The sequence below is a fragment of the Salvia miltiorrhiza genome, chromosome 5 (assembly GCF_028751815.1).
Source record: "Salvia miltiorrhiza cultivar Shanhuang (shh) chromosome 5, IMPLAD_Smil_shh, whole genome shotgun sequence".
Taxonomy (NCBI): domain Eukaryota; kingdom Viridiplantae; phylum Streptophyta; class Magnoliopsida; order Lamiales; family Lamiaceae; genus Salvia; species Salvia miltiorrhiza.
The window spans coordinates 16,736,022-16,796,969 of NC_080391.1; the positions used below are offsets into that span (position 1 = coordinate 16,736,022).

Consider the following 60,948-nt stretch of genomic DNA (forward strand, 5'->3'; position numbering starts at 1 on the left):
CTTATTTTTTGTTTCTTTGTGTGTTTGAACTAGTTAAGAAGAGAAAAAATAAATGAGAAATTGAGATGCTTGCAAGATCTGGTTCCAGGGTGCTATAAGGTAATTAATTAATAGTATGTGAATACTTCATTCAATTTAGTACGTTCAATGATCATGTTTATTCTTCTAGTTTATGTTAAAATAATGAAATAAGTGAACATTACTTGTCTGCAGACGATGGGAATGGCTGTGATGTTGGATGTGATAATTAACTATGTACGGTCGTTGCAAAACCAGATTGATGTAAGATACTATTCTACTAGTGTATATATATGTATTGATTAATCCATAATGAAATTTGTTTTTTCTGATTAATGTTGAATTTTCTTTTGTATTTAGTTTCTATCCATGAAGCTGTCCGCAGCAAGTTTATTCTACGATTTCAACTCATCTGAAGCTGAAGCCATGGAGGCACTACAGGTGAATCAACAATATAATATATATATATATATATATATATATATATATATATATATGTGTGTGTGTGTGTGTGTGTGTGTGTGTATCATACTCTCTCTCTCTCTCAGTGATTTGTGATCGAAGTTATTGATGATCTATTTCAATGCAGACACACTAAGATAATTAGATTTCACCCATACCAATCAACTGAATAGACGTCCAAGTTTCCTTGTTTATTTAATTCATTGATAAGTTGACTTATATAACATCTTGTCCTAAAATTTTGAAATGAATATCTATATATATATATTTGAATATAGGGAAGCACTGCGTATGAAGGTGGGCAAGCGATGGAAAAACTTGTCGGAGACGGTTATGGAGGAATTTCCCAGTTCCAAAATTGGCCTCTTTGAATTTGAGTTTTGCATTCTCATCATTTATGTTAAGATCGAGATGTTTTCTCCATGCACACACATGCAATACCAATATTTGCTGCTCTTATTTTCAAAATAAAAGAAAGAAAAAAACGAGAAATGAGATTGACTCTACAGTATCAGCCTCTCTCTATAAATATATATACTAGCTAGTATATGTTTGCTTGAAAATCTATCTCTCGAAAGGTAAACTTTGCTACACATTTATATCTCTTTTTAATCATATCAAGAATCAACAGTATTGATGCATTGAATTAATGTGTGGTTGAATCAAATTAAGTATATATGAGAGAGATCGAGAATCTTGATTGTTGTGGAATTGTCCAAATACTAAGGTGGCCTAACAGATTAATTAATTTGATGGGTATGAGTGTGTAGAGGTGGGGCGCATGAATTTGACATTCATCAACTTATGTTACTTCACTTTCATGTGCATGCAGTGAAAATAAATAATTTAGGGACATTATCCGATCCACTTCGACCAACGATGGTTTTGCATCCGATCCATTATAGAAAACGATATCCATTTGGTAATCAAGGATCCATCTCAGGCCCCGCTCTTACATTTATATATGGACAACCGCAATTCGTGTAAAATATCTTAATTCATTTAATTTTATGCATGCACGAGCCTTCATTTATGATCAGCAAAAAATTAATTTCAAATAAAAAGTCCTTTTCATAATGACTAGCAAAAACTCATAATTGTCAATAACGTGTAACTGCACTCTATATAACCAATCCAGTAGCTTTTTTCCCAATTTTATCTTTCTTAAAAGACAATTAATAATGATTCTCTGTTTCCTGTGGACGGTGTTTGATTAAGCTTATTTTAAAGAGTTTATAAGCTATATATTGAAGTTTATAAAATGTTTCAAGAGCTTGATTATAAGATGTAGTTTCTTAAGAGCTATAAATTGTCAAGTTGTTTGAATAATTGAGCTTATAAGCTAGATAAGTAATTTTTGGTCAGAGAGAAAAAATCTTTGTTAGAGAAAGAAAATCAAAGAGAGATAAACCTGAGAGGGTATATGATGAAAATGACAAATTATAGTTCAGTAATATTTATAAGCTCTTGAAATTTATTTTTGTGTGAGCTTATAATTAAGCTCTTGAGAGGTACTATAAGATTTTGAAAAAATAAGTTGTGGTAGAGAAACTTACTTTTCGCTAGCTTTTAATTAAACTCTTAAAATTTATATTCAGAACTTATAAGCTACTCCATTTAGAAGCTTATTTTGTTAAACATTTTAAAAAAGCCTATTAACTCTTAAACAACTTATAAATTGTTTTAAAGAGCTAATAAAATTAAGCTCCGCCAAATATCCTCTCAAACCTCTATTTAACTTATTAGTTGGAGTTAAGCATCTTAGTGCTTGGTCGTCAGTAGCTTGCAACTATACAAGCCAAGAGTTGGTCTGCAATTATATGGTTTAATTTTTCCTTCTGATTTGATAACTTTTGTGAATTAAGAAAATTCTTGGAGGAGGCAATTATAGTATTTTTAATTTAGGAAATATGTCAAAGTGCTTCTAATATTAATTGGTTTAATTTCTTACGGTTTAAAAGTATTATTTAGATTTTCGAGCGTCTTTAATGTTAGTCCAATTTTCATATATGAATCAAACGGTTTTTTCAGGTCGTGGAACTCATGTAGAATTAAAGATAAAATAAAATAAAAATATCTAGATCAAATGGATATATATTCATGTGTAAGACTAAATAGTTAATCAAACTTTATTTAATTTAGAAGTACGAAGTTCTTGCTTTAAACCGAATTCATTAGTCCGGATAATATGTAACTCGGACCCTAATTTTCCTAAAAGAACTTACTCGAAACAGAAGAAAATCATACACTAAATTAAGCAATTAAATAATACAGTACTACTATTCTAAAAAAATAATAATACATGTTCTCAAAAAAATAAAAAAAAAATAAAAAATAATACATGAGTACTACAAAGAGTTGTTCAAGAGCCCAGCAGTTTATTTCAAGCCTACCTAAGGTGAGCCCATGCCCTTCTTTAGTGAAAAGGCCCAAATTGAATATATTTATGGGCTCAGTTCTACATTTCATATATTTTTCTGAGCCCAGTTACTAATTAAGTAATTATTTCTGAGTCTCTACCCCCCCAAATAATTTATCTCATTTACTTAAACTTTTCGATATAAAATGTTAAGAATTATTAGAATTTAAGCTTATTCGGAAGGATAATGATGCAGGAAACAACAAAAATAGCAGGTCTAAACTGAATTTGGTAATATGCCAAACAAGAAAAGCTTGTTTTTAATTGAATTTGGTAACATCACCAAACCTTACTATATACGTTTGGGATGTTACATATGCATTAAATATATAGTCAAAGGTTTGCATTAAAATAATGGGGTTACAACGCGACTAAATTTAACAAAGCTTATTAATATGTCGTCACATATACGTTTTCCCTAAATAAAATAGCATCTATTGCATAATAATGTACTCACAAGGCGGGAAGACAAGACACAGTGTCACCTGAGGTGTGGTTAACGTTAATGTTCAACATTTTTCTGTTATGCAACTATTTAATTACTATTTTTATTTTCTTGAGTGAACTTTTTATTATTTAAATAACGTACATATGATATATAACAATTCATTAATGTGCATTAAATACACACTTATGTTTTTCTATTTGTTGTAGTATTTATTATTTCCTCGGTGATCAGTTCCAAACCCTTATAAAACCCATTCTACATCACCTTTTTAAGTCAATTCCCCTATAAATCTCTTGCTAGACAAAATATTCGATTATTAAATTATGGGCATGCACAACATGACGACCAAGCCCATTTTTCTTTTGCCTTTGTTATTAATCATCTCAACATATACGATTTCCGCGTCTAACACCTCACTTAATATTCAACTATTCGACAAAACCACCCTAAACGGAAGCCTACACGATCTACTCGACACGAGCCTTGGGGAAACTTTAGCCCAAGCTCAAAATGCTCACCAACTCATTTCAAATATGAATCTAAGCTCCTTCAACGATGATCGAGCCAAAACGGCTTGGAACGATTGCAGATATCTTTACCAGGACGCGATCGATCAACTCAATCGATCCATCGCCTCCATAAACAATCGACTCGATGTGCAAACATGGTTGAGTGCGGTAATGGCCAATCAAGAAACATGCCAAAATGGATTTCTTGATTTTGGATTGCCCCCTCTCTCCTCACAATCCTTCTATCTCCACCTAACTAATGCTAACATGTCCAAGTTCCTTAGCAATGCACTAGCCATCAATAAGGCCATATCTTCAACATCGTCCTCAGCTAAGGAAAACAGAAATCCACGTTTATTAGCCAACGATTTCCCTCAATGGGTTTCCACCGGTGATCGGATATTGCTCCAATCTTCCGGTAACCCAGGAAAGGCTGCCGATATTGTGGTGGCGCAAGATGGTTCCGGCAGTTACAAAAATATTTCCGAAGGCTTAGTTAAGGCTGCCACCATGAGTGGAACCAAGAGAATTGTTATGTATGTCAAGAGGGGGATTTACAAAGAAAATGTGGTGGTGGACAAATATTTGAAGAATTTAATGCTAATTGGAGATGGAATTGATGCAACTATTGTTACCGGCAGCAACAATGTCCAGAATGGCTACTCAACATTTGGTTCTGCAACGTTTAGTAAGTTAATTATTAAGTATTTCAAAATATTTATAGTAATATTCAACCCAACTTTAAATATCGTCAAATATGGTTGAGTTCAATAGAGAATTATTTTTTTATTCATTATGATTTATGAACAAATCTATTCATTTTACGAACATACCAACATAAGTAATGAACAATCGTATTTAGTAAAAATAAAGAAAAACTCGCCACCAGCAGGATTCGAACCCTTGGCAAATTGTTGTTCATATGGTACATTGATCTGTTCATTAAAATTATAGATCTGTTCGTTTTATTTTACGAATTCTCTATTCTCCACAATATTTAGCTTCTCTGTTGAACCCTTCTCTCGTCAAATATTTATAGTAATATGCAATGCAGGCGGACACGGTAACGGCTTAATCGTCCGTGGCATGACGTTCGAGAACACGGCCGGAGCCGAGAAGCACCAAGCGGTTGCGGTGCTGTCGACGGGCGACAACTCGGTGTTCTACCAGTGCAGCTTCAAGGGCTACCAAGATACCCTCTACGTCCACTCCAACCGCCAGTTCTACCGCGACTGCGACATCTACGGAACCGTGGACTTCATCTTCGGCGACGCAGTGGCCGTCATTCAAAACTGCAACATCTACTTAAGACAACCTATGCCCAAACAAAAGAACACCATCACAGCCCAAGGCAGAACGAACCCCGACGCAAACTCCGGCATCGTCGTCCACAGATCACGCGTCACGGCGGCGCCCGGGGAAGCTCCCGTGGAGAATTACCTGGGGCGGCCCTGGCAGTTGTACTCGAGGACGGTCTTCATCATGTGCATCATCGATGATTTGATTGCGCCGGCGGGGTGGCTGGAGTGGGAAGGAGATTTCGCTTTGACCACTTTGTATTATGGTGAGTATATGAACACCGGCGGCGGCGCAGATACCAGTGGGAGGGTGAAGTGGCCGGGATTCCACATCATCGCTAGCGCCGGTGAAGCGGCGGAGTTCTCGGTGCAGAATTTCTTGGCCGGAGATCGTAAAGTGTGACAGCAAATTGGTAAGAGTATATAAGGTGATCTGAGGAATCAAAACAGCTAAGAAATCAGCCGAATAATTCTACTAAAGGATATTACCCTTGAAAAATGATTACAACAGTTTCTCTATATGTAGAGATGTTTGCTGAACTCTCTAAGAAAGGAAACATCAAACATTGCAAATTCTATTTCTGGGTAGGAGAGAGACTGAGAGACGATGAAATAGCGGATTTTTCTTCTTTCCGGTTGTAATTTCTAATCTCAAGTGAATTTAGTGAAAACCTTTTCTTGACCCTCAGGCATCTTGCCGAACAGTGTAAATCTTATGTTCTTGATCGTTCATTTGTTTCTTTTTATCGTGTGTATATATATATATAGATATGGCGATCTTAAAACACAACAAGTAGCGTTGTCTATGGATAACAGTTGCATGATGACTTTGGTGAAGTTTGACACAAAGAAGTTCACAGGGAAATAAGGACTTGATCAGGCTGTGGAGGAGCAAGATGAAGTCCCTGCTGATCCAACAAGAATTGACTGGTTCGTTGAAGGGCGACACAAATTTACTAGAAGCGCTCTCGAATGAAGAAAATGCAAGATTGATGGAGAAAACATATAAGAAAACATGGAATGGAAGAATAAACAAGCTTAAGGTGTGCGTTTACTTCGGTTGTAACATTTTCATTCGAAAAAGATGAATAAGAAAAAATGAGAAAATATTATCATTTTTTTTTAATCATATGTTTATTAGAGATGAAAAAAATTAGAAAATGTTGGAAAATATTTTCACACCCCTATCTTAGGATAATATTATCCAACATTGGAGAGAAAATGAGTGAAAAGGGGTGGAGAAAATTTTCCATAATAGTAAACATGTGAAAATGGTGAAAAATAGGTGAAAATATAATTTTCCTCCCCTTTTCCATTAAAGTAAACACACACTAAAAGAATTAGAAATCCAACACATGCGGCAGAAGTTGATAATGCGCAAGTTTTGAATGTGGATGCAGGTTCTTCTCTTGGAGATTACTGGACTTTGAATTCGGAATGTACGTTTCACATGTGTCCTGTCCATATAATTAAGTCTTGGTTTGTAGACTTAAAGATGGCAAATCTTCGATATGTGATATTGGGAAATGATCAAGTCTCTGTGCAGTGAAACTTCAAGTTCATGATGGATCAATTAAGGTGCTAACTGAGTAAGGTATATACTTAGGGTGTGTTTGCTTTTTATACCTCTAAATAGAGGAATAACAAAAATTTACGCCTTTCAATGTCTCCTTTCTTTTTTCATATTTTAGACAAAAGAGAAGTTTACCATTTTTTCTTCCTTATTTTCACTTCAAGGAGTGCTAATATTATCACTCCATTTTGGTAGGATAATATTATCCCTCCTTGAAGTGAAAATAAGGAAGGAAAAATGGTGAACTTCTCTTTTGTGTAAAATATGGAAAAAGAAAGGAGACATTTAAAGGTATAAATTTTTGTTATCCCTCATTTTCTCATCCATCAAAGTGAACGCACGCTTATAATCTTAAAAGAAATTAGATATCCCTTGCCATGTTAAAATTTATGGCGTGTTAAATGGTGTTTTACACGTTGTTAAGGATAAACTATTATGAAGAGAATTAGGAAACACATGTTGTACTACTTGTTAGCTAAAACTATAGTTAGTAAATCTAATTAGAAATAATGAGCCTAGAAAGGAAGCTATGAGTTGCTATGAGAAGAAGCAATTGATTCAAGCTACGATTGAGGAGCTTGAATCATTAAGCAAAAATAATTAATACTCCTATTTTAGTATTAGTTGATAAATTAAATCACAGAGATGTATCAGCTATCTTCAAGAAAAAGATTGAGGTTACTAATGAAAAATATATAGTTCATGGTATAAAGTCAGACCTGTAGCAAGGGAATTCACACAGAGGAAAAATGCTGATTTTATTGAGTTATTTTTCCCGTGGTTAAGCAACTCTTCAATTAGGCTTTTACTTGCCATTGTTGAAAAATTGAATATATTTTATGAGGACAAAGGAAATAATAAGAACCTTTTTTTTTTCATGAGGCATAAAGTAATAGGAATCCTGATAACAGGAAAAATAGTGCAACTTTCCATGATTCTTATTCCCTAGTTTTCATAAGTACTCCCTCCATCCAGCTTTTACTAGAATAAATATTTCCTTTTTTCACAGTCCCACATTTTGGTATTTATTTCTATTTTTAGTAAAAGTAGCTGAGAGTCTGAGACCCTTACCCGTGTTTAATTATAATACACTCACATGAAAGGTGAAACTATTATTCCATTCACAATACACTCAACTACTTTGTTAAAATCTGTCATTCTCAAATGGATACTAAAAGTTGAGATTGAAGGAATATTTTTTTCCTCATTCTTAGGATTCTTACTTATTTATGTATTTAATATTTTTTTATTTTATTAAAATTTAAACTATTTTATTATTATTATTATTATTATTATTATTATTATTATTATTATTATTATCTAAGAAGCATGGGGACGGATACGTAATATGGAAACAAACAATACGATACAGGGATGTAAATACGTCATTTTTCAAAGAAACATGATACGATACGTCAAAAATACGTTTTAATTTTTTTTATTTAAAATATATTTCATATATATTATAAATTCATAATTCACCAATAATATAAGTAAAACATTACTAATTCATAATAAACTTAACCAAATAGCAAATAAAACATAGTCTTAATAGTTAATACTTAATAAAACACACTAAAATGTTAGCCCTCTTCATTCATCATCATCTTCCTCTTCTTCTTCCCTCATATCTTCATAGCTGTCAATATACAAATTAAAACTAAATTAAATTTCAGTTCAGCCTGCCTATATTTAAATTGAAATCACCCACCCATTAACACCCACTGCCACTGCCAAATTGAAATAAATCCAACAATGAAATCAACAACCCACCACGGCCAAATTGAAAGAAATCGACCCACATCCATTATAATTCGACTAAACCCTAACTCCCTAAGTTAATTTAAATATCAAATTAGAATCCTACCTGGCTGTAGTCGACGGCTCCAGGCGCGCAACTGGCGGACTGCTCTGGTCGCGACGGCGTGTGGGGCGGCGTAGCGGCAGCTGAAGGCGGTGCGACGGCGTCGTGGTCTGGTCGCACATCAGAGGAGAGAAGAAGATGGGCGAAAGTTTTCAGATTGTGAAGGATGGAGGCGTGCAACTAGGGTTTCAGGTTTGAAGTTTTGAAAAAAAAAACATATTTTAAATTGGTCAAAACGTATTTGACCGTATTTAAAATGTATTTTTAATTAAAAATTCTAGGCAAAAAATACGTCACCGAGGACGTATTTATGACGTATCGTCTCCAGGACGTCCCCGGGACGCATACGTCCAGCAAACTGACGTATCCATGCTTCATCGATTATTATTATTATTTTTAGGGGGTTTGACAAATAAAGTCACAAATTATTTTGAATTATAATTTTAACGTGACTTTTGAAATGTGGCGAATTAAGTTACCACATTTTTCGATTTTTTAATTTTGACCCCCGATTATTTTCGGTCAATAGATTGTTGAATTGGAGTTTACGTGGATTATCTCGCCATATAATATTTGTGTTACAACATAGTTTGCAATAGAATTGTTAAATATTGAAAGATGGTGTGCATATATATGATACAATCACTTTATAACATGAGAAAATTTTGTGAAATTGTACGAAAGGACATTATGAATAAGATAATAGTTTTAAATATTCTTAATTTTTATTTTAAGTAGACGACTATATGAATAAAATAAAGATTATGAATAAAATCATTCAAAGGTATTTATGATATACTGTGTCTGCGTTGATACACGAGGTCAAGCCCAAACCACCTCACATAAAGCCCAATATTTTCTTATTAACAAAGCCCACGCCCCACATATTGACGCATTTTATGAGCATATATACTTCTTATTAAAACAAGAAAATACTTTTCTTGTATTAGTTAAAATTATATTTGTACATAATTGTTTGACATTCATAAAAATGTGTAGAATAATTTTTTATTTTTATTTTTATTAATTAAAGGGGGGTTAAAGTACAACCATTAAAGGGGGCTTTCACATCGTCAACTTCTTGGCCCCAAATTTTTGAGTCATATGATGATTAATTAGGGAACCTTTTACTATTTAATGAGCACAATGTGGGTATAGAATTGCGATTCTGTTTGTTGGACAACTGAGGAAATTCATAGAGCAGGGTATATAGTATTAAAGAAAAAACTAAGACACAAGCAAGATTCTTCTTCACATTTCACTTTCATTTAACCATGTCCAAAATCAATGCACCGTGTACTAATCGTGATCGTGACATTTGAGGTTGAAATTTGATCTACACATGCGATGCTCATAGATTCGACTTGAAAATCGAACCCGATCACAATAAATAAATAGGGCTTTTAATTTGATCAAATAGGCTCATAGGCCTTACATTAATATACTCCATGTCTAAGCAGTAAAGGGTTAATGTCTAAGGCTAAAAGTCTTGAATTCAAGTTCTATGTGGCGCTATCATTTAATTTCCTTATCTAATATTGTAAATTTATTAATATATATATATATATATATATATATATATATATATATATATATCAAGTAAAATGCTTAACATTAGGGATGTCTGTTCAGCCCGAAACCTGTGGACCGACCCGAGTAACCCGATAAAATTAGAGGGTTAGGGTTGAAAAATCGCAACCCGATTATAAATCGGGCTAGCCCGTTCGGGCTGGCGGGTTGAAGCGGGTCAGCCCGTTCGGCTATTGTTTTTTTTTAATTGAATTTTAAAATACTTTAGAGTTTAGGCCTTTAAGGTTTGACCTGAAACTGAAATTTTTTCAGACTCACTAGTCACTAGCGCACCTCCGGCCTCACTTCAGCCATTCTTCCTCTACCGCCGACCGATCTACCACCTCCAGCCACGCCGCCGCGCATCCACTCCCACCGGGCAACCACGCGGCCGCACCTCTTTATATATTAAAGATATATATTTCATATCTTTAATATCTATGTATATTTTATATATTATACATTAGATCATTAAGAATAATAAAGTACAAATGATAATTTTATTTTTACGTCTTTAACCTGGTTTAGCCCGATGGGCTAGCTCGAAACCTGAACATTTAGGGTTAGGGTTGAAGATTTACAACCCGAAAAAATCTCCAACCCGATTAGCCCGCACCCAATTAACCCGGAATCCGATAGGACTAGCCAGAAAATTCGGTGGGCTGGCCCGATTGACATCCCTACTTAAGATGTCCCTCTTAGTACATTTAAATGGTGCAAATTTTACCGCCTAAAAAAAAATTAAAATGCAAATTATAGTCTGGAAGTACTACAAAAAAAAGTTTCTATTAGTGACATGAGGCTTGATAGTTAATATTCGTGTCATAAAAATTAGTAGACATTTAAAAGTGTAACTATTAGTGATTAGCTACATCATCAAATGTGTAGCAGCCCGACTCCAGACTTGACGGTTGTCCCCACATACTAACACGAGTCTTTTCTAGCGTGTTTTGTCCTCACTCACACGCTCCCCGAGAAACTTCCCAGGGGGTCACCCATCCTGGAATTGCTCCAAGCTAAGAACGCTTAACCTTTGAGTTTCTTCCATGTGGGCACCAGAAAAGAAAATGCATCTTGTTGATATGAGTAGCACCTATCAAATCATTTAAGCTCTTCTCGAATATGCAGTCTCATACCTACATATTCTCATAATCCCTCTCGTTCGGGTGTGTTTCGGTTCATCCCTGCGCCCCTCCGCTTTGAAGTCTTAATCGGAGCCGCTCCTTGTCCGTGCCTCTTTGCACCGGCGATCACTCCGTACTTCGTCCTCGGGCGTCTCAAAATGTCACTAATTTTTATAACACACATAATAGCTACCAAGCCTCATGTCATTACTCATTAATGATTTTTTTTTTTTTTTTGTGAAGCAACAAGGTCTAGGATTTAAATCCATTAGTCCTCTCCCAAGTTAAAAGTAACTAAGATATTTAAATTGTATTCTCGTTTTAACTTGAATATAATAAAATAAATATTTAGGAAAATGCTTGAAATCAAAGAAATACTCCCTTCATCCCACGAATCTTGACACGTTTAGTTTCGGCATGAGAATTAAGGAGTTGTAGATTAGTGTTTTAAGTGTGTAGTTAATAAAGTATAAAAGTGATAAAGTATGAGAGATAATGTAATAAAAGTGATAAAGTTAGAGAGATAAATATAATAATTATTACATTATTTGGAAATGTGTCAAGATTCGTGGGACAACCTAAAAAAAAATGTGTCAAGATTCGTGAGACGAAGGGAGTAACTTTTAGTACAAATTAATATGACCAGAATTCTAAAAAAGAAGCAAATGTGGCTAAAATTTTATCGAACTTTATTCAAATCATGATGTCGTATTCTATAGCTAAATAATTTTCAATTGCAAGAATTCCTTCAAAAAAAAAGTTCAATTGCAAGAAAGAATGTGGTAATTTGATCGTTCAAGCACTTAACTTCGAAGAATACCAGAATCTTAGGACAAATAATTTTCTTGCTATATACGAAAATTACGAGAAAATAAAAAGATCCTCACAGTACCATATACCAAAGCGCAATACAATAGTTAACAAATTCTATTTAGTTTTGAGTGGATTAGAAATCAAGAAGATTTGCATTTGCAAATGAATCTTTTATATTTTATAAAATGACATAGATTTTGGTGAAATTGGCATAGGAGAAATCGAAATTATGCTCTAAGGAGACATCACTGTCTTGAAGCACAATCTTGGAATCTATAAAATACTACTCTCCCATATTTTTGCCGCCCTGCTCATCAAACGGAATAATCCCACGTTTTCTGTTGAATAAAATATAAAAGAATAATCCATTCTAGTCAAGCACGTTTCTTGCTATAGATTTTCCATAGCAAACGAAGCGAGAAGGAATCATCCCATTAAAATAAGACTTCATTTTCAAGTGCTCCATTTTCTTCTCTCCCATTTCTCTAGGCATTTTCTTTGTTATTTCCTTCCACTGTTCTTTGTAATTATGATAAAATGCTACTCTCTTACTCCCTCCTCCTCCGTCCATGAAAATAAATATGAAAAGCGCGCTACTAGTTTTAAAACAATTAATTTTTTATTTAAAAAGTGAAGAAAAGATTCCATAAATTAAAAAAAATAGAGAGAATACGTGAGAGAAAGAACCTCACAAATTAAAAAAAAAAGTTTTAGGACATATTGTTATAGACCAATGAAAATGACAAATTATGACATATTTTTGTGGATAGAATGAGTATAACATATCTTTTTATAAAGCTTTCGAATTTTTTAATCAATCTGTAGTGCTACTTACAGTAATTAATGAGATTACTCGTCATACCAACTTAAAAGAGTAAATATTTTGAACTTATCGTACAATCTTGATCAAGCAAAGTAAAGTCTTGGTGTAATTGGTAAAAAAAAATTATGTTTGAGGTTTCTTGGTCTCAAAATCTCAGGTGAAAATGGTAAAATTGGAATGCAATCTAATAGTACTTGTCATGATGCTGTCAGAATCTGAATGTAAATGTGGAAACTAATTAATGACAAAAGAGATCCTCTTTCTTGTTCTAAGTTTGTTTGCTAAAACTGTTTTTTTCTTGAAACACAAAACTCACGACCCATAATTTGGTTTAACCGTTTACTTGAATATATTCCACAACACTACTCCATCCGTATCAAAGACCTTTTGTCCTCCTACTATCACAAAAGGCATCTTTTTAAGTCGCATCACAACTTAAAATTAAACTTGCTTTTGAAATGTTACGAGTTCGAATCTTACACACTCTTCAATTTTGATGTGATTTTGGGATTATTATACAGTTGCACAACTCATTCATAATGCTATAGATGCTAGGGGTAACGAGCAATATTATTTAATTTCTAATTAAGCGAAAAAAAAAACACCCTCTTCAATGAATATTGGAGTCAACTCACGCCATCTTCTTACGTAATCTCTTCAAAATTCCATGAACTTAGATGCTCACAAAAAGATGATACTCTTAGAAGGTGTTTGGCTAAACTTATTTTAAAGAGATTATAAGCTCTTGGAGCTTATAAGATGTTTCAAGAGCTTATAAAATGTAATTTTTAAGAGCTTATAAGTTGTTAAAGTGTTTGGATAATTGAGCTTATAAGCTAGAGAGAATTTTTAGTTAGAGAGAGAAAATCGAAGAAAAATGAACTTGAATGATATATAATGAAAATAATAAATTATAGTTGAAAAATATTTGCAAAATGATTGTTGCATATGAGATTATAAAAAAATAAGTTGAAGTAGAGAAACTTATTTTTTGGGGAGCTTATAAGCTCTTGGAGCTTATAAGATGTTTGAGGGCTTATTTTGTCAAACATTTTGGAGGAACTTATAAGCTCAGCCAAACACCCTCTTAGTTCATTGCAAGCGCCGACCATCTTCAAAACCAAAGAAATTTTGAAAATTCTATGTGTTATTATTATAAAAAATTTGAAAAACAAAATAAAGCCATTTCACTTGGAGAAAACCTCGAAAATGGGCTCCACTTTTTTCCTCTTCTTATATAATTAAAAAATTAATCTGGTTAGCAACTAGTACTATAAAACCGCTTCCGTCTCTCTAAACTCCACCAAACTTCACTTGAACAACTCAAACAAAATCTCTGTGTCTCTCTCTAATTTTCTTTTATTGTGATAAATAATCATGAGTAGTAGTAAAGATAAAATCCCTAAAAGATGCAGCAAATTCGATGAAGACGGAAATGAGCTGAGAAGAGGGCCATGGACACTAGAGGAAGACCATCTCCTGATTGGACACATCAGCTCGCATGGGGAAGGCCAATGGAACTCCTTAGCCAAATCTGCAGGTACACACACAAACACATCCGATCTTAGTGCGCGAGATGTAAATTTATTTGGGTTGAATTGCAGGGCTGAAACGAACAGGGAAAAGCTGCCGATTAAGATGGCTGAACTATCTGAAACCGGACATCAAAAGAGGAAACCTTAGCCCCCAGGAACAGCTGTTGATCCTGGAACTCCATTCGAGATGGGGAAACAGGTGGTCGAAGATAGCAGAGCAGCTGCCGGGAAGGACCGATAACGAAATAAAGAATTATTGGAGGACGAGAGTGCAAAAGCAAGCCCGGCAGCTCAAGCTCGATTCCAACAGCACCAAGTTTCTAGAAGCCGTCCGACTCTACTGGATGCCCAGACTGCTCGAGAAAATGGAGCAACACAAATCACCTTCCTCCCAAACTCCCAATCTCGCCCCTTCGCACAACCCTTTTCTACCCGACATGGAAATAATTTCTACTTCTGATCAGCTCTCCTTTGATGGGTACGGCATGCAAGAATCGGAGTGCCACGCGGCGGATGTTGATTGGTTCGGGGAGGAGATTGGGATGACCTCTTTTTGGAACAGCGATGAGTTGTGGCAGTTTCGGAAGGTTGATCAGTGTGTAGATTAGATTGATAATGAGATGATCATGCTGTTAGTGTACAAAATGGCTCTTGTTTTTGTGGTAGGGCCAAAAACATCTACTCATTACCTATATATATATATGTATCAGTGTTTTGTTAAGTTTATATATGTATGTACAGTGGTTCTACTTAATTATATAAGCTTTTGATGATTTGATCTTACAAAGGATTCATCGTAAAGGTGATGAGTAAGGTAGTGCAATGTATCCTCCATTCTTGAATATATATATATATATATATATATTCTTATTAATTAAGGTGATGATTCCATGTAAGAAACAGATTTCCTATGTTGAAACATGCGACATACTGTGCACGAGATGACAACCAATTAAGAACTGAATGCTACAACTTTTTTTTTCACTTTTCAATCTCTTTTCTCATCTGGAAAATCAATGGTAGATTGACTAGGAAGTATTGAAAAGCACAGAAAATTAGAGCGCGGTCAATTCACGGTAACGTTGTTGAAGTGACAATTTGAAAATGATGAAATGTGTAGTCTAATCATATTCTCATTCTGTATGCGAGGGAGACGTTTCAAGACGATAAATTGCGTATCACTTTTTAAGATGGGGAAGTAATTATAATATAGTGTAAGCGAGAGTGTGGAGGAAGAAAAAAGAACAGTATGTGTTTGCCTTAAGAGCATCACTAACGCATTACTCGAGTGCCTACTCGAGTAGGAGTATTGCACTCGAGTAGGGCGTTGCAGGTGAGTGCTACTCGAGTCTTCCAGTATGCACGAGTAATTTCCTTTTTTTTTTTCTTTTTTTTAATTCTCTTCTCCTCTTTAAACATTTCTCTCTCCTCTTTAAAAACTAAAAAAATCAAGTAGGCTATCAAGTAACTCCAATGCAGCATTACTTACTCAATAACACAACCACTATTAAGTAAGCTATCAAGTAAGCCCATTGCGGATGCTCTAATGCCCAAGGCCAGAGGTTTTAATTGTTTGAGCAATCCAAGTCTCAAAACAATTTTTCATATGTATATTTTCATCTTGATATACTGTTTAAGATCAAACGTGACTAAATTTATAGTCATAGAACACTAAGATAGACATTAGGTGGTAGAGAAGAATGAGAAAAAGTAGTGGATGGTGAGAGAAAGAAGTGGAATAAGATTGAGACGAAGTTGCATGGTTAGTGAGCAAGTGGGCAATCGATGATCGATCAGCTCATATTCCAATTCACTCACCATTTCGTTTCATACGCCGCTAATTACGAGTACAATTATTATTGACACTTTCCACAATTTATCAATATATTCCACGAATACCAGAAGCCTAAAAATATAAAATTTGCCATTCTAGACTTTCTTACTTGTGTCTTTATGTCGTTTTATATTTTATTAAAATTTTCTGGATAGGAGAGAGAGCTTTAAAAAATGAAAATAAACATAAAAATAGAAAAAAAATGAAAAATAGATTTATGAAAAAAAGATGAGAGAGGAGAGAGAATGTTTTAAAAATTTAATCTTTAAATAAATATAACTTTTACATTTTAAATCAATTAAAGTTCTTATTCGTGATCTTTAATTTGATATGCATATTAAATATTTTATAATTAGTCGAATTTCATAATTTTAAAAAGAAATAAAATAAAACAAAAAAGATAAAGATAAAGAAAAAGAAAAATTATAGTTTACAAATAAACCTTCAATTTTATTATAACTACTATATTACCATTCAATTTTAAAATTGATTTCCAATTGAAAGTTGCATTTTTAATATAGTATAGATTCAATTTGAAGTTTAGAAACGACCATTTATCTTTTATCTTTCAATGTGCAGGGGTGTTTACTATATATGATTAATTATTTTTATTCTCAATATTATTATTGCTTCAATCGCACTATATATATAGTGGGATATGAATTAAGCAAAATTAGTTCAAATGATAGAAATTATCAAGGATCTTAGAATATCTCAAAGATTCAATCCATTAAAATTAATAAAGAATTAATCTTACAATTTTTTTATATCTATCAAAATTAATTCTCAAAAGTAAATAAAAGAATATCACCAATAAGATTTTTTTGTGCTCTGTATTTTATGACACTTACATACATCACATCAATATCTCTTGCGTAAGAGATGCACTAAATTTTTGTTTGTGTTTCCTAATATAAGTACACTCAGGTTTGACCCACGAACAAATACGTACATACTATTATTTATTCTATTTTCACGCACAATATTATTGTTGACGAAATTGGAATAAAAGGTGAAAATCATAAAAAGCTCAAGTGGATTTTTCCATCAATCAAATACAAGATAGTTGGCATCATTCCTTAATATGCATATTCCTAATTAACATGGGATTAACTAAACTTGGAAATTTTGATCAGAGTGAAGGCCGAAGGGAGAAAACAGAACTAGTAAATAACAGTGATTTAAATTTGCCTCCAATGTTAAAAAATACTAATACAATAAATAAAAATGGGCTCCTATGTTTTAGTTACCCTAAATATAATCTAATAAGCAAATAAATTTCCCAGTGTGACAATATAGTCGCAGCCAATTTTAGTCTCAAGAATTTGCAATGTGTAGATTTCCGAGAAAAAATTGTTGGGTATCTTCGCCTAGCCAGGGTTCACCGCTTGGTTCCCGAACCTCCTGTCTTCCCCACTCGTGCTCAAGCACTTTAGTCTTCGTCTTCTACACTTCAGATCTTCGGTTCTTCTCTTCTCTTCTCCTTCTTCTCTTCCTCTGAGCTGTGGCTTCTTCCTCTGTCTTTTCTTCTTCAGATCTGCACAAAATGAAGATAGCAAGTGACAGTAGAAAGAACAGGAGAAAAGAAAAAAGGAAAGAGATGAAGTTCAGAGAAGGGGAAAAGGTGTCCTCGGGACACAGGGGCTCAGATTTTCCCCTTGAACTCAGCGACCCTTCCGGCAGCTGAAATGATCAAGACCAGGGATGGACAACGGAACAGCTTCTCAGATCTCAGCAGAGCCACCACCAGCAGGAGCCAAGTACAGAACTCCGGCAGCTCAGAACTACTCAGGTAACCACCAAACAGGGCTCCGGTGAACAGGAAAGCCCGGTGATACCACCACTCACACGGGAAATCCTGTATTATCAAAGGAACAACCACACTTGAAAAGGAATAGCAGAGCCTTTCTAGCTTCGATAATACGTTATCCCAACATGAGAGAGCACCAGGGATTTAAGGAGAGTAACAGTAACGGTAGGGAGAATAGCCATTGAAGGCGCTGGAGAAACCAAGGCAAGAGGGCGGTGGGAAGGGGGGAGGAAACGAGGAGTTAGAGGGAGAGAGAGGATTAGGGTTAGAGAAGCGGCGCTGAGTGAAGTGAGAGTGAGAGTGGGACTGGGATGGGGTATATCCGAGGATGAGTGGACTAGGGTTTGGGAATGGGCTCGGTTCTGGGCCCAAGAGATGGCCCAGACAAAAGAAGAAAAAAGGGGAGGAAAGAATGAGAAATGGGCCAACCTCACAAAAATTGCGTCAATTGTTTGCTTTTTCAATATGTGGTCGGCCCTTCGAAATGAAAGGGCACTTATCAAACCAAATTAATCCAATGCATTATTATTTGCTTTCTTTGCAACAGTCACATATCTCTCTCTTGCTGTTTCTTTATACATGTATATATACAAATACAATGGATCCTGCGCGCAGTATATATCTGCTAGAATCTACATTTGTGGTAAAATGTAGTTTAGTGTTACTGTTTACATTACTTCAATCTGACTCTGTTATTTAGTGCTACTGTTTACTTTAATTATATTCCAAAATAAAAATTGTTTTGAGACACAAAAAATAGCATCTATAGAGATATTTAAAAAATCTGCCCTTTAAATAGGGGATATTATTCTACCTCGTCCCCCGTTGAGAGTCTAAAACTCTACATACAATCAAAACAGGTCCTGATATTTTTATTCTATGAGCTACTGAGATATAAAGAATCTGCAATCTTTGATAGCTAAATACTTTTTCTATCCCATTTGAAACATCTCACTTGTCAATTTGCGCCGTCTCATTTTATTTTGGGACACCCAACACATTACAAATATCTTTAACATAACTTATAAATTACACAATGTGTCACAAAAAATTACTCTCTACATTATCTATTTTGATTTGACAAAAAATGCCTCCAAAAAGTTATTCTCTTAAAACATCAGTATAAGAGAAAAATAAGAAAAGTTTGAATTTACAGTCTCAATGCCAGAAAAAATTCTCAGAATAAAAATAAGAAAAGTTGATACGTTGGATATTTCTATTCACTTATTCATTTGATAGGACATATTCGTTAAAACACTAATATGTTGAGACACAAAGTGATATTTATCTTATGCATTTTAAACTATTAAAACCAAAACTTTGAATTTGGAATCCCAATAAATTCCAAATGGTTACGAGAGGAATCCACCCCTTTCAATCAAAAAGATAACTTGATTTACGTCATTGCACTTTGAAAAGAAAAGGGATTCTGATAATTGAAAATTTATTCCAACTTAGCTTATATATCAACACATTCTACTATTAATATGTTTGTTGCTCATTATTAAAATATTGGTTCCTTAAATAATTTAGACAACATAATTCTTAAAATTACTAATATAATCTCAATCTTAAAATGACTAATATAATGATATTATACGATAGAAAATAATAAAGAACTATATAGAATCATATTGTACGGCATTAAAAAGATTGGAGTTACAACAAAACATGTAATTATATGTAAATTAGGATACATACAAGTGTCCTATCAAACTTAAGCGATCTATGATAAGACAACGTTTCCTTATAAACTAGTTAGACTAAGACCACCTAATAGTTTATCTTACAGGTACTAAATCGCAATTAAATGTCTAAAAAATTAGAATAAATTAATTAATGTCGTTAGAGACAGATTTCTAATATTCTACCAGTCGAACACAAATTTGTGTCTCCAAAACGCCCCCTAATAGTTATATGCACTTATTGGGACACAATTTTATGCCTCAAGGCAACAAGAATCTATAATTGTCTAAAGCAGCTTACTTCTGACTCTTAGTCACATTTATGCATCTACATAGTCTACGTTCATGCTTAAAGCAGTTTTAAATACTTTTGGCAACAGAAACAACATTATGTGGACGCAGTCTAACCAACTCAAGAACAAATGCTTAGGTGAAAATCATCAACGATAAGATGTTTACCAACTGAATTATAAACTACAGTTATAGTAAAAAAACACACTACCATTTACCATTCGGAATATAAATGACACAGCCTCACTATGGTCAAATTTGAACTACAGAAAAGTTGCTTTTTACTATATCAGACGATGTATTGTAATCGTGTTTGTATACAGTATTTGCTTATACAGCCCGTCTACCCTTGGCCTTCCAAATTCACTTCCCTTGCTTGCCATAAGTGTCTCGCAATGTTACAGTCCGGTTAAACACAAGCTTCTCAGGCGAAGAGTCCGGGTCAACAACAAAGTAGCCTGTCAAAAGAGTGAAACAAAATGACTCAACTGTAGGGGTGTAAACAAACCAAACTATTTGCAGCCCGGTTCGAAAAAAACTTGTTTAGTGAAGCTCGATAAATAAACGAACCAAGCTTAAGCTTGGTAGTATTCAACTTGTTAGCTCATGAACAAGTTCATTAAGTGAGTTAAACTTGAAAATAGAAATTATTACCGGGAACAAGTTATATTTATACACTATAGTAATAATTTTATACGGCCATTAATAAACTCTATTTGTTATAAGAAAATAATTACTAATATATTAAGTTATATGAATGAAATAATTTATTCTCGAAAGAAAATAATAAATATTTTGAATATAATTATAAATTTAGAAAGTTCGTTTAGGCTCCATTAAGCTCGCGAGCCTCGAAGTATTCAGTAAAATAAAATTTAGGATTTGATTCAATAATAAACAAACCAAACTTGAGGTACGTACCAATTACACCACTAATGATTCATACAGAAAAATTTAGGTTGGATAGCTAACAATTGTATTTATGTAATATTCCTGTGATTAGGCTCATAAATTTTTGTAATTATTGTTAAAGTCCCTAGATTTTCTTCCACGTTAAATGCTTCCATATTTTTTTCTGTTCCAAGTTTCTATTTCATATCATTGGGGTGGATTTCATTTCATTGTTTTCTTTTCGAGATGAAACAAATATAATTTTGGAGCAATTCTTTCAAACTGAAAATTGTCTCCAATCAGCAGTGATTATTATACCCACACGTCACTAAGAAGGATTGAGGTACGTACCAAGTCTTTCAAACTGAAAACTGTCTCCAACTGCAGCACTCCTGAGAGAAGGCACTGCATATGCATCTGTTATAACAACTTTTGAGTGCGGATTCAAATCGCTCAACCAGTCATCAAGTTCCGCAGGATTCTGATCACATTACCAAACAACAGTGAATATGTACAATGCGCTGCTATGAAACTTAAACAGAGTGAAAATTTGACTCAAACAAAGAAGTCCCCACCTCAGAATTGAACAGTTTGTCAAATAATCTAACTTCCACCTTGAGAGGATTAACTCCTGGTGATGATTCTGAAACCCAGTGCAGAACGCCCTGAAGAACAGATTATCATAGTAATTTGAGAATTTTCAAGAATCTAAATTTTCCTTCATATTCATCACAATTATTTGAAAACCTTACCTTTGGTTTACTTTTCTTAGATGGATCGTACTCAGCACGAATCTCGTGCACGGTCTCATTGTCGTCGCCTAAAATCACTTCTGTGCACTTTATAGGAAATGCATACCTATGTTATGGAGAAGCATATTTCAGTGCCATCTGAAAATTATAAGCTACGGAGAAACTTAGTAACTGCAAAAACAGGCACCTAAGAAGGACAGATTTCCCAGGAGCGAGTCCATAGTAATCTTTAGAATCTTTCAAACGAAAATCAGATTGTTCAATGTAAACAACCTTAGAGAAAGGGACCTGAATAAAATGAGCAAGAATAAACATCAAACTGCTGCCAGCAAATATCAATAACATGTAAACATATGCAATTACACAAAGAAGTAACAGAGAATGATATTAGGCAGACTACTCTGAATTAGTGATGTATAAATATATTAAGTTAATAAAGAAGCAGGTTGGAGGTCTGAAGCAGTACATGAAACACCAAGCCAAGCATACCTTATAAAAAGAGGATGCATCATCTGCAGGAGCATCTGGCCATTTCTTGGCATCGAGATCCATTACAGCAGCATCCATGTTTGTAATTACTACCTGGAATATAGAAAAAGGTAGATAAAACGTCATGTTCCCGCAAGCAAAACTCACAACGAAAGAACCAATAATGATTTCTAGACACAACAGAAATATAAACTGGGAAGATACACACCTTCAATGGGTTTAGCACAACCATGGTTCGAGATGCTGTTTTGTTCAGTTCCTCCCTTATATGGTACTCTAGGCGGTTCAGACGTATCAAACTATTGTCACTGCAGAACCCATATTTTTGTTTAACAATCATTAAAGCACAGGGAGAAGCAAATTTATGGGATACAATTAACAGACATTCAACCTTCTAGTAATTCCAATTCCTCGGACGAAAGCATTTATTGAAGTTGAAGTTACACCTCTACGTCTCAATCCAGCCAGAGTCATAAGGCGAGGATCATCCCAACCGTCAACCCACTTTTCTGTCACAAGTCGATTTAACTGCAAGAGCATGCCAGAGAGGATCAGATCCAATTAAGAAATTGAACTACCCACACTCACAGCGTTTCCATGCTTCAACACACCTTGCGCTTCGACATCACTGTATTGGTAATATTCAATCGAGAATATTCCCATACATAAGGTTGGTAGAGACCCAGTGCATCCAATAGCCAGTAGTATGAGGCACGTCGTGTCTCAAACTCAAGTGTGCAAAGCTGCATGAAAAGATTGACCAAAACATTCAGGAAAAAGCACAACAATTATCATGAGATATATATAGCAATCAAAATGCTGATAAAAGGAATAAGGAAAATGAAGCTCTTGTTTTATGAGACAGACAGCAAGAAAAACCAGTAAAAGTAGAGAAGGCTAGCATCCATATATTTAGTGTGCAAGCATTGAGTATTAAATGATTGTACAAAAAAAAACAGGAAAGTCTATGGAAAATAATTCCACACGCAAAGTTACTTACTGAATGTGTTATGTTTTCAAGAGAATCAACAATGCAATGAGCATAATCATAACTCGGATAGATGCACCATTTATCTCCTGCATGGGGATGAGGTGTGAACTGAACAGTGGAAAGTAAGAGCCCATTAGCATTCCTTTGCAAGTTCAACCCCAACAAGAGGTTCATGTCAAGACACTTACCTTGATACGATAAGCAATTAGATCATACATATTGCAATTATCACTCTGCATGTCCTGCTTCATTCTTAACGTTGCTTTTCCTTCCTCAAGCAACCCCTTCTTCATGTCATCAAACAACTTCAGAGATTCTTCAATTGGTCTATCCCTCCAAGGACTGTTCATCTTCTTTTCCCTGTACTCTTTTACCTCATCAGGTGTCTGCAACAAACAACAAAGAGAATTGTTGTCACCACTGTCACACATAAAGCAAGATATAATCAACATAAAAATAATTCAATATTTCAACTTTAGAAGCACATATTTCCTAATTCCAAATAGGTTGATAAAGGCAATATTAGATAACTGAACAAAAGATTCCGTTAGGATCTAGAGATGGAAAATTATGCGAGTGCTCTAACAAACACCCACCTGGTGATCAACATAAGCATGACCACGCTGTATCAGCTCCACTGCTAATTCATAGAGCTCTTGGAAATAATCACTAGTGTAGGTGATCTGAAATTTTCAAACACATTAGAAGATGTCCACATGAGTGAGTGTCAACCATTTGGGTACAGAATTATACCTTAAATGGTTTCCAGCCCATCCATCCAACAATCTCTTCAATATGATCAATATATTCCTTTTTTTCAGCTTCTGGATTGGTGTCATCAAATCTATGTATCAAAATAGTGGTTAGAAGACAAGAAATGTTCAATCGTGACATTTATAATGTAACATCTTATAAGGTAACCAGAGACTGCTGATTCTTGACCACCAAAACTATTGTTCAGACTGTTATAATAGAAAAAATGCAGACCATGAACTGGTCATACTTTCATTGTTGAGTTCTTTAGATTTCTCCAGATTTAATATCTAAGGAAAAGTAAAATGCTAAATAAACTGAGCATATAAATGAGAACTTGGATGTGGTGAAGCTAAAATCTTCTTAAAGTATAGTATGTCTGAGCACCCTTTTGCCAATGCCCTTCCACAGTGGATGAGCATACCAAAGGGGTCAATGTGGTAATTAGTTACAAATCCAACTAATATGCGTATGCCATATCCAAATTTTTAACGTCGTGAAGGCACTACCAACTCCAAGAGGAGTTAAATCTTCCTGTGCAACATGAAATATGTTCAACTAATACAATTAGTATAGAAGCACTCCTGACCTGAGGTAGCAGCCTCCACCTCGCTCTTTTGCTAGGCCAAAGTCCACAAACATAGCCTATACAATTCCTTAACAGATAAGAATGGAGAGAAATTCCAAAATAAAGACAACCAGAGATGCTACATCGGCCAAATTATTACCTTGGCATGACCTATATGTAGATACCCATTTGGCTCAGGAGGGAAGCGTGTATATACTTTTCCACCTGTAACCTTCAAATGTTTGTCCAGTATTTCCTTTGAATTGCAAGCTCTAAGCACCGGACGATCACTGAAATATATTTCAGTATGTACCTAAAGACCAACAAAATAGGGCGACAATATCATCAAAATAAGTCATTAGGAAAGGCAAAAGTGGAGTAAATTAAGGTCAAACTTATCACTGAGTTAAAACAGTGAGTAGTGCAATATTCTATACATTTTCCACCACCTTCAGAAAAGCAACAATCAATCAAATCCACTTTTAGCATCATCCAAAATTTAAATTTTCCCCTTAAAGATAAGCTCACCAAAAGAGACCCAAGCAACTCATACTCAAGAAGATCGAAAATTCAGATATCACTACCTTAAAGTTCTGATCAGGTGAAGGAAATATTAAAAATGGATTGATATCTTCCTCAGTTGGTTTTTCAGGAGCTGTCTCTTCAACAACTGCTTTTTCCTGGTCACACCGAAGACAAGAAAAAGAAACCGAATGTCATATACTACAATTTGAATAATTACTATCATATCAAACTAATTACTTCCTCCGTCCCCTAAATTAAGTTGAAATTGTTGAGTGTATTGAAAGTGGTGAAGATGTGTTATGATTAGTATTGAAAGTGGTGAAAAGGTGATATAATTAGTATTGGGAGTGATGAGAAGTTGAAAAGTAAGAATAAATGGAATATTATTAGTGGTGGGGTAGTGTCCCAAAATGGAAAGGGAGTTATTTGGGGAACGGAGGGAGTATAATTTTACTCTGCTGAATGCTATATAATTCTAGCAATAAGACATGAGACAAAAAAATGCATTGTAAGAACTGCAGCTATTTAGAAGAACCAAAAGTTCATTCCATAGTGAAGTGTACATATATTAAAAAGATTCACCTCTGCTTTAACAGGCTTCTCTTTTTTCTTTTTTACTGGCTTTTCATTGTCTGCAGCTGTTCTTTCGCCAAGCAGAGCATATAATTTGGTATCAATGATTTTCTGGTGGCAGAAGTTCGCAGGTCAGAAAAATAAACAAAACAGTCGGGAAATATAAATGTTAATGTTGTTTTGCTAATTTCTGGAGAACTCTAGCAGGTGTCAATATTACCTTAACAACCTTTGGATCTGCCCATGGCTGTTTCTTTCTCACATGAGCAAATAGTTCACCAACTGTAAGTATCATTGATTAATACACAAACAACCATCATAATAGTATAAATAGAGCCTAAATAGACAAGTTTTTCAATAGAATTACTAGCATGCAAGATGGGCCAGCCGGCCAGGTGAAAACTGTTCATGCACAGTGCAAGATATAATTGATATTGATAAGTACATCAGCACCTCATTTTACTACTTGTTCTGTACATAGAATGTGATGTTGCTAATACTGTAATACAAGCCTTATTAATCACAAAGTCAACTAACCAGGAAATGCCCATATAAGCCAGTTCCGTAAAATATAATCATCATGCTGACTAACAAAGCCTATATCAGTTCAACTGTTCAAGTACAAAGTTCCAGTACTACTTAAGCAACAAATATGCATCATATATAAGGCCATATTATTCTAATAGCGTATATCACATGAATTAAGTCCACTCTGAAATATGGAATAACCAACCATTTGTTCGATAGCGCTGCTCCAAAATAACAGCTTTATTCTCTTCAAAAATCTCATCTGCAGCATGTTCAATATCTTCCTCAGAAACCTCAATGCCTACACAACACAGGATTCAATTTCTAGGATTAGACGTATTAATAGAATTGTTATTAAACAAATAGAATATAGAAAAATCACACTCAAAACCATAATGATCCAGATGGATACAGAAAATGTTAACACATTTAACATAATAGCTAGAATCTCAAAATAATTAAGGAGGCAAAAATCTGATGGTACAGAATCTTCTTTTAGGAAGATCATATAGCCCGAAATCCAAGTCTAATTAAATTTAAATATTATTACAAATACAATGAAATATAATTTTGCATCATACCAACACCACAAGCAGCATCAAATTCATCAATCTTCAAGTTGTCAGATGCAATAGTAGTAAGAAATAAAAAGGCAGCTTCCAATTGGGCAGGAGTTTTAATCTGTAGCAGTAAGAAACATTAATTAACTACTGGCATACTGAAAAGTAACTATTCAAGCTTCAACCTCTCATGAAAATATATAAGATATATGAGCTTCATACCTTTGATGAAGTAATATGTTTAAGCAATGTAGGCCGATGTGCAAGCGCATTTGTAGGGAACTTTGTAGCAACCTGCCAATAAATGGTATCATATCGTTTCATATTTGAATACCCATCTCAGTAAAGAAATTGAGGTCCACAACCAGGTTCTGGAAAATTGAAATGCAAACAAGTTAAAGATATTTTTCAATACTCATAATGTTCTTACCGTGTAAAGTAGATTTCCAACTGTCCGATCACATCCATCAGTCACAGCTGCCTGCGACACCATATATAGAGGTGAACTTATAAACAAACTAACTTGTAAGAGAACTTACAATGATATTTTAGCAAAATCAAACCGTTAAAATCCACATAACGGAATTGAAAAAAGGAATCATGAAAAATATAAGAAAACAGAACCGACGAAACTAGGCCTTATCTCCATTTCCTAATCACCACAGAATAAAAATCTCCCAACTTACATCCAATAAAAAGAAAGACGGGAAAATACCACATGCAAAATAAAACAACACTCGATCGATCACCTTCAAAATACACAAACACAATCCAAAACATATCACACAACCAATGAACTTCCCTATCCCTTGCAATTACTACAGAATTTTTAATTTTAACAAAATGGAGAAAACTTCAACTAAATATCACAAAACCGACATGCACAAACACAAAATAACACAGAAATTCAAACTCCGCCCAACATAATCGCAGAAAATCGCAATTCCACAAAACAAACACACCTCGTGAATGACGGCGGTGAGATTCGCCGTGACCTTATTGTTAGCGACGGTGTTCTTCGCCGTCCTTTCATCAAGCCCAATCTTCAGAAACAAATCCAGTGCCTCGTCGCCGCCGCTTTCAGTCGCGTTTTTCCCTACCATTGCTTCAGCTCAACTGTAACTTCTCTCAATTAGCAATGAAATTATATAATGGGGGATTCAACAGTCAGTCAATACTCAATATTTAAGCTAGTGTATGACCTGGAATTATAACCCTAACGCGGACATTTGGAATTTTTGCTTCTTAATTTTATTTTATTTATTTTTCCCCTCTCAAAAAAAAATTCTATTTTATTTTCTCTTTTAGTACAAGGGTTTTTTTGCTTGGGAACCAATCAAACAGGGTCAAAATTGGACACTAATAAGGTTAGTGTCTTTAAATTTATTTATTTATTCAAAAAATTGATAACTTCAAAAAAAATTAAGGGTCAAAATTGGAAAGTAGTACTCCGTATAAGATATTTTGAGAATTTACGTTCCTGAGATTTCAACTGTTTCTTGTTTTAGCTGAGATTAGTGCGTAACCCTATCGAAATTCGATAAGAAATTATTTTAAATTATTACTCCCTCCATTATCTAAAATTGTGCATACTTCTCATTTTTGGTACGATCCCAAAATTATGCATACCCTATTTAATTTTTAGACACTATCTAATATATAATTCTTGCAATTTTACCTTTTTAACTTACACTATTTATTCATAATCTGTTTAACAATATTTTCAATGTGCGACCCTTTCTCCACTATCATTACTACAAACTTCCATGCATAATTTTGGGGGATGGAGGAATATTATTTTTGTATAAATAATTATTTATATATAAATTATTTTTTAATTTATTTAATTTAAGGTAATATAGTTGAAATTATATTAATCTGAATCATATTCTTCAATTAAATGTTAACCTTTTGTTAGAATAATAAATATTCTTTTTATATAAATTTTTATTTAATAATATTTTGGAAAAATGTCAATATTGAAGATTTTATTTCATTTGAGCATCATCTCGTCTGAACCACCCTATAGGATTAGGGCTGGGAATTTCGAGATCGGGTATCGGGTACCCGATTACCCGACCCGAAAAAATCGGGTATTGGGTACCCGATACCCGAAAAAATCGGGTTCGGGTTCGGGTATTTAGGGTGTTAGAAAATCGGGGTCGGGGTCGGGTAGTGGGTTTAGGGTATTTTCGGGTTCGGGTACCCGATTTTTTCGGGTAGGGTACCCGAACCCGACCCGATTCCCAGCCCTATATAGGATCATATCATCATCAAAAACCCGGAAGACGACATCTAATGTTTGAACACCAGACTTTTGAGCATCATCTCGTCTACACCTTAAAATACAAAAAATGAACTTTTATGCGTCAATTTTTTTAGCATCACTATTTGGAGGTTTAAAAATCAAATTTGACTTGTGAGACTGTATGATTTGGAGCTTCTAATATCATAACAAACTTGTAAACATCATTTTGTATGGAACTTGAAAAATCTTGACAAACTTTTATGTATTATTAGCTTCAAATATTATAATTGGGTTCCAAGAATCATCTCATTTGAAGTTGGACAGAATAAATTTAACTTGTGAGTATCATCATTTAATTGGGTTCCAAGAATCATCTCGTTTGGAGCAATTCAAATTGTATTAGTCTAAATCATTTCGTTAATTAAATATATATTTTTAATTTGAAGAACAAGAGTTTCTTCTTGTATAAATTTTATTTTAATGAAACCTTATAAAAAAATCAAATGTGAATTGAGGTGATTTATATAAATTCTTCACTCGATTGAGATTATCATACACCAATTGGACGGGGCTTGGGCTACACACCCGTGAAACCCGACACACACATGGAATTGCCACCTCACACAAACTAAATCGAGTCATGTCTTAGGAGGGTGTATTAGTTCAAGATTTATGTAGATTTTAAAAGTCCGTGGATTTTAAAAGTCTATAGAATCCTCACGGATTCTTCATGATTTTGAATGAATTCTTGGTCAGATTTTTAATGAATTAACAAGAATTTGGTGTGATATTTTCGGACTTGAAATCCACAAACCCAGCGAGCGCGGGAATTGAACGAGCGCTAGACCCACTTCCAGCGGCCGCTAGGGGCCCATGAGCGCTGGATACCCAGCGAGCGCTGGGTTCCAGCGAGCGCTGGAAAACAAAAGATCAGCGAGCGTTGAATCAAAAGATCATCGAGCGTTGGTTTTACTTGAAAGAATCTTATCTTTTATTTTGTCTTAGTGATATTAGATTATATAAATCAAAGGAAATCAAAATAATACATAAGGCAGAGAACAAAATATCAGAACCCACGTGAAATTACAAACTAAAAACAAGTTTTCGTGGTCAAGAATATTTCATCATCACAATTGATAGTTTATATTAAAATATTGAAATTATTTACTTGGAAATTCAAGACATCAGTCTTACGATTTTTCATTTTTGGCTTTTACAAATATTTGTGAAATCCCTTGATTAGTTTGTATGATTCTCATATTGACTTCAATAAGAAATAATGTCACATTCAGCGGCAGCGCCACCCCAGCAATCGCTGGAATCATTGGCCACGAGCGCTAGGGTCCAGCGGCCGCTGGCTTCTTGGCCGCGTTGGCACCCAGCAAGCGCAGGATTTTGTCGGATTTGTGAATTCTCGTGGTTTGTGTTCGAATTTGTTCATGCCTATTTTTTCAACGAAATCCATGAAAGTCATTGATTCTTTAAAGTCCATAAATTAACGAATACACCCAGATTTTCATAGACTTTTAAAAGTCTTGAACGAATACACTCAGATTTTTATAGACTTTTAAAAGTCTTGAACGAATACAGTCAGATTTTCATTGACTTTTAGTCTTGAACTAATACACCCAGACTTTAAAAGTCTACAGAAATCTATTAAAGTCTTGAACTAATATACCCCTTAAATTAAAAGACAAAAAATTGAGTCATATAACGAAAATCGTATATTTGTGATTTATTAATTTATAAATCAAATTATTTTCAAAGAGAATATATATATAATCCAATTGAATAATCAAATCAAATTTTATAAATTATTCAGCCTCGATTAAAACTGGAAAGTAAAGTGAGAACACAATTTATTACAAGTAAAATGCCGAAAATGAAGATTGGATAAAGATCTTCAAAATATTTAAGAATAAATATTTTGGAAATCTATACATATATTAAAGCATAGAAACTTGGGGGAATGTGATCCCGCCATTGCACACATCAATTTATCCAGAGGGTAATTTTGTTTGTTTTATCTGCTGAACATTGCTAAGATGTGCAATTTTTGCTCCAATAATTGGAGCCTAAATTCAAATTCAAAATTCAAATTCACCATATCTTGGAGCCAATTTACTATGAATTTAGTCTATAAATACCAGATGATTTGGAAACTACACCACAAAGTCTGGAAAAGATCTTCTCTATGTAAACTCTTTCTCGAGTTTACTTGTGCGGACTGGCTAGGCGGACGCGCCGAGGTCGGAGAAGGCGAGGCGACGACAAATGCTGAGCTTGCGCACTGAGACGGAGCGGGGCAAGGTAGACGCAGGCTGCTGCTGAGGAGTTTCCGAGGTGAAGCCAAATGGGCGACGGCAACAAGAGGAGGCGGACGACGACCGGCGGAAGACTTAGAGAGGTTGCTGACGAGACAGAGAATGAGAGCGAAAGCATAGGGAATTTAGAGGTGACTGCAGCGCAAATGAGTTTGCAACACTAATGAAGAAGAAGAATCACGAAAAAAACTGAAGAAGAATGGAAAAGATGAAGAAGCGGCGCTAAGACTGGGAAGAAATGCAAGTTAGGGATATTAAGGTTTTATTTGTTTTTATGCCATCTCATTTCATTTCATTTTAGTTGGGCCCTCATTTTCTTTAATTTTAGTATTATTATGGGCCCAAAGTTATTATAAACACTATTGACTTTAGCATTTTATTTATTGAACTAAACACTATTGGGTTGTGAAAATGCACGGCGTTACTGTACGCAGGAGAAGAAGGCGGCGGCTGCGGTTGGTCGGAGCAGGGAAGGAAAGAGAAGGCGGCGATTCTTCGCCACAACCGTCTGGCTGAGTGAGGGCAGAGGCGGCGGCGAGGCTGCACAGTGAGGCGGAGCACGGCGCAGGCTGCTGCTGTAGAGATTTCGAGGCGAGCGGCGTGGGCCGGAGGGGGCGACGAGCGGCGGAAAACAGAGAGAGATTGCAGACGAGCTGAGCTGGTAGCGTGAGAATAGGAAGAAATAGGGATTAGAGGTGAAGCACTGAAGGCGGCGCTTTGCGTGTGATGTCTGTAATCTCTCTCTGTTTGTAATAAAGAGATATAGTCTCTTTTTCATTTTATAATGATTATTATATTTATTTTTATTATTACTAATTTTCAATAAAGAGATATAGTCACTTTTTCAATAGTAAACCGCTTTGCGTGTGATGTCTGTAATAAAGAGATATAGTCTTTTTATTATTACTAATATTTACTTCATTATTTATATTAAGTTAAGAGGTTTTAGTAAAGATGAAAAAGAGTTGATATTAGAGGTAGACCTATTTTTCATTTTATAATGATTATTATATTTATTTTTAATTTTGTTTTTGATTATTGAGTTTAATTAATTTTTTTTATTTGAGCTTTAGATTTTGGGCTAATTAAGTATGAACTTTTAATACTTTTATAATTTGAAATTTGAACTTTTAAGAACCCAAAATTTTAATATGAAGTGTGGGCTATTAATTTTGTTTTATAAATGCCAAAATTATAAAATTAAAGGTGACCTAATTTGTTAAATTTAATTTTTTTTTATGTATTGGATGATGATTAATAATAGTTGGACTTTTAAAAACAGCTAATCTTGGAGCCAATTTGCCAAACACTTAGCCTATAAATATGAAATAATTTCAGACCAAACTTCAGTCTGCAAACTCTCTCTCTCTCTTTCTCTCTCTCTCTATTTTATGGTTTTTATTCTCTCTCCCTCTCTATATTATTGTTTTTATGTATCTATGTGGTACTCTCATTTTTATTTTGTTTAGTTTTTTTTTGCTATTCACTATTAGGATCAATTACAACTCAAATACTAAACAATTATTACAACATCTTTTTCTACTTTATACATAATGTCAAAGTGTGATACTAATAGTATTTCTGAATTCCGCAGATGAAGACTTGGATCTGAAGCATGGAAGTATTGCCTATCAAATCTGCAAAAGCCACAGAAATAACGAATTTTGTTTCACATTTGAATCATTCCTTAGAAATAAGGATATTAAGCTCAAGATAGAAACACATACAAACATTTGTATTTTTCTCAATATGTATGTATTGAAAAATGAAGCTGAAGGCCTGAAGCTACCTGATTCCACTTTTTGGCTTCAGTTCGACTCTAACTGGCAAGAGAAATGAAGCTGGATTTTCAGCTACGGCCTTGTGATTAGTAGTCAAGGAAAAGTATGAGGAACGATAATACACTTAGCTTGGCTATTTGCTAAAAAATAATTTCGAATTTTCAAGTATCATCATTTTATCTGGAGAAAAAAGAAAATACCAAGAATCAATTGAAATCCTTGAGATCTAACATGCAAATGCAGAAAAACAGAAAAAAAAAAAAAAAAACAGTGCAAATGGAAATTGAAAAACACATAAATCTGTAAAAAAGATGACGAAAGTATATTTTTTCAAAAATCTAGAACAATATTTAAGAATATGTAAAAAAAAAGAGACCAAAGTATATTTCAAAATCTCAAAAATCCAGAATCAATCAGAGTATTTCAAAATCTCAAAAATTCAGAAATCAAAATCTCAAAAGCCAGATTCACCAAATATTGATTGAGTGAACAAGTCTACAAAAGAGTATATGATTACTAATTTTTTATCGAAGATGATGAAAGAAGAGTTTATAGCAGATTCATAGTAATCTACAACAAAAGCAACTACTTTTAAGAACCCATTTGTATAGATATCCATAGATCCAACAAAATAATACCATATATACAAAAAATAAATAAATAACTCAAAAACGAAAAAACTAATATGGAAAAAGATAAAGACCTTACTCAGTATTTTAAAAACAAGCTAATTTGCAAAAAAAAAAAAAAAAAAAAAAAAAACTTTTCTTTTAAGATGATATTCATAGATCTACAAAAATGATAGTACTATAAAAAAATTAAAAACGAAAAACTAATAAACGAAAAAAATTAAATCTTAATCAGTATAATTTTTTTTTTTGTGAAATTAAGGATAATATTTCATGTGATAGTTTGGGCTCATTTGAATTAGTAAGTTCGAATAAGGATAATATAATCTTAATAAGTTTTTTCCGCTCATTTTTGTTTTTGTTTTAAAAATTAATATAATATACTTTTATATTTTAATATAAAATTAGTACATTCAAAGTTTGTAATGAAAATTATATTTTTAAGTTTTCTTTTCTGATGAAAATATAACTTTGTTTAGTTTACATGGTGAGTTGGCAAGAGGAGTACGTGAAAATATTTTGATTACAATTTTGTTTACTTTATATAATTTGATTTTTTTAACATCAATCAATCAATATATATATATCACTTCAATTAATTATTTAATCTGGAGAATTACCATTTTTGTAAGAAATGAGAATAATTATTAAATCAAGATAAATATATAAATAGGTTGTTTGTAATGCATGAATATAGTATTTAGTTAATATGGTAAAGTTTTCTCCCAAAGTTGATCAATTATTCATGCATTACAAGTGTGTGATTAGTTAATTTATATTGGATTATTCATATATTTTACTAACTTATTTATTAATTTTTTACACGATAAATTGATTGAATAAATTAATATCAACTATAGGATTTAAATATCTGATAATTTAAATTCTTTATCATTTCTAGCACATTTGGCCATTCTCACTGAATCCATACCTTAAATTCAATAACTTAATATTACATGCTATTAATGGACAATATATAAAATTAAATTCATTACATCCAAGGTTGCTACAAGTTTTAATGTTAAAAAATAACGTTAATTTTGTTCTATGCAAGGATAATATATAGTTCATGTCTCTAATTATTATGATATTTTGATTGCATATTTAAATTTGTGTGTATTATTAAACAATGTTGTCGTTATATTTTTAATACGGTAGTAATAATGTTAAAAAATGAATGATAATATTGAAAGATGTACATACCGTGCATCGCACGGGGTGCTACACTAGCGTCATGATATTTGAGTTTCTATTTGATACTAATATTGCAGGAGCAAATACTAATTATGATAAAATATGTACTCATGCTTCGTTAAATATATTAAATATTTTAGTGAAATTTGATAGGGAGTAACCCCATAAACAGGGCTGGTAATCGGTCCGGTTCAGTTAAAACTGAACCGGTTTACCGATTAAACGGAACCGAATAAGGGACATTTTCCTAACCGGCAACCGAACTGGTTAATCGGTTAACCGCATTAACCGATTAATTCTACATTTCTGAATTTGTTCGAACAAACACATTCCAAATTACATCGCAAATCGTCTAACGTTACTTGAGTATCCCAGAATTGGACATTTGATCTTTTTGGGGAATTCTATCAAACAGGTAATATGCTAACTTAAATGCATCGCATCTTTCTTCTTCCAAAAAAGAGCCATTTTTGTACTTGAGAATAGTATGTTTTATATTGTGAAAAATGCATTGGATTAAGAAGATTGAGATTGTTACCTATTCTTTTGTATTCAAATGGAGATTTTTTTTTTAAAAGCCATTACATATATATACAGATCCCCGTCGCACATACACATACGGATTCATACAGATACACATACAATAACAGAGGACAACAGACTTACCCGAGGCGGCCCTTTGGCACGGCCGCGAGGGGTGGTTGTTGCTGCTGGGGAGTGGGGGCGGCGAGCGCCTGCTGCAGGTCTGGGCGCGGCGGAGCAGTTACTAAGTGACAAAGAGCAAAGTTACGGGCCATCCGGCGCGTGGCTGGGCGGCGGTTCAGTCCGGTACGGTGCGGGGCGGCGCCGGTGGCCGGAGGGAAGCAAGGCAGATAGGAAGGACCGAAGGAGGCAGCAATTGAATGAAAGAAAAACCCTACAAAATTTAAATTTGTTAATTGATTTAATAAATTAAATCGGTTAATCGGTTTAACCGGTTAACCTATCGGCTAAACCGATTAACCGGTTAACTAGAAATATAATAACCGGCAATCGAACCGAACCGATAAAAACCGATTATCGATTAATCGATAACCGATTTTCCCGGTTCGATTACAGTTTTAACCGGATTACCGAAACCGCTTTACCAGCCTTATCCATAAACCACCATAAAAATTAATATACATAATATCTATCTAATATGTTGTTGATACAACATTCATTCTATTGTATAAATATGTAAAAATTTGAAGGATTGTAATTAGTATAATTATGTCCAAAAGAATGAATAAGAATATATTCTATAGATGGAGGGAGTATAATTATATAAAAAAAGAGCAAACTAATGTACTAATTTAACACTAACACTTTCAATCTAATATACACACACACACACGCACACATAGATAGAGAGAGAGATTTTATTTTCACCAATGGTGAAAATAAAATCGGGCCAGATCACCGGATTTCGGGGCAGCTCTATCGGATTTCGGGTTAATCGGGTGTGGGCTAATCGGGCTGAGGATTTTGTCGAATTATAAATTTTCAATCCTAACCTTAAACGTTTGGGTTTCGGGCTAACCTATCGGGCTAATCGGGTTAAAAGCGTAAAAATAAAATAATCTTTTTTATTTTGTTATTCTTAATGATATAATGTATAATGTATAAAATATACATAGAATTCAAAGATTAAATTATATAGCAAGCATGAAATGCAAAAATATAAGATGTTGAAGAAAAAAAGTTGAGATTACATAACATATAAAATAAGTTAGTAACAATAAAATGTTTCCAACTTAAAAAACAAATAATAATAATAAAATATCCATCAATAATTTGAACTCATAGAATCAATGCATCTCAAAAATACAAAAAAGTGAAATGATGTGACTTTATTATATTTTGTCATTTTTATTTTTTATTATAAATATTCTATGTTAAGTATCCGGGTTTCGGGCTAGCCCATCGGGTTAGTCGGACCGACCCTACCGGGTGTCGGACTATTCGATTAGGGGCTAATCGGGTGTTAATTTTTATCAGGTTGAAAATTTTCAATCCTAACCCTCTTGAATTGACGGGTTAATCGGGCTAGCTCATGGGTTTCGAGCTGGACTGACATCCCTATTCACCATCCAAGTTAATTCTTTTATATATATACTATCATCTAAATTATTTTTTTAGTAATTTTCACCATCTTACACACACACACACACACACACACACACACATATATATATATATATATATATATATATATATAGCTACGGATTATACAATATATTTTTTTTATACTTAAAGAGAGAATAGCCAAAACTCCTAAAAAGACACTAAAGCACACGCTTTCTCGCCAATTTGCAATTAAGGTAACAATTGTTTGGTCTTATTATGAATGTGAGATAAATAATTATGAACGGTGTATTCACTGTTCCAATCCACGAAGAAGATATTTGTAAATCTTCATGGGCGAGATTGTATATAAAATCTTTCATTTTTTCTCATAAAATTATTCAAAAACTTCTCAAATTTTCTACCGAAAAAATACCTCTTGCCATCGCCATCGCCATTCACCGGCGACAATAGCACCACCACCGCGCTTTCTCTCCTCTCCTGCTTCATTTGACAATAGTAATTGCACCGTCGTTCGATGGTTACAACCGTAAAAATGAGATTCTTTTGTCTTACTCACATGAACTATTTTAACAGTAAATTGACTGTTGAGATTACATTTGCATTTATGGACTTAAGAATACAATTTTTTTAGGGCAAAGAGACTTTGACTTCAAGACTTTGTGTATACACACACACACACACACATTATTTGTTGAAGGTTGATATTTTTTTATTGAAACTATTTGAGACTTAATAAATTCGAATGGTAATGAATTAAAACTTATTTAATGATTAATTATTTATTAATTATAATATTTATTTTGTAGTTGATTTGCGGTAGAATACTTTAATTAGTGTCTATAAATAATTTATAAAGAAATAAAATTATTTTAAAAATCATCAATATTGTACAAATAGTTTCAATAAAAAAATCTTTGCATTCAAAAAATTATCAACATTTTTTTTTTGTATTAGTTATTACTAATTAATTGTATTTGCTATTACTAATATATTAGCGTGTGTTAGTATATTAGTTATTTAAGTTTAACAATTTACAGTGATTTGTTCTATTAGTTTGAAGTTTATGTTATTTTCGTCTTATTTTTGTTGCTAATTAGATAAACTTTAATATTGAATTTCAGTCAATCCTCGCGATAAAGTAAATTACGAACTATTAATAATGAAATTAGTTTATATGTTTAGAAGATAAAATAATTTCTAAAATAATATGCATAGAAGTATGTCTTTATATGCTTTTAATATACTTGCTATTGAATTAATGAAATTGCAAACAATTAAGTGATTAATTCTAATTCTAAACCCATTAAGGTTCTACTTACATATAAATACGAACAGGCAGAATGCTCAAAAAAATTGGCTCGGGGGCATACGCTCCCGAACTCTCATGTAGATATTTGCATACGTCGTACTTCAATAAATTTTGTAACTCCTAATAACAAATGCTGGATCCGCGACTGTTTATGTTGTACTATCTTATAATCTAACTGTATAATATGAAAGTCTTTTGTTTTTTTTGTTTCCATATTTTGTATTATGTAATGTAAATTTTCATTTTCATTTATTTACTTTGTATTTTGTTTTATATCACTTAAATATATATTAAAAATTATATATTGCTACTATTATATATGATAAATACGTATTAATAACTGGACCGTGCAAAGCACGGGTATAATACTAGTGTTATACTAACTCATAAAGAAAAAGGTTACAGTCAAATAGTACTAAATATATACGAAATACTGTAAACAGAAATTCCATAAACCGCAGTAAGGTTTTGTTTTCTGAGCACTCCGATTTGCACCAGAGCAAAAGCAAAGCCCTCAGATTCAACAGCTGCGGTCTATCAGCAATTGGCATTTTCTGTCAATTACTAAGAAAATGGAGGGGAAGAAGCCGGAGCTTCAATTGTATAACAGTATGACGAAGGAGAAGGAGGTATTTAAGCCCATTGTTGAGGGCAAAGTGGGGATGTATATTTGCGGCGTCACCTCTTACGATCTCAGCCACATCGGCCACGCGCGCGCCTACGTTGCGTTCGATGTTCTCTACAGGTTTGCGGATTCCCCGATTTCATTCATGTTTACTTTTTTGGTGCAAGAAAGAGTTTGTGTTCTTAGAGAGAGAGAGAGAGAGTGAATAAGTATGGAAGATGATTTTTGGATGAGGATCAAGTGTTTTTTGAGCGTTTGTTTTGAATTCGAGGGGTGGGAGGTAATCGTTAGGCTATTGTAATAATTACTTGGGGTTTTTTTGCTAGTCAGTGCTTAGTAACTTAATGTGTATTCTGAACGAGAGCTGAGCTTTGTCAAATTCATGGAATTGGGATGAAACGTCGGGTTATTGATTTGTAACATAGTAATGAGGCTATGCTTCTTTGAATTTGTTGCTATATAATTTTCATGCTCCGGCAGCAATTATCTACTGATAATTACATGTAAACTATGAGTTTCCAGGCTAAGTATGAACTGATTATTTTGAACTTGAGTTTAATATATTTTAAATTTGGGATTTGTAAATTTTCTAAAATTGGGTTCTGGGCTTGGGAAAACATTTGCTTTTGCTGCATTTTATGGTTTTATATTAGCTATATATGAAGACAGACTGTTTAATGTGGGCTTAATTATTAGTATTTGGCTTAGCCGTAGAATATAACGTGCAACTTATTCCCTTCCATTGTTTTTCTAAGACTAGAAGATGTCCTGGAAAGATACTTTCTTCGTTTGACTTGCATAGAATGCTTGCTTATACTATCTATTTCCGTATCAAATTTTGGTGCTGCTAAATAGTCCAGCATTAGTGTTATCCAATCTATGAGTTACATTTATTTAATATTTGAACTGGACTTTGTAGATATCTCAAATATTTGGGCTATGATGTTGCTTATGTGCGGAATTTCACTGATGTTGATGACAAGGTGAGATTTCCTTGCAAATAAGGAGTTTATTACCTCCATTTCCAAACCTGCATGACTTTGTGCGTATGTTATTAAGCAATAGAGTAGAGATGAAGCTTTGATATTGCTTACACTGTGGTTGGGGGGGCCTATACCCAATTTAATAGGATTAATGTATACAGTGATGCCTAAAGGATTTATTTGCAGATTATTCGCCGAGCAAATGAGGTTGGCGAAGACCCAATAGCATTGAGTGGGCGATTTTGCCAAGAATTTCTCAATGACATGGCCGATCTTCAGTGCCTTCTTCCTACAAACCAACCACGCGTTACTGATCATATGGAGCAAATCAAGGATATGATATCTAAGGTCCTTTTTTTCCTTGTATTTTTTGTACTTAGTAGATGTCATCATCTTTCTAGTTCGAAATGCTAATATGTATTCCTCTATGATGTTTGTGTCTTCACGTTCTTGTTTGTTCATCAGAGATGCATTTTTAATATTTATATATCATAAGTCGATGCAAACTATAGATGTAAATATGGCTGCTTTGATGTCCTGTGCTAGATCTTCTTCTATTATACATGAAGTCTGATTATTTGGACTTCAGCTCAAAGATTTTCCTGACATGGCTCTATTATTTGTCCTTATATAGTTCATCATTAACATTTCTCTGTTACTTGCTCACTCCATTTTGCAGATTATCAGCAATGGTTGTGCTTATGCTGTTGATGGAGATGTTTACTTCTCTGTTGATAATTTCCCAAATTATGGTCGTCTATCGGGACGGAAGCTAGAAGATAATAGAGCTGGAGAACGGGTTGCTGTAGATACGAGGAAGAAAAATCCTGCCGACTTTGCTTTGTGGAAGGTGAGAATTTTGTTTCTTTTAGAAATGGTTTCTGGTGAATTACTTGCCTTATGAATTCCTCAATAGTATATTTGTATTCGTTGTAGGCTGCAAAGCCTGGGGAGCCACAATGGGACAGCCCCTGGGGTCCTGGAAGACCAGGATGGCACATTGAATGCAGTGCCATGAGTGCTCATTACTTGACACATACATTTGATATTCATGGCGGCGGAATGGATTTAATCTTTCCTCATCATGAAAATGAGATTGCTCAGAGTTGTGCTGCTTGCTCAGAGAGCAAAGTTAACTACTGGATACATAATGGTTTTGTTACGGCAAATGATGAGAAAATGTCTAAATCTGTTGGTAACTTTTTCACCATTCGTGAGGTAAATATTTGAGTTCTTTGTTTCCTTCTACTTTATACTTTTGAACCTTGTTTTGATGATCAGTGGTGCTTCAATCAATTATTCTTTCCCAGGTTACGAAGCTGTACCATCCTCTTGCATTGAGGCACTTCCTCTTGGGAACTCACTACCGATCTCCCGTCAATTATTCCATATCACAAATAGAAATTGCTTCTGAAGCTGTTTTCTATATATATCAGGTGAAAATCATTTCACGGGACATATTTTAGGGGCCTACAAATTATCGGTTCTGTTTTCAACTCACATTCTTAGTTTGTTCTCGGTTTTGTTGGGTCATCATCATCGGTTTTGTTCTATGTTCTTATGCATCAGATGATCGAAAACTAACCATTAGTGGCTGGGATTGGTATTAGTGTTATCTGGATAAGCTATCTTAGTAATTTGAGAATGTTTGCATTCTTTATTTCATATTTTGTTATTTCATAAATAGTAAGTTCTCTGTGTCTTTCACCTTAAGCACTGCATATATGAACATTGAAGCCAACAATGACAGAGATTTTATGTTTTGTACAGTGTTGTTACTTAGCATTATATGGGTTATTTTCATTATCGACAGACACTTCAAGATTGTGAAGATGCATTGTCAGCATTTAGAGAAGATTCTGGAGTCAACAATCCAAAAGTCCGTATCAGCCCTGCTGCCCAAGAATGCATCAGTAAGCTGCATAATGAATTTGAGGCGAAACTAGCTGATGATCTGCACACACCCACCATCCTAAATGCTACCCTGCAAGAAGCATTCAGATATATCAACACGAGTGTAAACTCACTGAAGGCAGGGCTTTTCACCGATACTCACCTCCCCTCTTTTCTTTCCAGCATGCTGGCAACTGATAATTCTGACAATTCGTTCGTTTGATTACTTCAGAAGAAGCAGCAGAAGCAACAACAATTATCCATTGTGAAGTCGCTTATTGATCTAGAGAAAGAGATCAAGCAAGTTCTGGACTCTCTTGGGTTACTTTCCAATTCAACTTACGCTGAGGTACGTCTTAGTGAACCTTCTTAACAGCAGTAATTTTGGCAGCTCTAACGCAATTTTTTGATCTTCTCGGGCTTCAGGTCTTGCAACAACTGAAAGACAAGGCTCTGAAAAGGGCGGAGTTGACTGAAGAGGATATTCTGCATTCAATTGAGGAAAGAACACTAGCCCGGAAAAACAAAGAGTTTTCGAGAAGTGATCAGATCAGGAGTGATCTTGCTGCAAAGGGAATCGCGTTGATGGATGTCGGGAAAGACACGGTCTGGAGGCCTTGTGTGCCAGCTCAACCTGAGAGCGCTCAGGGTGATCCAAAAACCGCGCCACCTGCTGAAAAAGGTCAGTCAGCTAAACCAACCGATACATAGCAGTTGGAAACTCCATTTTTAACTTGGGAACTACACTGTAATTTTTGTGTTGCCTTTCTACATACTGCAAAAACTCTGCTTAATCCACATTTCTTTTGTCCAAGAAAATTCGAAACTTATTGTTAGCATTGTAGCTTTGATACATAAACCCATCTATTTTGATTTCTTTTGAAATTTCATTTTCTTGATAGGATTCTTATATCTAAATTATGAGCCTATTTTTTTACTTGGAGTAACGACTGCGGTAGCTAAAGAAAACTCTTGAGGTCGGATAGAGACCAAACAAATCCCAGCAGCATTTACACCAGTCTTATAGTAATTAATTAATACCGAAATCAATCAGACAAGAACTGCAAGCCATTTTGGCGATGCTGAGAGCGACTTGTTAAGCGTAAAAGCTCTCACGTAGGGGTCCTCGTCATCGTATGCTCCGAATCCTGCATCTCCACGAAATTGATGTCCCACAAGGTACAACTATGGAGGTACAATCATGCCCACATATGATATCATTCAAGAAGTCAACAAGTTGCTTCGTTATCAATGTTCGGTCGTTGAACTGGTTTATCGATCACTATTTTGGTTTCTTTGCCGACAACCCAGGCAATTGATGGTTTCATTTTTGCACACAGCTTCAATTATATTTTTTAAATGTTGAAATATCAATGATTTAGGATGTCTTGTGCCGTTCAAACTATATACAAAGGAGATAATGTGTATAGAGGAGTAGGGTGTAATGACAAGATTTATCAAGGATTTTTAAAATAGAAAATTTGATAAGAAAATTCATGAAACGATTTTCTCGTGAGTTATGAATTATTGTCTACGGGGCAGCCCATAGGGCTTAGGCCCCCACTTCCAGTAACAACTTATATGTCAGTGAAGCAAGTTAGCTAGTTGCAAAATCATTGACATGTCTTCACCTATTACTTTAGAGAGAGAGTAGTCATGTCAAGTCTATAGACTATAGTCTAAGTAGTTGTAAATTTTCTGTCAAGATTCACCTATATCTCCGGAAATATGATCAAAACACAAGGAAAACTAACAAGTTTTGTGTATTGCGGTGATCCACATTCCACGTTATGACAAATAACTCTCACATGAAAACCATAATATCCGTATTTGGAGGTGGTTTTGGATACAATCGATGTACCTTACGATTAGGTTGCACCTTCATTTAAACTCTAACCCGCACCCTGATCTGAACACGTATCCTGACCCTAACCTTATAAATAATACTATTTTGGGTGCGGGTGAACCCGGTTGTACGGTACACCCGATTGTACCCAAGTTTTTGTGCCAAATTTTATTACTCCATCCGTATGCAACAATTTTCTTTTTCGTCCGTCTATAAAAATACTATGTCACATCTATTTTTAGTAGTAAGGTCTACACCACTCCACTCACATTTAAAGTGAGACCCTTATTTTATTATTAACTTTACTCACATTTTATTAAAATTTGTGCTAAAAGCAATGTGGCATAAATTTCTTGGATGCAGGGAGTATATATTTATGACTACACTTTTAACCTTTTTTTTTATTTTTTAAACCAAGGCTTTCAGTCTTTCAGCCTTCATCTTCTTGAGTTTCTTGACATGAACCTTGCTATAATCCTTTAATACAAATCCAAACAAATACGGAGTATATTTTAAAGCTTATATGAATATTTAAATATGCGTGATTCAGTTATTCAATAATCACAATTGAACTCGGACTCTAAATCTAGCATATAATTTATTTCTTAGGACATAGATGTAATTTTAAATTAAGGGTTAAGGTACATATCCACTCTTGAAGTAAAGACCCCTAGAGCGTTTACCTCCCCATTCTCAATCTTGGAGCAAACACCCCCCTATAGTCCAAGAAAAAGTGTGCAATTAAACCTAGACCTCTGACGCCGTTAACGTCCGTTAAACGTTTGGGTTTAATTGCACCATCTACTTTAGGGGTGGATCTGCACCTTAACCCTCCCCCCTTTTTTTTTTCAATTTCGGCAACCCACCTCCGGCATCAGCTTAACCGCCCCCGTACTCATCGGCTCCGACTTGCACCTTGTCATCTCACGCGCCCAATCTCTTGGTCGTCGACTGCCCACCATCGACATGCAGCAGCGTCACCAAGTCCAGATCTGGACATGGACCGGATCCTGCTTGGTTCAGATCCAAATTCGTATTTTTTTTTTTTACTTAGGTTTGGATCCGGTCCAGATGTATTAGATCCAAAAAGCTGGTGAAGAAGCTGGTGGCGCTACTGCATGTCGGCGATGGGCAGTCAACGATCAAGGGATTGAGCGTGTACGAGCTGACAAGGTGCAAGTCGGAGCCGATGAGTACGAGGGCGGCTAAGTTGATGCCGGAGGTGGGTTGCCTAAATTTAAAAAGTAAAAATAAAAATTAAGGTACAGATCCACCCCTGAAGTAAATGATGCAATTAAACTCAAACGTTTAACGGACGTTAACGACGTTAGAGATCTGGGTTTAATTACACCCTTTTCTTAGACTATGGGGAGGTGTTTGCGTCAAGGTCGAGAATGAGGGAATAAATACTCTAGGGACCTATACTTAAATTAAAGGTGCAATTATTCCAAGCCCATAAACGCAGAAATGATTCGCGACAATCTTTTTGCATGATTGCATCAAAAAAATGAAGTTCGAAACCTCTAAAAAGTTTATAAGTGAATAACATGATATAATAACACTAGATGGCCAACTCCATAGTGGGGCGGCTGGTTTTTCAATTAAATTTCAGTATGTGCTAAAATAGTATATCGTCATTATCAAAACTAAGTGTATGAAGAGAGGCATGCATGTCCATTATCTATGGAAAAAAATAGACTCATTATTACATTTTTTTGTGCTAATTTTGATTGAAGCATTTCAACACCTAGGAATCTGATCCATTATCAATGCCATAATTTACTCCCCAAAAAACAAACTCTAATTTGTCCCTGACAGTGCAATCTTGATTAGGGTACACATGCAATTATATTTTAGTGGGAACAAAACATGTGATTGGATACATTTTATTTCTCCTTAAAACCTTACATCATTATACATCAACTAGATGCTTGTCATGTCATGATCCCCAAAAATATCGACTTCAATTTGCAGTCATATCAATCATAGTATGCTCATAAGATAAATGAATATGATGATAGTAGAAATATATATATTGAAAACTTTCCAATATAAGATGTGTATATATTGCCATAAAAGAACAATAGAAGGAACTCAACATCAAGCCCTGCATTATGGTTGAGTTGTGGGAAAATTAAGATAGGGATATATAACAAGATTTCTTGTGCTTCGATTCAAATTCGAGCTTAACAATTCGAATTATATATGATCTAATTAATATATCAAGTAATTAAAAATGAATCTGAAACAAAATACAAGTCCAATTGCCTTGGTTTCTCACTCGCCATAGATTACCAATGCAGACAAAAGTTAACCACATTAGATATATTTTCACACTGTCGGCATAAAATACTGCTTACTCCATATTTGTACATAGATGCTCTCTCTCTCTCTCTCTCTCTCTCTCTCTCATGTTTCCTCACTGATTTTACATGAGAATGGCTGTCCACACATCAATTCAACATTGATTAGGGGGGGAAATAAAAAAAAAGGGGGGCAACTATAGGGCCCCAAATAACAGCTGTTAGTACGTTTTATTTCAGTGGGATAACTATGGGATTGGTTAAATTTTCTTCAAATTTTTCTTTGCCAACAATATTCACATAGAGTGCATTTACTTTGATACAAAATTAGAGAAAATTTGCACCTATTTTTTATTATTTACACATGTTTATTATGATAAAAAAAAAAATCTCTGGACAAGTTGAAATATTTTCTCGGGCAGCCCCTTTTCGCTCATTTTCTCTCCAATATTAATTGGAAAATATTATCCTAAGGTAGTGGTGTGAAAATATTTTTCAGCATTTTCTCATTTTTTTCATCTTTAATAAACATATGATAGAAAAAGGAAAAAATTATAGTATTTTCTCATATTTTCTTATTCACTATTTTTCAATAAAAATTTTACAATAAAAATAAAAGCACCCGTAGTGTGTATTATCTTAGGATAGAAGAAAAGTTTTTCCCAAGTCCACAAGTCTTGAAGAATCTCAGACTGTGCGGCAAATCCTTGTTTCTTTTTCACCAAGATCGGCTCATTGTCATACAGAATTCTTTTCAAAAGACATGAAAATTGAAAAGGCATACAATCTAAACAAATCCTTCTAATTAATTGATATATATTCTCTTGTAGCCCCCTTACAATAATTTCAAATCTAATTGTGTCCCTACTTAATTACTCCCATTGCTACCCAACCATAATTATATATATGTATATATGTTCGTTTGTGTACTTGAACATCCTAATTAATTTATATAGTGTAATCTTTCTTTCCAAAATGTAAGCAAATGCATGATGAAAAAAAGACTTTATATAGTAGCTATCATGGAAATAATTCAATGAGAGATAAATTCTGGGTTTTACTTTTTTATTATGCATGTGATTGATGTTCTTGGACCACCATATATGGAGGATGAATTCCAAAATATTGTGTTTCAATTCACTCTTAAATTTTGTACTGCATCTAGTACTAGTTAACATATACTTCATTCGCCTTAAAAAATTTGTCACATAGTGGACGCGTGGTATGAATTTTAATAAAATATGAGTAAGTTGTTAGTGGAGTAAGGGTCAGACTTTAAATGTGAGTGGAATTATGACAATTTTTTTATGGACGGACCAAAAAAGAAATTGTGTCAAATTTTCCGTGGCTAGAGGGAATAGTATATATTTTCATAAAGTGTATATGATGTATTCTAACTAGCTAGTGTGGCTCTGCCATTTATGGCACGATAAGTAAATATAATAACCAATTGCATATAATGATATAAATTACTGAACTTTCAATGAATTTTTATTTTGCCACGAACTTTAAAGTTTTTACTAAAATAACTCAACTATTAAATTTTTCTCATTTTGCATATTTTTCCATTTTTCACCCCATTGGCATAGATATACCCATAAATATGATTGTGTGAAAAAAATGATTTCGTATTGTATAGTTGGATGAAAATGACGTTGTTTTAGATCTAAAGTTTGGCCAGAAAATTGACAAATATACAAAAGAAGAAAAAAAATTAATAATTAAATAATTTTAATAAAAAATTAAAAATTCATATATAAAATGAGAACGAGAATGTGTTGAAAGTCCAGTGATTAATATGTAATTAATTCTAATTAAAATACCAAAAGTATAAAAGGCAAGATGAAGCTAGAGAGCATGCAATGCAAAAGCACCAACATTTTCTAAAGCTTCACTTTGCACCGAAAATAAGGTGGCATTTTGACCATTTTCCCCTCTCAAATGGCTAATATATAAAGTGGGGCAGCTTTCAAACAGATTATAGACTTTTAGGTGCTTCATTCTTGGAATGCATTATCTTGTTTTCGTGCTTACACGTAAGCTTCCTTAAACGCATATCTCATTGGCTGCTCGCATCTATCTATACTTTTCTGCTGATCATTTATTCACCATTCTTTTTTCCCAACTAAATCTGACCTTTTTTTTCTTCTCGAATTTCAACTACATAGTTGTTGAAACAATCAACTTAATAAATTAAGCCGGCCACGTTATTAAATTAGTTGTCTGTAAGCATCCAATGAGATCTTCAAATCTAATTAATTAACACTCTCCTTCCATCCCAAATATATTTAATCTACTTAAGCTCCGATGGTACGTACTCTTATTTAATGACATATATTTAATTTGTAAATATTTGACAAATATGGCAACATAGGCAAGCTCAAAATGGATTAACTTAAGTTTCCATGCTCTTGAAAACCCTACACTGTTTTTCTGTGTAGGTGGAAATTGGATGAAAACATAGTCTAAATAATAATGATGACAATCATCACTAAACTTCCTATACTTAAATATGAAAAAGAGTCACTTTGTGGGGCTGTCGTTTTAGTGAAGTGGTTAATAATTTTGTCTAGATCATGAAATTCATTATGTCGTGTCTTCTTTTTATAATGACTACTATTTATTCTACACATCAAAACTATAGTAGTACTATTTTCTAATCGTACATTCAAATGTTGTTGGAAAAGTTTTTTTTATATCACATTATTTGCTCGACATATCCTGGGATTTAATTCTGGCTAGTCATTTCATACTCAGACAACGTATGTACATCCAATTCGAATAAAATACTTTACAATGTTGGACCCATAATTTCCGAATTATAGAAATAATTAATGGATGCAAGAAGATAGAGAAAAAAAAATTAAATAAATAAATGAGAAAAATGTACAGAATCCGAGCGCTATCAATACTAGCTGAGTCTAGTCATGGCGCCGCCGGAGCCAAGCTGAGATGCAGATCCAGCCCAAACGCATCGTCAAAATTAGGCCCATCACTTGAAAATCTACTGAGAGACGGCCCATCTAGGCTCCCATTCTGGGCCATAACGGGCTGCGGCGGCCCAATGCTGGAATCCGCAGCGGCGGCCGTGTACGCGCCCCTCCCGCTGGTGGAAGGGGGGAACACGCAGCCGTGCGACACGTGGAAGGGCGGCGCGGAGCGTGGGACGTAGACCCAGGAGGGGGTCGAGGTGGCGGCGGGGGCGAGGAGGTGGGAGGGCGGGGTGAAGGCGGAGACGATGGGGTTGCGCATGTAGGAGACGGCGGCGTTGCGCGTGGCCTGCATTTGCGCCCGCTTGAACTGCTGCCGCTCCTTCTTGTGGGCGTTCTGGTGGCCGCCCAGGGCCTGCGAGTTGGCGAACTGGCGGCAGCAGTACTGGCACTCGTACTTGCGGCCGTCCGCCGCCGCGGGCTCCGGTGATCCCGACGGCGTCTTGCCGGCCTCGTCTTGATCTTCCGTGACGTTGAAGCCGAATAGCTTTAAGGGCGCGTTGCATGGCTTGTTTTCGTAGCCCAGCTCCGCCATGCTATACATACAGACAACTACAAGTAGGTAGTCCTATGTGTGTGTATAGAGAGAGAAAGAGAGAAGCAGAGTTTGAAGATGGAAGGCGGGGAGAAAGAGAAAGCTAGGCGGGGTTTGGTTTTATAAGGCGATTCTTGCATGTGTGGGGTGGGGTATTTATACAACTTAATTTATGTGGGAGTGTGAGTGTGAGTGTGAGTGTGAGTGTGTGAGAGAGAGATGGTTGCGGTGCGGACATCCCTAGGAGCACTTGGGGACCCAATGGATTGCATTTGTCTTTCGATCAACATCATATTTCCGAGTTTCTCCTTCTCTTCTTCACATTATCATCTCAACGCCTTTTTCTTTTTCATCCTTAACTAATTTGTAATTCATTCGTTTCAATCTCCATCCTCGTTTTCTACTATTATTAGGGTTTTTCTGATGCTATAGAAAATGAATATGCACTAGTACTCGATAGGATCTGTGTTGAGGAATAAATCAAAGTAATTTATAGCGCAGGCTCCTTTAATTAATAAAAGAAAATTATGTAATTAATTTTGAGAGCAAGAAAAAAAAAAAAAAAAACAGTGAGTGGGGAATGTGATGCATGTGACCGTTGCAGGGTAGTTGAAGTATGAAATGATTGAGTTTGCCCCTTGTTTTTCAGTTACTATGCATACATCTCTCTTGCTAGCAACTGAACATATTCACTTCATCATGGGCAACATCAAAATCAGACATAATTTGCATCAAACAGTTGGGCATCATTGAAAGTCCAACTTAAAAATATTAGAATAATATGTATATATATATATATATATATATATATATGATATATAGGTTATATAATTGCAAGATTTGGTAACGCACAAGATTTCAAAAGTGGAAACAGCAGTAAATGAATCATTCGATGTGCAATTCTAGCACTGTTTAGCCAGCTTTGAATATTAATGCTGTCGTAGTAATTATATTCATTCGTCAAATTGGGGTTCCTAGTATTTCTTTGAAAAGGGACTTTAAAAATATAAATACCCAAGGAAATGTCACTATATATAATTAATCTCATTTAAGTACCAAACTTCAGTTAAATTTGTATGTTATTTACCAAGATTTTAACTTGATGTCATCCTTGTCCTTGACCTTTAATTCTTGCAGATATATGGAGAAGAAATTATAGCATTAAATTTCTTGTCGTGCATATCACTTATTATGGCAGTATACCAGAATTTGTTGGAAAATTAAGTTGCAAATTTGCATTTAATTAGACATAAAAATGTCAACATTCATACCCTACATTGATCACATCGTTATATGAAATTAGTCGATCGAAAATTAGCTGACACTAATGTTTTTCGTCCAAACATACATATAAAAGAGATCTATATCATATATAATGTCTTAGGTGCAATATCAATACATAACTACTAAACATGCTGTGATTAATAAAATAACTAAAAATGCCACTCATATTAGAGTTTGTATTGTGCATTTGTTGACTTAGTGGTAGATAGATAATGCTCAAGGCCTGAAGTCCTGAGTTCGAGTCTACCATAAAAAATAAAAAATAAACATATGTTGAGATTACTAAAAATAACTAAAAATTAACCATCGCTTGTAGTTTGGGAATACCAGTTAAATTAATTAATTAGCTTTTGCGCCAAGAAAAATACTTATATATATATATAGGGTATGGTTCTAGAGAGAACTACATTATTTGTGATAACGTGAGAACCATCAAATCTAATGCATTCACAGTAAAAATTAATGCATTCGCTGTTAAAATTAATGCACTCAAAAAAATAAAAAAAATTGCTCCCTTCAGGATTCGAACCCAGGATCTGCATTCATCCAACAAGATGATACATCCACCGTAGATCTTGATGATCGAATGGCTGAAAATGGTTCTCCGTTCTTTTTTTATTTATGGTTCTTTCTTGAACCTCTCCCTATATATATATATATATATATATAGGGTGTGGTTCTAGAGAGAACTATATTATTTGTGAGAACGAAAGAACCATCAAATCTAATGCATCCACTGTAAAAATTAATGCATTCGCTGTTAAAATTAATGCACTAAAAAAATAAAAATAAAATGCTCCCTTCAGGATTCGAACCCAGGATCTGCATTGCTTCAACAAGATGATGCATCCACCGTAGATCTTGATGATCGAATGGCTGAAAATGGTTCTCCGGTCTTCTTTTATTTATGGTTCTTTCTTGAACCTCTCCCTATATATATATATATGTTGGCTCCATTAACATATATAGAAGCAAAAATGATAATTATCCTAAATATGAGTGTTTTATGTACATTCAATTCAACTGTATATAAATATTCATATTATATAGTGGAACGAGCCCCAATGAGCTAGGTATCGTGAAGCCCATTTCTCTGCTGCCTGACTCGCTTCTCTGCTACAGAAGTAACAGAAATGCGCTCTCTCTCTCTCTCTCAGTTATATATATGCATGCAATGGCGAGAATGTTTTTGTACAAACAACATTGTTTTGCGTGCTTATCAATCCCAACTCAGGATCAGTCAAGGTTGGTTTACTTCTTTTTAGCAAAATATCGCTACAACAAAAGTTTCTAGCTAGTACTAAAATTATTTTAACGATATCGATATGCTACAAAATTTTGTTATACTAGTATTTTTTATGTAACAAATTTTTAGTTATATTTAAACATGTATTTATATACTTCTTCCGTCTCCATCTCGCGAAGCTTGATCACTTTCTTTTTTGCACGAATCATTAAGAGCTAGTATTTAGTGTACTAAGTGTGGTAGATGAAAAAAAGAAAAGGTGAATAAAAAGAAATTTTTTTATCATATAAGAAAAGTGATCAAATTATATGGGACAACCTGAAAATAAATACTATCAAGCTTCGCAGGACAGATGAAGTATTTTTGTTATATATAAAAATATAAGTAAGTTTTGTTATTTAATTACAAAAATTAATACACCCTCAAATGTTAGTGATTTATTACACGCATAATAATTATCTATCATAAAATGTCATAATTTTATTTAGTCACTTTTTAAGATAACAAATTTTTAAAAATTATGTTATTATTGAAATATTTTTTTGTAGGATGGTAAAAGAAATAAGAAATTCAATTCGATATTCTATATTACAGTTATTTAATAAAACTTACCTTTTAAAATAATTTACTGCACTCTGTCTTTGCATCAAAATAACAGGGGATATGAGTAGATATTCCAGTTATATATGAGCGTGGCCCCTAATATATGAGTGCATATTATGCATTAATATATTGATTATAGGCATAATATAGTGATCATTAATATATCGGCAATTCATTAGTTTTAAGGTAGTGATTAAAGATTATAAGAAACAATAACGTAAACACCCTGAATTTAGATGGTGGGCTGTGAAGAACAATTTGGGTGTCTGCTGTAAAACTAATTGGAAACAACTTAACTCGAAGTCCCCTAGGCGTCTAGGGTTTGGTTCTCTAGAGTTTGCTAGGGGCTGGTTCTCATCGTGAGTTTCTGGTTTGGTCTTTTCCCTTGTTGCCGGCGACGTTCTTGTCCGGTTTTCCCCTGATTCTGGTTTTCTGCTCCCCTATGTCTTCCCCCCTTTTTCTTTCCCTCTATTTTTACGTCTTTTGTTTCCTCTCGGTGCGGTTTGCAGTGGGGGTCGTGTGGCGTCTCTTTTTTCTGTCTTTTTGTTCTCTGCAGGTTATGGAGCGCGGTGAAGCATCTCGGGGTTATGAGTTTGCGGCCGGAGATGAGACGCGCACTGATCGTGAGTGCGAGATTGTGGAGATTGAGGGGGATGGTGAGGAAGAAGGAGTTCAGTCAAAGGAGAAAAACTTCTGCCTGGTGGGGAAATTGATTTGTGCTAAATCCCCAAATGGTTTTCACCTGCTGGAAATTATGAAAAAATCTTGGAAAACACAAAACGAGTTCAGTGCGAGGGAAGAATCTATTCCTGTTCTCATTTCAAACTAATGAGGATCGAGAGTGGGTTTGCAAAAGACAACCTTGGCATTTTGACGGACACTTGTTCGCCATTGCTGAACTTAATGGAGCAGCGCAACCTTCAAGCATAAAAATTAACCGAGGAAGTTTCTGGGTCAGGGCGTACGATTTACCAATGAAGTGCACAAGTCCAACAATCCTTCGGTGCATTGCAAGGAAAATTGGAGTTGTGGAAGATATAGATACGGAGGAGAATTTTGCTGGGTGTTTTGCTCGTTTCAAAATCAGCTTGGATATATCAATGCCCCTCTTGCGAGGAATAACTATTTCTTTTGAAGGTCAACAGATGTGGATTCCTCTGAAATATGAAAGTCTCCCCATTTTCTGCTACAGGTGTGGTCTAATTGGTCATCATACACGTTCATGTGATAAAGAAACGGAGGATGATGGTAATGGTAAACAATTTGAAGAACTCTTATACGGTCCTATCCTCAAAGCTTCCCCTCTGAAACGCATCCGGTCTACCCGTCAACCTGAATCATCTACACCCAAATGCCTCTTTCCTACGCCAAACTTACCACCCCCACCCTCTGGTCATACCCAAAAGCAACAAGCGATCATCTTAACCCGTAATCCCCTGCGCAAACCCCGCCCACCACCTCTATCTTTCAACCCAGTTCTTTCTGATCATACTGATAATACTACGGCCCATAAAAACAACTCTCCCTCTCATCTGAAACACACGGACTCTCATACTCATAAACACCCCTCCACTACTCTTCCCCACACCACCTTCTCATCGCCTACCATCACCCCTCCTGATACTAAAACGCACCAATCTTCCTCTTCCTTACCTACTGATAAATCTGTTCCTACAAACTTGGACATCATGCAACTACCTTTCAATCCTTCAAACCCATCCTCTAATCATGCTAAAATCAGCCCCTCATCCGAACCTATCATTTCCAAAGCAGCTCCCTTCACTCCAATTCCCAAACTTCTGAAGCTACTCAATATCCAACATATCCCCTATAACCCAAAACTCTCTCCCTCACCTGACCTTACTCAAGGAACTGAGTTTGCTGATAAAAGTGGAAAAAAATGGAAACGTCGGGCTCGGAACCCCTCTGCCCTCCCTATACTTGACGTAGTGGGTGGTGACTTTGAGAAGAAGCGTTACTTGTGCGAGGAGGAAAGTAATACTTCTTCGACAAATCCTGAAGTTCTGGAGCTTGTTCAGAAAAAACTAAAGTGTACTGTGTTGGAATCTGAATCCCCCTCATTTGCATCAACGGCGGAGATTGCCTCGGAGCAATCCCGCCGAGCACAATGAATTCCCTTGTTTGGAATTGTCGGGGGCTTGGGAACCCTTCGACAGTTCGTCAATTGGTTTGGTTAGCCAAACATAAGCGGCCCGAGGTGATTTTTTTGATGGAAACAAAACTTTTGCAGGAGGATTGGTGTTGTATTCTCCCTCAAGTTGGTTTTAGTAAGTTTTTCTCTGTTGATTGTGATTGTACGACTGGTGGACGTAAGGGTGGTCTTTGTTTGATGTGGGTAGACGATCTGTTGGTTAATATCAAATCTTATTCTTTTCATCATGTTCTGGCGTCTCTGGATGATGGAGAACACGAGCCCTGGGATTTTTGTGGTTTGTACGGGTGGAGTGTTACTGATGAACATTATCTCACGTGGGAGCTTATGCTCTCCATTCTTCCCCAAGTCTCTGATAAATGGATTTGCGGAGGTGATTTTAATGAAACTATGTTCCACTTCGAGAAGCGTGGTGGTCTTTTGAAAGCGGATTCCAGACTTGATAAGTTTCGCGAGACTGTAGAGGTGTGTGGTCTTCATGATTTGGGTTTCTTGGGTGATCCGTATACATGGACGAACAATCAAAAAGGGGATGCGAATATTGTGGAGCGCCTTGATCGTTTTTTTGGCAGTGAAAGTTGGATGTCTTCTTTCCCGGGGTTTGAAGTCCATCACCTTCTTAGAAAATCAAGCGATCACTGCCCGCTCCTACTTTGCCTTGAGAAGAATTCAGAGGAGACGTTGAATCGGCCTAAGCCGTTTAGATTTGAAGCAATGTGGCTTCGCAATGAGAGTTGTAAGCCTTTCTGTGAGAACTTATGGGCAGATGGCAGTTTGGTGACCACGACGGAGGATATTCGGGATAAAATTGAGAAAATGGGCAGAGAACTGAAAATTTGGGAAAAGAATGTCTTTGGTCATGTGAGGAAAAGGTGTTCGAAGATTAGGAAAGATTTGGAGGAGCTGCAGACAGTTCACAGGGAAGCTACTTCAAAGGATGAGCAAAAGCGGTTAGAGGATGAACTTGATGAACTTTTAAAACAAGAAGAGTTGATGTGGAAACAAAGATCGCGGGCAGATTGGATGGCGGAAGGAGATAGAAATACGGGGTTTTTTCACAAGGTTGCTGAGGGAAGGAAAAAGAGGAATCATATTCGTGAGGTTCAGCGTCCGGATGGTACAAAAACTCGTAAGAATGAGGAGATGGATGAGGTGTTTAGAAATCACTTTCAGACGCTCTTTTCTGCGGGCCATACTCATAACCCTGATGAAGTTCTCCGCTCCATTAATCCTGTTGTTACTGAAGAGATGAATTCAGAGCTGTCCCGCCCCTACACCCAAGCTGAGATCACCCATGCTCTCAAACAAATGCCACCTCTTAAGGCCCCTGGGCCTGATGGTATGCCTGCTCTCTTTTATTTTGTTTTTTGGTCTTCGGCTAGGCATGATATTGTTCCTATGCTTCTTGATATTCTCAATAATGGTGTGTCCCCTGGCCCTGTTAATTCCACTTTCATCTGCCTCATTCCGAAGAAAAAAAAGTGCACTTGTCCGTCTGATTTTAGGCCCATTAGCCTTTGTAATGTGATCTACAAAATTCTTTCAAAAGTTATTACCAATAGGCTGAAGTCGTGTCTCCCCTCTATCATTAGTGAGAGTCAGTCTGCTTTTGTCCCTGGTCGGCATATAACGGATAACGCTCTACTTGCCTTTGAGATCTTTCATATGATGAAACATAATAAAGCAAAAGCTCATGTTGTTTTCGCTTTTAAACTTGATATGGCTAAAGCGTATGATCGAGTCGAATGGAGTTTTCTTGAGTCCATTATGCTTCATTTGGGTTTTAATGCTCCTTTTGTGGACTTGATTATGCGTTGTGTGGCTTCTGTTTCCTTTTGTGTTCTTGTCAATGGCTTTCCAGGGAACCAATTTGAACCTGGACGTGGGCTGCGTCAAGGTGATCCACTATCCCCGTTTCTTTTCCTCTTTTGTGCGGAGGCCCTCTCGGGGTTGCTGAGAAGAGCAGAAACTCATGAGCTGCTGCATGGGGCTCGTTTAAGCAGGACGGCACCAAGGGTTTCTCATTTTTTATTCGCGGATGATTGCATAATCTTTGGGAGGAGTAATGTGAATGAGATTGATCTGGTGAAGAAAATTATATGTGACTATGAGGGTGTGTCGGGGCAACTGGTGAATTTGGAGAAATCTTCCATATCCTTTAGTGGAGGGGTTGTGGAAGAGAGGCAGATTGAGCTTTCTTGCCGGTTAGGTGTTTCTCGGTCTTGTGCAAGATCAACTTATCTCGGTATTCCAAGCACGATTGGTAGATCCAAATGTGAGATCTTCCAAATGTTGATTGACAGAACTCGTAAAAAGGCGAAGGACTGGAAAAGAAGATTCATTTCGGGAGCGGGCAAAATGGTTCTTATACAGTCAGTTCTCCAATCAATCCCGACCTATATTATGAGTTGCTTCGCTCTTCCCGAACAAATATGTCAACAACTTAACAGTGTAGCTGCCAGATTTTTCTGGGGTCAAAAGAATGAGGAAAGGCGAATACATTGGAGGAGTTGGAAGTACACCTAAAGGGGATGGAGGTCTGGGTTTTCGTGATATCTCCTTGTTCAACCAAGCGATGCTCGCTAAACAAGCATGGAGACTTATTCTTAATGAGAGCTCTTTATTGGCTCGTTCTTTAAAGGCGAGATACCACCCGAGAAATGATCTACTCTTGTCTAGTAATGCTCATTACCCATCTTTCGCATGGAAAAGCATACTAGCTGGTAGAGATTTACTGATGAAAGGTATCGCTTGGAAGATTGGAGACGGGGCTCGTGTTAGGATTGGGATTGATGCGTGGCTGCCTGATGGTAAAGGCCAATTTGTGACTGCAAGAGTGGAAGATAGGCATGGTCAGTTGTGTGCCAAGGACTTGATGGATTCGGATGGTAGTTGTTGGAACGATGATGTCTTGAACGATATTTTGCAACCCGGGGATAGATGGAAGCTACAAGCTCAGATCTTTATACGCCCAAATGAGAGTGACAAACCATTTTGGCCAAGAGGAAATTTTAATACTTACTCTGTAAAATCTGGATACAACTTGGCTGTTGAGCTTAATCTCCGCGATGAAGCCTCTTCTTCACGCTATCTTGGAGATCTCTGGAAGTGGATTTGGAAGCTCGAGGTCATTCCAAAAGTGAAGATGTTTATGTGGAAATGCTTATCTAACAGCCTTCCTACGGCAAAGGCGCTGAGAAGCAGAGCTATTGAGATCGATGGCCTGTGCAGAAGATGTGGTTCTTGTGAGGAAACATTGGAACACGCTCTCCGGGACTGTGGGTGGGTTAGCACTCTGTGGGCTGTTTCCCCCATTCGTCTCCAGCCAGTGGCGCAAGGGATGGAATTTTCCATTGTGGAATGGTTTGACAAGATTAGATCCTGCCCTCACAATGAAGTTCATGCTCTTTTTGCTTCTCTTGCTTGGGCTTGTTGGTTTGCGAGGAATCTACTTGTCTTTCAGAATAAAGAACTTTCACATATTGATTGTTTGAGAATTGCTGAACGTGCTCTCTGGTCTAAACCTATATGTGCTGCTGCTCCTCATCACTCTGCCCCCACTTTGAACAACGAAGGGGAAGGTGTTTGCAAAATTGCTTCGGATGCTGCTATGAAGGAGGGATCGGGTGTTGGGATTGGAGCTGTACTGAGGCAAGAGGATGGCCAGCTGATGGGTTACAGGTTTGGTTTTATGAGAGGAGCTTTTTCAGTGGTGGAGGGGGAAGCGCTCGCTTTGCTTGAAGGCCTTAAACTGTGCAGGGAGAAGGGTGTGCGGGAGGTGTTTGCAGAAACGGATTGTCAACAACTCTACTGGATGCTCGCTCGACAAGATAGAGATCTTTCCTACCTGGGTGACACCCTCGAAGAAATTCACTTATTGAAAGGTTCGTTCCAACGATTAGCGTTCAGCTGGACGCCACGTGAAGGAAATTCCACTGCTGATTCTTTAGCTTCTTTTGCTCTTAGTTCTTTGTGTTGCTTGTCTTCTTTTGATGTTCTTCCTGCTGCTGTGAACTCTCATTCTTGATTTAATGAAGTCCCCTTCTTTGTCTCAAAAAAAAAAAAAAATTGGAAACAACTTAAAACGGTAAAAGTATTTCGAATTAATTACAAGAGTTATTTATATCATAGTAAAAAGTTAACGTTTCCGTTTAAAATGAATACATGGTAACTGTAATACCTAAAAATTAGGGTTAATTATATATAAAGTATTAAATTTTTAAAAAATATTTATTTTGCATATCAACTTTAAAATCTGCAAATTACTCAATTATTGTTTTTTTTTTTCATTTCGCCAATTAGCGGATTCCAGCATGGTGGTGACATAGCATATGTATGATCGCGTGGCACAAAAATAAGCATGTGGAAAAATAGAAATGACGTCGTATTGTTGAGTTGAATGAAAATGACGTTGTTTCTACAACAGACAGTTAAAAGTAGTATTAAATTTATTTTATGCCTATTCATCTCCTCCCACCCTAATTATCTAATTGAAATTCCACCAACAAAACATTAGATTCTTCTTGTTGAAACTTTTATTGCTTTCGGAATTGCATTAACAACAATTGCTTTCAAAATCATGGCTTATTAGTTACTCCATTCGTCCCATGAATCTTGACACGTTTGATTTTAGCACGAGAATTAAGAAATTGTAGATTAATGTTTTAAGTGTATAGGTAATAAAGTATAAAAATGATAAAATAGGAGATGGAAGGTGATAAAGTAGAAGAGATAAGGTAATAAAGTGATTAAGTAAGAAAGAGAGAATGTGATAAAGTAGGAGAGAGAAGGTAATAATTGTTACTATATTTATAAACGTGTCAAAATTCGTGGGACGGCCCAAAAAAGAATACGTGTCAAGATTCGTGGGACGGAGAAAATATTACTAACAAGCCAAAACACAACTATAGAAAAAATGGGAGACAGTGGAAACTTGTACCGCTCTACGAGGGCAACAATAGTATTGCCTCTCCCTCTCCAGATAATTCTTAGTGTGTGATATCATCAATAAAGCATGAACTTCATGACAACACAATTTGGGGTTAGCCATCGACGAACCCACCATCTACTCGCTCGCTCTCTCTTCTCCTTTTCTCTCATGTCATTTTCTCCCCTCTCGCCTTTTCTCATCAGCTTCAAGACTCTCACATTCTCTCGTCAACTTCAAGCCCTGACCTTTAATTTACGCGCTTTAATTAGTTGAATATCAATTTTAAACATAAACAACGTTGTTTTAATATGCCCAAACCAATGTTTTAGTAATCGACGAATTTGATCGAAAAATTGGTGAGATAGCCAAAAAAAAAAAGTAGTTGAGTGATTTTAATACATATTTTAATGTTCTTGTGCAAAATGATAATTATTTGTAAATTCAATAATTTATATGCAATTAACCCTAAAGATTATTCAGCTTTTCAATGGTTTATTTCCTTCAATTCTATCTTATTTCAATAAATTTTCTTTTTTTTTGTACTTATTTTTCCCATTCCTTTTTTCTTCTCATTTTTTTTTTGAAATTATGCCCTTTGGATATTAATAAAATATGTAATATACATATCAAATTAAAAATCATAACAAAAACTTTGATTTTTTATAAGTTTCAAAGTACAACACTAAGTTCCTTTTCGCTTTTTTTTGTTATGTGAAAAATATTTTGTTGTTTGATTTTAAAGGTAGTATAATTATTTTAGATTTTATTATGAAACTATTTGTATTATTTTTATTATGAGTTTTTATTTATTTTTTCACTAGTTTTTATTATGAAGTTAAAGATGGATTATATAAAAAAATAGCATATGGAATTTAAAATTTAAAAAAATATATGTAGACTATAAAAAAATTATAAAATTATTATTGTAGATATAATCTCAATTGAAAGTAATTCAATTTTAATATTATATAGCTATATATGACCTTATATTAATTGGTTCTATTAAATAGGTGATGAATTTATAATTTTGATGAATACTATATTTAGTTTAATATACATTAACAATTTATTCATATATTACTAATTAAAAGATTAACTATATATATATATATATACACACACAAACAAACCTTAACAATTATTCAAAGCACGTGCTCTGAGAGACTCGAGACTCTCCCAAAGTCAAACTAATAGATTATGTAATTGTGACTACACACATATATACATATATAGTAGGG

The 60,948-nt window shown here is 35.1% G+C and overlaps 6 protein-coding genes and 1 long non-coding RNA gene across 8 annotated transcripts in view; 4 read left to right on the top strand and 3 right to left on the bottom strand.

Moving 5' to 3' along the window:
* Positions 1-1,513, top strand: part of LOC130986401 (transcription factor bHLH75) — a 2,296-nt gene extending 783 nt beyond the window's left edge. The window contains exons 3-6 of one of the 2 annotated variants that reach the window (XM_057909797.1): positions 34-99; positions 214-282; positions 379-459; positions 1,313-1,513. In XM_057909797.1, coding sequence (XP_057765780.1) covers positions 34-99; positions 214-282; positions 379-459; positions 1,313-1,315 — 219 coding nt within the window. In that variant the 3' untranslated portion in view covers positions 1,316-1,513. Of the gene's footprint in view, positions 1-33; positions 100-213; positions 283-378; positions 460-758; positions 995-1,312 lie in introns of those variants that run through there. The other variant, XM_057909796.1, reaches the window with a different exon arrangement.
* Positions 1,514-2,985: 1,472 nt separating this feature from the next.
* On the top strand, positions 2,986-5,834 carry LOC130986402 (pectinesterase-like). Its single transcript, XM_057909798.1, has 2 exons — positions 2,986-4,544; positions 4,911-5,834. The coding sequence occupies exons 1-2, from the start codon at positions 3,671-3,673 to the stop codon at positions 5,555-5,557; spliced, it is 1,521 nt and encodes a 506-aa protein (XP_057765781.1). The 5' UTR covers positions 2,986-3,670; the 3' UTR covers positions 5,558-5,834.
* An 8,353-nt stretch (positions 5,835-14,187) lies between these two features.
* Positions 14,188-15,333, top strand: LOC130986403 (transcription factor MYB62-like). The gene is made up of 2 exons (XM_057909799.1): positions 14,188-14,460; positions 14,525-15,333. Exons 1-2 carry the CDS (start codon positions 14,298-14,300, stop codon positions 15,061-15,063), a joined length of 702 nt encoding a protein of 233 aa, XP_057765782.1. The 5' UTR covers positions 14,188-14,297; the 3' UTR covers positions 15,064-15,333.
* Positions 15,334-20,187: 4,854 nt separating this feature from the next.
* Positions 20,188-27,988, bottom strand: LOC130986404 (glutamine--tRNA ligase). The gene is made up of 23 exons (XM_057909800.1): positions 27,668-27,988; positions 27,136-27,186; positions 26,928-26,999; positions 26,727-26,826; positions 26,351-26,446; positions 25,838-25,899; positions 25,627-25,728; positions 25,104-25,199; positions 24,680-24,832; positions 24,541-24,596; positions 23,952-24,042; positions 23,795-23,881; positions 23,387-23,584; positions 23,208-23,306; positions 22,819-22,950; positions 22,599-22,735; positions 22,416-22,515; positions 22,208-22,300; positions 21,906-22,006; positions 21,719-21,824; positions 21,542-21,631; positions 21,318-21,447; positions 20,188-20,533 (listed from the first exon to the last, which is right to left on the bottom strand). Exons 1-23 carry the CDS (start codon positions 27,806-27,808, stop codon positions 20,439-20,441), a joined length of 2,388 nt encoding a protein of 795 aa, XP_057765783.1. The 5' UTR covers positions 27,809-27,988; the 3' UTR covers positions 20,188-20,438.
* Positions 27,989-32,730: 4,742 nt separating this feature from the next.
* LOC130986406 (uncharacterized) lies at positions 32,731-35,799 on the bottom strand. The gene is made up of 3 exons (XR_009089262.1): positions 35,548-35,799; positions 33,067-33,238; positions 32,731-32,914 (listed from the first exon to the last, which is right to left on the bottom strand). It is a non-coding gene; the product is annotated as an uncharacterized LOC130986406 (long non-coding RNA).
* Positions 35,800-38,682: 2,883 nt separating this feature from the next.
* On the top strand, positions 38,683-42,718 carry LOC130986405 (cysteine--tRNA ligase 2, cytoplasmic-like). Its single transcript, XM_057909801.1, has 9 exons — positions 38,683-39,044; positions 39,844-39,907; positions 40,094-40,255; positions 40,587-40,757; positions 40,844-41,125; positions 41,218-41,343; positions 41,721-41,939; positions 42,033-42,149; positions 42,227-42,718. The coding sequence occupies exons 1-9, from the start codon at positions 38,872-38,874 to the stop codon at positions 42,509-42,511; spliced, it is 1,599 nt and encodes a 532-aa protein (XP_057765784.1). The 5' UTR covers positions 38,683-38,871; the 3' UTR covers positions 42,512-42,718.
* Positions 42,719-48,671: 5,953 nt separating this feature from the next.
* LOC130986408 (zinc finger protein GIS3-like) lies at positions 48,672-49,848 on the bottom strand. Its single transcript, XM_057909802.1, has one exon. The coding sequence runs from the start codon at positions 49,481-49,483 to the stop codon at positions 48,875-48,877; it is 609 nt and encodes a 202-aa protein (XP_057765785.1). The 5' UTR covers positions 49,484-49,848; the 3' UTR covers positions 48,672-48,874.
* Between the last annotated feature and the right edge of the window lie 11,100 nt (positions 49,849-60,948).

Bases quoted from the DNA above. Each gene is read 5' to 3' on its own strand.
- LOC130986402 (XM_057909798.1), top strand. From the start codon at position 3,671: ATGGGCATGCACAACATGACGACCAAGCCCATTTTTCTTTTGCCTTTG. The intron at 4,545-4,910 runs GTAAGTTAATTA...TATGCAATGCAG, and splicing joins ATTTGGTTCTGCAACGTTTA to GCGGACACGGTAACGGCTTA.
- LOC130986403 (XM_057909799.1), top strand. From the start codon at position 14,298: ATGAGTAGTAGTAAAGATAAAATCCCTAAAAGATGCAGCAAATTCGAT. The intron at 14,461-14,524 runs GTACACACACAA...GTTGAATTGCAG, and splicing joins CTCCTTAGCCAAATCTGCAG to GGCTGAAACGAACAGGGAAA.
- LOC130986404 (XM_057909800.1), bottom strand. From the start codon at position 27,808: ATGGTAGGGAAAAACGCGACTGAAAGCGGCGGCGACGAGGCACTGGAT. The intron at 25,900-26,350 runs GTTGGTTATTCC...TGATACTTACAG, and splicing joins GCAGCGCTATCGAACAAATG to TTGGTGAACTATTTGCTCAT. The intron at 21,632-21,718 runs GTAAGGTTTTCA...TCTGTTCTTCAG, and splicing joins CTAAGAAAAGTAAACCAAAG to GGCGTTCTGCACTGGGTTTC.
- LOC130986405 (XM_057909801.1), top strand. From the start codon at position 38,872: ATGGAGGGGAAGAAGCCGGAGCTTCAATTGTATAACAGTATGACGAAG. The intron at 40,758-40,843 runs GTGAGAATTTTG...TATTCGTTGTAG, and splicing joins CCGACTTTGCTTTGTGGAAG to GCTGCAAAGCCTGGGGAGCC. The intron at 41,344-41,720 runs GTGAAAATCATT...CATTATCGACAG, and splicing joins CTGTTTTCTATATATATCAG to ACACTTCAAGATTGTGAAGA.
- LOC130986408 (XM_057909802.1), bottom strand. From the start codon at position 49,483: ATGTATAGCATGGCGGAGCTGGGCTACGAAAACAAGCCATGCAACGCG.